Source organism: Acinonyx jubatus, chromosome B1 (assembly GCF_027475565.1).
Source record: "Acinonyx jubatus isolate Ajub_Pintada_27869175 chromosome B1, VMU_Ajub_asm_v1.0, whole genome shotgun sequence".
Taxonomy (NCBI): domain Eukaryota; kingdom Metazoa; phylum Chordata; class Mammalia; order Carnivora; family Felidae; genus Acinonyx; species Acinonyx jubatus.
Window position 1 is genome coordinate 187,412,096 of NC_069382.1, and position 72,089 is coordinate 187,484,184.

Below are 72,089 nucleotides of genomic sequence, written 5' to 3' on the forward strand. Positions count from 1 at the left end.
TACCTTGCAAAGTAATTGCGTTACAATGATCTTTAAGACAGGATTTCTCTTCCTGAAGAGTTCAAAGCTGGTAGGAGAAACAAACATATGAATAAATAGCTGTCCATCAGCAGAACGTCTGCTATAATCAGGGTCTAGTATAAGGTACAGGTGACACCATTCAATTCTACCTAGAGATTAGGGAACACTGGTTTAAAAGTATTATATTAGAACTGGGTCTTGAAGATGAATAAGGAAAAGTGACAAAAAAAAGGAAAGTTTCTTTCAGGCAAAGGGAGCATGTACAAAGGTATTAACTATATGAAACATGATTGCATATTTATGGAAAAGCAGGAATTAAGCATTGCTTCAAAGAAGGCAATGGGTGAACATAACACTGGAGAGGTGTGCAGGAGTCACACAGTGGAGAGTTTTATATGAAATGTATAAAGTGACTTCATTCAGTAGGCATTGGGGGCCACTCAGGCTTTTAAGTAGAAATGCAACATGATTAAATTTGGTCTCCAATCAAAACTGGATTGGAGGATGAATTAGAGAAGTTAGGATCGGAGGACCTGTTAGGAGGTAATGGCAATGATAAGATGATAGCCTGAAATACTTAAGTGGATTAGGAGGTAGCAAAGGGGACAGGATTGAGAATATTTCAGAGGTAGAACCAATGTGATTTAATGACTTACTAAAGTAGGGAGGGTAAGGAGGTTGATAAAGATAATTTCTAGCTTCTGGATTGAGCCATAGATGAATAGTGAGGACATAACCAAGATAGAGCAGGTGCTGTCTTCAAGAGAACAATGATGACATGCAGAAGTGGAGGCTGATGTTGTAAAGCAAGAATACTACAAGGAGGAACAATCCATTCAGGCTTTTGAGGACACCAATCTATCAGACAAATCTGCCATCTGCACACATCTTCTATTTACTTTGTGTTTCTTCTAAAATAAAAGAGCAATCAATCTTCAAATTCATTCCACTTCCAGGGCTTGGCTATCCCTCCTACCTGGGATGTTCATTGCAAAAATGGGTCAGATTAAAACAAATCAATCAAGTTGTGTCTGCCAAGTTAACATCTCTGTAGGAAGTTAATTGACCCTGCTTCTGACACAAGCCTGCATGACAGATGAGAAGTGAGGGAAGATGGGACATAGCTGGCAGTTCATGATAAAAACAATAAGGAGATGCCCTCCTCTATAAATGGATTGTCTGAACAGTAGGACCCATGGAGCAAATGTGTGGGGAAAGTCAGAGGGTTAAAAGGGTGTCTGAGGTTGAGGGAAGCGGGTTTACAACCATAGCTGTCATGGCAACTCTGGGGAAGCAGACTCAGACAATGACAGGAAAAATGGGAGGGGACACCCTCTCTCTGCCTTAATGAGAAAGGGGTGCAGAGCAAGAAGGATGTGATTGCACTGGATTTGCAATCATAAGGTCTGGGTTTGTGTTTGACTTTGTGGAGACATCGCATAACTCATCTGAAATTAGTTAACTCATAATTAAAAAGAAGTTCATAATACCTAGCTTACCTCTTAGCAACTGGACAATTTGAGAAAGCATCTGTTTTCTCATCAGAAAAATGAGCTGACACCTGCCTTATTTTATTTTATAAGACTATTTTGAAGAATAAAGGTAGTAACTTAAGAGAAGGTACTTGATAGAGTGAAAATTGTTGACCAAGTTTTGAGGTCAAGGAGATCTTGGATCAGTAATCAAAAGATAAAAGTTCTCATCTTTACTGTGTCCTAAATTTGAGATCTATCGCTTTATTTCTCTGGACCTCAAAACGGAGTTGAGACTAGATGGTCTTACATTCCCTTGTATCAAATATTTTATGCTCCAAGGATATTGGTTAGTCCACTTGGAGTTTGGGGTCACTAGAGAAGTTTCTGACAACTTAGAAAGAATGTAGGATTCTGTCATAAGATCTGAATTCAATTTCCTTTCCAGCTTCTTAGTAGGCATGTGACCTTGGGAAATTTACATAACTTCTCAGAGCCTCAGCTTTCTCTTCTGTAAAGTGGATCTTAAATATCCCACAAAAAAGGGGGTGTTTACTAAGCATAAAGAAGTATATAAATTACTGCCATCTGGCCTGAGTTGCAGCTCAAATCAATCACCACAACCTAACAACCTTCCTGATGCTCTTCAAATCCAAATTAATAATAAACCAACTTCTGACAAAGCATAAACCAGACACATCTGCAGCGTGTTCCAACAAATCAAAAACACTGAATACACCCATGTTGTGAACTAAATGTTTGTGTCTCCTCAAAATTCATATGGTGAAACCCTAATACCCATGTGATACTATTTGAAGGTGAAGCCTTGGGAGGTAATTAGGACAAGACAGTAGGGACCCCATGATGGGGATACTGCCCTTATAAGAAAGGAAAAGACACCAGAGTGTCCTTTGTCCACTTTGTGAGGACACAGGGAGAAGGTGGTCATCTGCAAGCAAGAAAGCAGGACACCACCAAGAACTGACTCTGCCTGTACCTTAACCTTGGACTTCCCAGCCCCCAGAACTGTGGGGATCTAAATTTCTGTTGTTTAAGCCATCCAGTCTATTGTATTTTGTTACAGCAGCTGGAGCTAAGACATACGTTGTGACTCTTAGGTAAGGAGATTAATTTTCCTGTGGCTTTTGGAAATGTGTCTTTCACAAAATATGCTTATTACAAGGTACAGTATGACCTTAGCTAAGACAGCCACTGTGGCCACAGTCTGTCAGCTACAGAAATACTTTGTTTATAAGAAATTACAACTAATCTCTTATTTTTAAGCATCGATCTCCTCTTAATTCACCTTTATTTGGTAAAATTCATGCTTCCCTCTTAAAATCTTGCCCCCTTCAAATCCCTCATAAACTCCATCCTTTCTCAAAGCTTAATGCTGACCAGAAGGCTCACAATCCCTCTCTACCTTCTGTGGCTCTCTATTGCCTAATAGAGGGCATAAGAGATCCTTAACAACCTGGCTCCCTTCACACCCCCAGCATGGGAGAGCCACCATAAAGCAGCAATTGACAGCACAGGCTTCTAGATCAGAAGAACTATTATTTGACTTCTTGTCATTAGAGTTTGCTCATTTACAGAAGACATTATTAATATCTACTATGTAGTTGTTCTGACTAAATGGAATAGAGTATATAAAGTGCAGCATGTTGTCCAGGACATATTAAATGTTCAATAATTGGTAGTTAGTAATATTATCAACGCATCTTATGCTCCAGCTAAGTTGAAAAGTTTGGCATTTCTCAGGCCTACACTGTCCTTTTAGTTCACAATTCCCACAACTCATGATGACCATCCTTCTTCGGCAATGCTGGGAAAGTATATCCATGACTCTCCACTTATCACGTCTTACTTTACTTGAGAGCTAGGTGAGCATATGGCTTACTTCTTGGCTAAACTCTCAGCTCTGTGAGAATGAGGCACATGTCCAATTCATTTCTGTGTCACACTTGGTGTCTAACATAGTGCCTGGACCAAAGCTAGTGATCAAACTTTGTTCACATGCTTGAATGAATGGAGGAATGGATAAACATAAATGACATCTGCTGAAGGCTGGTGTCAATTTCAGCAAATGTCCTTTTTTCACAATTGAAACCATTCCTCTGTGTTTATTGTCTTAATTGTGGTGATGGTTTCATGGTTGCCTGCATATGTTCAAAGTACATACTTTATGTAATATTTTGTATATCAATACCTCAGTAAAGCTGTTTACAAAAAAAATAAGAATAAATAAACCATACTTGTCAATAGTATGAAGGGGAATCAAAGGTCTCCTGGCCTCTGCTTAGTACATTTACCTTGGTCTATTCCTTGGTGTCTTGATCACAAGAGCACACCTCGTCTGTGACCTTTGACCAAGAAAAGACAAAGCCGGCTTTTCTCTGTTAGTACTTGATTCTGAAGAACTGTCCATAATCTTTTAGATATCCTCCCCAGTGACATCACAGAAAGGGATGGAAAGCTTATGATGAACACATTTTCCCCTTTGAGTGTAGCTGTCTACAATAAAGAAATCATTAGTGATGACCACAAACCTTTCATCCTATTCATTACTTTAGAACTTAATAATTGTTTTAATATTTATTTATTTTTGAGAGAGAGCCAGAGTGCAAGCAGGGGAGAGGCAGAGAGAGAGGAAGACACAGAATCTGAAGCAGGCTCCAGGCCCTGAGCTGTCAGCACAGAACCCGACGTGGCACTCAAACTCACCAACCGTTAAGTTCTCACTGAGCCAAGGCTGGATGCTTAACTGGCTGAGTCACCAAGGTGCCCCCAGGGCTTAATAATTCTTTTTTTAAAATTTTTTTTAACGTTTATTTATTTTTGAGACAGAGAGAGACAAAGCATGAACGGGGGAGGGTCACAGAGAGAGGGAGACACAGAATCTGAAACAGGCTCCAGGTTCTGAGCTGTCAGCACAGAGCCCGATGAGGGGCTCGAACCCACGGACCGTGAGATCATGACCTGAGCTGAAGTCGGATGCTTAACCGACTGAGCCACCCAGTTGCCCCAATAATTCTTAATAATAATTCCCGTTCCAGGACAATGCTGGATAAATCACGTTCCTCTGTTCCTTAGTGTTCCCCGTCTATAAAATGGGTATAGCATAAAGATGTGAAGAAATGGATAAAAGATCATCACCCTGAAGTTAAACTACTTTTAACTTTACCTAGCTATTCCCTAAGGCTACAGGCTCCCCTCAGCTCAACCCTCCTACTGCTACGCCTCTGGGTGCTGGTTATAACAACATGTGTAGACATTTATTCATTTCCAGAGGAAGAAAGGAACTAATTTTTACCGAACACCAAAATGGTATTAACAGATTACATCTCATTTGAGGTAGATACATACAAAATTTTCTGATGGCAACACTTGTGTGCCCTACAAGACAAAGCCAGGATCCCAAAGTCTAGGTCTTTCTATCATCCGGAGACAAGAAAGCCTAGGGAATAAAACCAAGTATACTGGAGTCACATAGACCTAGGTTCGACACTGACTTCATTATTTCATCACAGTGAGGCTAGTTTCACCACTAGGACATCTGTTCAAAGACTGCAGAAACTGTTTCTGTCTTGCTTATCGCCCCATCCCAGCACCTGGAAGGATGCCTGGTACATAGGAAGGGATGATTAGTGCTTTTTAAATGAATATCTTGAAATCACTTGACAGTGTAGTAAGTACACAATAAATGGGATTTAGGATTTATTCAGAATTCAGAATTTAGAAGTTGCATATAGTTGAAGTTTTCCAATGGTAGTGGTAGAAAGACTTTGGAGGCTGTGTCTCATTAAGCTAAAGGAACTGTAGCCCAGTGAATTACTTGCCTTGAGTCACCCAGCTAGGAATTGAACCTTCAATTCCTGATATATTTTTGGTTATCCCTTAATTATTTTGTTTATTAGCCCACAGAATCTTAGGCATCATTGTTTAATAATAAAACAAAAGCCAGCACAAAGTCTTTCACATGACATAAACATTATCTCTTGTGTGTTCAGTTGCTAGAGAGAACTAAAACCAAAATTCTGAGGATCCCTAAGTTGTTGAGAACTCCCTAGAAATAATACTGGAGTTGGACCCACAGGCCAGAGGCAAAAGGTCACCAGACACTACTGGATAATAATGAACTGTACAAAGGCCCTTGGGTACTTCTTAGTGAGCTTAGAAACAAGCAACTCCAGCACTCACTGGGGGCTATGCTGTCCTCATGGTCTGACTTGTAAGGAGATAGAAACCCTAGGACTCTAAACAGAGAACATGTACATGGCATCTGTGTTTAACGCAAATTCAAAGAAAAAGAAATGTCAGGTTAGAAATCAAAGTATTCTTTGTACAAAGAGAAGAATAAAAAGGAAAACATGGGCAGCTGAAAACCTAGGCCATGTGGTTCAAATTCCATTTCATTAGTATTTCTTTGGTGCCTTTGTTCTCAGGGTAAGGTGTAAGCTGTGGTTTAGTTAATGCAAATTGTGGCCATAGTTGTAAACCTTTGAGAGTGCTCATTAGGGTTCATTTGCATTACCTGCCCACAACAGAAACCCCAACCTAGGGAGGTTGTTAAGCTCATCACACCTAGCATATTTCCCAGAATAAATGTGTATCTGCTTTTCTTTTTCATAATACTTGTTAAGCATTAATAAACACACAAAGTCCTCACTCACAGATCTGTAAGAAACATTTCTTATTTAAACCATGTTTTTAAGTGACCCAGGAAATATGGTAGCTTTGCTTATTCTACTCTTAAAAGGGTTCCACCCTCACAAGGGCAGCACGAAGTAGAAGCTGATGGACTCAGAGCTTCAAGATCAGTTCCTGCCCGGCTAACTGATTACTGGGAGCAATGTCAAAGCTCAGCCTCCTGGAATGAGCCTGCCTCCTCTACTTAAGTTCCTGTACTCACCAAAGAACAACCCAAGTTAGCACTGTTCCCAGCCAGCTTGTTTGTTAATTAACTGGAAAGCTAAATCCTTTGCCTTTCCCCATCATCCAAATAACCCCCAAATCATTAAGTTTCTCTGCTTCCTTATTTGGGCTTCTTACTTCCAAGCAGCTCCATTGCAAAGTATACATGATTTCAAAAGAACACCTGAGCTCTGCTCCACAGTCTTTCAAATTGTATCAGGCCCTTAAATTCTCAGGAGGTTAACCCAGGCTTGTTCTCATGATAATAGCAGAAAGGCAAGAGAGAACAGAATTGTGGAAGGCCTCTTGAGATGTAGGCATAGACATAGAATGGCCACATTGTAACTTCTACCATATTGTTGTAGAAATAAATGAAGACCCCAAATGACAGCAAGAAAGGTTTTTTCAGAGATTGATATAGCAAGGCAGTCACTATCACTTGCATTTGGTACAGATTGAAAGACAGGCAGAAGAGGAAGAAAGCATTATAGTGGGAAAAAAATAGAAGATTTCAAGTATGTTCTGATTGGAGTTTGTTGGCATAGGAAAGATATAGGTGGGATAACTAGAAGGGGGACATCCCATGTGATTCGTTAGGGGTACCTATTTAGATTTCTCTGGTTGGTCCTAATTTGGAAATGGGAGCAAAAATTAGAAAATCTGTCAGTTATTAAGTCTTGTCATTTGGGGCCAATTGTTGTAGAGGTTATTTTTTGGGCTTCCAGGACTCTTTGTTCCAAAAAGAAGTTTGAATTTCTGATTACTATTTATAGTAGGTTGGCTTCTTGGGTTGGTTGCTGCCAGTTGTGGGTCAGAGTTCTGTTTTTATATGTAATCTGGCCATTGTCCATTTGTGTATTTGGTCGCTCATTTCTGTTGATAAAACAAGTCACAAAATTAGCCCATAGTCAAGGATGGGGAAATAGACTGTATTTTCATGGGAGAAGCTGCAAGTCTATATTATAAAGGATGTGGATACAGGATCATCATTAACTGAGTTCAGTAAGGCAGTCAACTGATAACAAGCTTCCAGAATGTGCTAAGGCACTGAATATAAAATATGAGAAAAGAGTCAAGAATGACTGCAAGTGCTTTTCCCCTAAGTAACTTTAAGAACAGCATCATAAAATGTAGAGGACAAGAGGTAAAATTAACAATTCCATGTTGGATTTGATACCTTGCAAGCCTATTAGATATTAAACTAAAGCTAGCAATTGGATGTACAAATCAGTGGGGGGAGTTAGATTGGAAATAGTAATTTGAAAGTATGCGACTAAAAGGAGATGTCTTAGTCACCCCAGGCTGCTATAACAATGTACCATAGATTGGGTGGCCTATGAACAGAAATTTACCTCTCACAGTCGTGGAGACCGGAAGTCTGAGACCAAGGTGTCAAAATGGTTAGGTTCTGGTAAGAGCCCTTTTCCAGGCTTGTAGACTTCTCATTATATCCTCAAATGGTGGAAAGAAGATGAGAGAGTGCTCCAGGATCCCTTTTATTAGATCATTAATCCCATTCATGTGGGCTCCACCCTCATGACCTAATCACCTCCCAAAGGCTCCACCTCCTAATACCATCCCATTGGGAGTTAGGACTTCAATACATGAACTTGGAGGGTGGGACATAAACATTAAGTCCACTGCAGAAGAGAACATAATTTATAAGCCTTGAAGATTAGAAAGATGTAACAAAACAGATTAAGAAGTGACCAGTATATGACGGGGATCCAAGAGAGAATGGCATCCCAGAAACAAAGAGAAGAGGTGATTTAAGAAGGGCATGATCAGTATGATCAAGTTGTGTCAAATGTAGAGCAAAATGAGGACAGAAAATAGCCCACTGAATTTGGCAACATGGAAATCATTAGTGACCTTGACATGGTGACCTCCTAAGGTTGTTTCTAGACTGTCTTTTTCTTCATCTCTACTCCCACCACTGGGAGGCTAACCCCACTTCTACCCTGGGAGATTGCAGTATACTTACAACTGGCCTCCTCACACCCACTTCCCACAGTGAAACATGTCTTATCCTTGCCACCAACATCACCACCCCATTTAAATCCCTATAATACCCTCACATTGTTCTCGGAACAAAGTCCAAACCCTTAATATGATCTCTACACACATGGCCTGTATCTCTCTTCAACTGCCCCCAACTCCACTCCCACCATGCTGACCTTCTCCCTGGAGTGCTACTCTCCCTCCTACCAAAAAGTCTTTTCATATGTAATCGCCTCTCTCTGAAACATTCTGCTTCCTGAAACCCACCACTTGAGCTGTGTGTGTGCATGCATGTACACATGCCTGTGCCTTGCTATGTCACAAGCATTCTTCCTCATTCTGCTTAAAAAGGAAACAGGGGACCTGGTTGGCTCAGTTGGTTAAGCGTCTGACTTCGGCTCAGGTCATGATCTCATGGTTCGTGAGTTTAAGCCCCATGTCAGGCTCTGTGCTGACAGCTTAGAGCCTGGAGCCTGCTTTGGGTTCTATGTCTCCATCTCTCTGCCCCTCACCTGCTCACACTCTGTCTCTCTCGCTCTCTCTCTCTCTCTCTCAAAAATAAATAAAAACATTAAAATTAAAAAAAAAATTTTAATAAAATAAAAAAGGAAAGCAGTCCACGATGTCTAGCCTGAGTTAAGTCCCCTAAATACCCCACACTCTATACCCTACTCCTCCATTACCCCATATCTCACATATCCTGAATTTGATTTTGGTAAAACTTTTCAAAGTTATTGCACAGTTTAATATCTGCCTCCCCTCTATGTCTGTTGGATGTCTGTTGGCTCCTTGAAGACCATCACATTCCAACTCCAAAAGAAGGCTTAATTAATATTTTTTAAATGTCGTTAAATTTTTTTATGTTTTGTTTATTTTTGAGAGAGAGAGAGACAGAGAGACAGAGAGAACAAGTGGTGGAAGGGAAGAAAGAGAGAGATACACAGAATCCAAAGCAGGCCCCAGGCTCTGAGCTGTGCACCCACAGCGAATGCAGGGCTTGAACTCACGAACCGTGAGATCATGACCTGAACTGAGGTCAGATGCTTAACTGACTGAGCCACCCAGGTGCCCCTACTTAACTAATATTTTTTAAATAAATCAATGGATATAGATTGAACTCTACAAAATATTTATTATTGTCCCCATTTTACAGATAAGGAAACGAAGACTCAGCAAGATCAAAACCTTTTTCAGGACTCTACCCAGCTTTGCCTAACTCCCAAACCCTAGCTGTTACCTGCTAATGTTTTGTTCGTGTGTGTGTGTTCACCACTAGCTGGAATTTTTTAAGGGCAAAGTCTATATTTTATTCATCTCTGAGTTAGAGCTTATCTCTGGATTGTTGGTACTACAGTGTCCAGAAATATTGATTGAATTGAGTTGCAGAGAATCGAATTTCCTAGATTTGAGCTGAACTGAGCAAACATGCAAACCTTATAAAAATATGTTTAGATTTATCTTAGGAATTTTATATTTGGTTTATAATAGCAACTTCTGCCTCCCCCTCCTCCCTTCATTGCTATGGTTTCCTTCTTCAGGGAAATCTTATTTTGCATCCATACTTACAGCTAGTTGATTCTGGCAGAGGTTACCTCCTGCCCTTTCTTGCTTCAAGCACTATTTGTGTTTGTCTGATGGAGAGAAAATTCAGCCCATTATGAAGCAATAGAAATTGTGTGAATGCTTTCAGCACAAGAAACAGTGCACTTATGGGAAGTAGGGCTCTCAAGCTCCGCAGACTGCAGACCACTTTGGTGAAACAGAGGATGCCCACAAACCACCAACCATCCTCAGTCCCACTTGGGGCTGCCCCAAATGAAAACCACTCCCCAGGAAGTGAAAGGCTGTACTGCCTCTGATGAGCTGCAGACCAGACAGTGCCTGCTTTTATTAAATATCATAAACAAATGACTTAATAATACCAGAAACCAAGCCATGGATACAATAATAAAATAAATAAGCACTGATGCCACAGCCCACAGACCACCTGGTTCTCCAAATGTGGAATGTCAGGTGGTCCCCCAAAAGACTTAAAATATTCTAATTAAGGTGGTAATAATATTGATAAAAATAATAAATAACAATATTAACAATTAACTTTGAATACTGCAGTAAAGTTTATAAAGAAGTTCACATTTGCTCTCTCAGATCTATATAAGTCTAAAAGGAATATGGGACTGAGAATATAATGACAATTCCAGCACAGGTGAGGGCTCAAAGAGTTGAGTGACAGGCCAAATGCTTCATGGTCAGGGAGTGACAAAGCCAGGACTTCAACCTCTAACCACCACTAAAGGATAGACCACTTACACACACCTGCTTGGCCATCTTGCTGATTTGGGGATGTGGTAGACTGAATTTTTGTTCCAAATTTTTCACCTGCCCTCCATTATAGAATTATACATCTGAACACTCTGCCATATGACTTTATATAGTTCCTCCCACTATGAGAGGGTATAATTCCCTGCCTCCTTGATGTCTGGCTGACCATGTAACTTACTTTGACCAATGAAAGTTAATGAAGATAATGTAAGCAATAGCTTTAAAATGTTTGCATGGCTTGAATGACTCTCTTGCGATCATTTACCATGTGAAGATGCCCAGGGGTCAGGAGTTTGAGAAGACATTTAGGGTAGACCTGCATCCAACCTGCATGCGGAAGCCAAATACAGATGAATCCATCCAAATCCAGTTGAGATCAAAGTCCAGGCAACTTGCAGATCCATGAGTGAAAAAACTAAATACTTGCTGCTATAAGCCAATGAGTTTTGAGGTCTTGAGGTTGTTTGTTATGCAGCAATATTCTGACAACAGCTGAATAGTACAGGGACTATGTCTGATTTGGGGAGAGGGACTGTAGCTGAAGGGTGATGGGACTGTCACAATGTGCAGATATGAGCACAGGTTTTGAAGTCACAACTCGAAGAACTAGGATTCAAATACCACTTCTGTTGTGCCTTAGCTGTAGGACTTTGAGAAAATTACCTGACAGTCTGAGCTTTATTTTATCTAAAAATAGGAATAAGAATACCTAGTTTATAGAACAGCTGCATAGATTAAGTGAGATCTTTCATGCCAACAACTAAGTAAAACCTCTACTTTTTTTTTCACAAAATATTTAGATTGTGGGCAACTTGAGGTTAGCAAAGTGTCTTTAGTTCTATGTGCCACTTTTTGAACACCAGGACTTAATCAGTATTTATTCAAGGGCAAAAACAGGAAAGAAGGAAAAGAATAAGGAAGGAAGGAGGAGAAGGAGGGAGGGAGGGAGGGAAGGAGAGAGGAAGGAAGGAAGGAAGGAAGGAAGGAAGGAAGGAAGGAAGGAAGGAAGGAAGGAAGGAAGGAAGGAAGGAAGGAAGGAAGGAAGGAAGGAAGGAAGGAGAGAGGAAGGAAGGAAGGAAGGAAGGAAGGAAGGAAGGAAGGAAGGAAGGAAGGAAGGAAGGAAGGAAGGAAGGAAGGAAGGAAGGAAGGAAGGAAGGAAGGAAGGAAGGAAGGGGAATGACAGTTAAAACGCAACTAATTTCTAGAACTCACATGAGGAAAAGTGCTCCCACATGCCATTCTTCCCAATACATTCCTCGCAGCTCAGCTGCTAGGATATACAGACAGCCTAGATGTGCAAGCCGAAGGTTATAAAGTATGAGAAATAAAAATATGGAAATTAATGTGTTCCTTGTGATTAGGATCATGTTAATCACAGACTGACCAGAGCTGGAAGCACCTGGCCCCTGCTTGCTTGCACCTTCTGTGGGCACAGGAGTATGGCTAGAGCTCAGTAACTATGTGCTGACTGAGCAGAGGATGAGTGAGTGACTTAGTGAATGGGGGTTCAGACAAGCCACTTGAGAACCTTCTACAAAAGAAGAATATGTGGGGCTGTGCCAAGGCAGTAAATCAAGAAGTACCCACACCATGCCATAGGCCTTCTGGACCAGAGGGTCTCAGTTTCCCTACAGTTCTAGAATTCTACAATTATGGCAAGGAAGAAAAGCACAGCCATAAACACCACAAGCAGGCAGTTAGTGAGCTGGTTGCCTGAAAAACACTTTTATTACATGATAACATTAATGTTTTTGTTTCTGGCACAAATTACTACTTTTTTAATAATTAATATTATATAGGCACCACATTATCAGGTACTGACACATCTAAAGTCAGCAGAATTTGGTCACTGTCTTTTTAACGTTTATTTATTTTTGAGACAGAGAGAGACAGAGCATGAACAGGGGAGGGGCAGAGAGAGAGGGAGACACAGAATCTGAAACAGGCTCCAAGCTCTGAGCCGTCAGCACAAAGCCCGACACGGGGCTCGAACTCACGGACCGTGAGATCATGACATGAGCTGAAGTCAGACACTTAACCGACCAAGCCACCCAGGCGCCCTGCCACTGTCTTTTTATTATTTATTTTTATTTTTTATTTTTTTTTGGGGGGGGTTATTTTTTTTTCAATATATGAAATTTATTGTCAAATTGGTTTCCATACAACACCTAGTGCTCATCCCAAAAGGTGCCCTCCTCAATACCCATCACCCACCCTCCCCTCCCTCCCACCCCCCATCAACCCTCAGTTTGTTCTCAGTTTTTAACAGTCTCTTATGCTTTGGCACTCTCCCACTCTAACCTCTTTTTTTTTTTTTGCTTCCCCTCCTCCATGGGTTTCTGTTAAGTTTCTCAGATCCACATAAGAGTGAAAACATATGGTATCTGTCTTTCTCTGTATGGCTTATTTCACTTAGCATCACACTCTCCAGTTCCATGCACATTGCTACAAAGGGCCATATTTCGTTCTTTCTCATTGCCATGTAGTACTCCATTGTGCATATAAACCACAATTTCTTTATCCATTCATCAGTTGATGGACATTTAGGCTCTTTCCATAATTTGGCTATTGTTGAGAGTGCTGCTATAAACATTGGGGTACAAGTGCCCCTATGCATCAGTACTCCTGTATCCCTTGGGTAAATTCCTAGCAGTGCTATTGCTGGGTCATAGGGTAGGTCTATTTTTAATTTTCTGAGGAACCTCCACACTGCTTTCCAGAGTAGCTGCACCAATTTGCATTCCCACCAACAGTGCAAGAAGGTTCCCGTTTCTCCACATCCTCTCCAGCATCTATAGTCTCCTCATTTGTTCATTTTAGCCACTCTGACTGGCGTGAGGTGTATTTCCCTAATAAGGAGCAACGTTGAGCATCTTTTCATGTGCCTGTTGGCCATCCAGATGTCTTCTTTAGAGAAGTGTCTTTTCATGTTTTCTGCCCATTTCTTCACTGGGTTATTTGTTTTTCGGGTGTGGAGTTTGGTGAGCTCTTTATAGATTTTGGATACTAGCCCTTTGTCCGATATGTCATTTGCAAATATCTTTTCCCATTCCGTTGGTTGCCTTTTAGTTTTGTTGATTGTTTCCTTTGCTGTGCAGAAGCGTTTTATCTTCATAAGGTCCCAGTAGTTCATTTTTGCTTTTAATTCCCTTGCCTTTGGGGATGTGTTGAGTAAGAGATTGCTACGGCTGAGGTCAGAGAGGTCTTTTCCTGCTTTCTCCTCTAGGGTTTTGATGGTTTCCTGTCTCACATTCAGGTCCTTTATCCATTTTGAGTTTATTTTTGTGAATGGTGTGAGAAAGTGGTCTAGTTTCAACCTTCTGCATGTTGCTGTCCAGTTCTCCCAGCACCATTTGTTAAAGAGACTGTCTTTTTTCCATTGGATGTTCTTTCCTGCTTTGTCAAAGATTAGTTACCGCCACTGTCTTTTTAATATCAACAGCTGATATTTTACTCTGGAAAATTCTTTTGATACCCAATCTCTCTCTAAAAAAATGTTGGTTTTCCTGGGCACCATCATTTGTTAGGCACTGAGGATAGAGAGACAAAAACCAAGTCCATTTTATGTTGCCCACTCAATCAAGTTCTCCATGGGTTTGATCACTTTTTGACTTGTTATGAACAAGCAATTTCCCTAATGCTGACTCACAGCTACTATCAGTGGGAGTCCAAAAGCCCTTCCTTTCAGGAGTTTGATGAAACTCAGAATGTTTACAAATATTCCAAGAGTTTTTGACTCTCCATTTTTATCCCAATCCCTCCCCCATGCTATCCATACATAATTTATATTACCAATTGTGGTGTTTTTTATAGCTCACCATGTTTCTCCTTTCAGCCATACCACCTGCCCCGTGGTCACAGCTAAGTGACTCCAAGAACCAAGCTGAATCAAATAGGTCCTCTTATTCAAGAAATTAAAACTTGAAAAAAAAAAAGAAATTAAAACTTGAGCCAAGACACATTGTTGTGTATTAATTAGCTACTGCTGTGTAATAAATACCCACAAAATTTTAAATGATGAACAACAACCTATCATTTCTCATTAGTCTATGGGTCAGGTAGACAGTTCTGCTGATCTATGCTAGATTTATTTATGCATCTCAGCTGCAAGTAGGATAGGCAGTTCTCAAATGAGCTTTTCCCATAGCTGGGGGCTCAGCTTAGATGGCTGGGATCACTCAGCTCTTCTCCATGTGCCATACTATCCAGAAGGCTAGCCCAGGCACATTCTCATGGCAAAGACAAACAAACAAAGAAGTGGAAATCTGCCTATGCAGGTTTCTGATTACATCACATTTGCTACTCTTTCAGGGCTAATTTTCAGAACCAGAATGAGAGAGGCCCATACAGTTACAGAGCAAATGGCATGGATGCAACAAGGTATTTAATTAGGACTATTAATGCCACTAACCACAGGTTGGAAGTCAATAACACTATGGTAACACCCCAGAAAGAAGATATATGGAGGCTCAATGCTGATGTCCCCAGAGATTCCCTGACTTACGCCTTCCCAAGATTTGATCAATTATATGTGCTAGCTTTCTTCAATTATGTAAATTACCCCAGAATCCTGCCAATAAATCACCATTTCAGCTCAAGTCCACCAGCCAGTTTCCATTATCTGCCATCAAAAATCATCATCATCATCATTATAATCATCATCATCATCATCAACAACAACAACAACAACAACAAAAACACAACTATAATGAGCTCTAAATAGTACAACACATTTTGTCATTTCTAGGTACAAACATTTCTCATATTCATCCCTTCCTTGCCACGGTTGGAGTTACTGTCTCAACTTGGACTTCCGTCCTTCCCAGCCTGAACCACTACAAGAGGACTTCTGAACCAGAGTATTGAGCCACCAGACTGGGCTTCATGTCAAAATGTTTTTGAGTCTTTAGTATTCTTCAGTTAATATTATTTGGTTTACTTACTGTTTTTGGTAATTTCCAAGTATTAGGTGTCCCACAACTCTTAACAGAACAAGTTGGTGATTTTCTATGGAATTCAGTGAGAGTTGAGAAGCTGTTCTTTTCACCTTTTTCAAATATTTATGTTGCTGTTTGAAGAGAAATATCTTTTTATCATTTTTTACTTAGTATCCTGTTTTGGGGCCTCCCAGTCTATATTTAACATGCAAAAATTAATAAGCAAATGATAAAGATTTTTTAAAGAAATGTGCTATTCATTCTATCTTCAGTAAAGAAAATAACATTATAGTTTTACCTTAAATTTTACCTGTCCAGCTTTATGATATTAGAATTGTTCCAACAACATGATGATCTGTTTGTTTATAGAAATCTAAGAATTACATTAAAATTTAGTCAATGACAAGAGAAGGAACCAGTAACCAAACTGAGGTAGAGGGACTGTAACAGTTCATGGGTATTGCTCTGACCCAGTCTTTTGTGGTTAACTGAGATGTTATACATAAAACACTAGTCACATATCTCTTTAAAGAAGAATTTCGTTGCCTTCCAGGACTGACATAGTCATGTAGCTGATACAGTTGTAAAGTGTATATGAAATGGCCTTTGCTCTTACTATATGAGGAAAACTGTATGTAAATTTTATGATGTCCCTTACAAAACGGTGTCATTGTCCAAATTCTACCTTCATTTAACTGTTTTCTTTTCATTTAAAGATTTGTTGCCTTGGTTTTCATTCTAAGGCTTTCAAGGTTTGGCAAACGAGACTTGCAGATCAAATCTCACCCTCTCTCTTTTTGCAAATTAAGCTTTATTGTAACACAGCAGTGCTCATTTATGTTTACATACTCTCCATGGCTGACTTTGTACCATCTGAGCACAGTGAGTAGCACCAACAGAGACCTTATAGCCCACAAAACCTATTTACCAAAGTTGTTTTCCAAAAATGCATGCTGATCTTGGTCTAATGAAAGGGGAATTGCCTTGGAGTCAGCAGATATGGGTTAGAACCCAAACACTTCCAGTAGGAACAAATCATCTTCTCTGAACCTGACTTTTCTCATTCTTAACTGGAAATAATAACCACAGCCTCATGGATATATTATGAGGATTAAATGAATGTGCAAAGAATTCGGACATAGTATACCTCACAGATATTAATGTTTCCATTCTTCCTCCCTTGCCCACTACACACAACTCATTTACTTTCTCTTGAGCAGTACAATTTCAATCTACAAAATACTTATTTCAAATAAATTCACTGGCATGTAAAGGATAAAACCAAGCCTTCTTATGATCCTCATATATGTGTAATTTCTCATTTTCCCCCCCTTCCTTTCTCCTGATGCACTTTCAAAGGAATGGAGCAATCTGCACATCTACAAGTTTGGGTAAGACATTGCTCTATAAGGTGAAAGCAAATCAGCATGTTAAAAATGTAGGTGTGGCACCAAGTTATTCAAAACCAATACAGTTTAAGGTCCACAAAATGCCTTCCCTTCAGGTAACAACAGAATCTCATTACAGCTATGGCTCAGTATTCACAAATTTACATTAATGCTTGACAATCCAATTCTAAATTGTGCCACAGAAATTCTCTACAAAAGTGCAAATTTTTCTAGTCACAGAGTTGTCCTAATCCTTTAACTCTCTTTGTCACCACTTTCAGAGACCTTTTTATGCTTCTATGACAGTGAAACTATGTTTATAAAGATCACCACAATTTTCAAATTCAAGTTCTAACAGTCTGAAGCCACTACCCTCACCCAAAAAAGCATGTTCTCTGTATCATAAACCCAGTTCCTACTTTTCTGTCCATGGTCTCTGATTCCACTTCCCAGGAAAACAGAAAAGCTAAGCTCTAGGTCCAGGATGGGGAAAAGAATCCCAAGATTCCAGGTTATCATTTGCCTACAGTCTGCTGTTTACAAAATGGAAGTGGGTTATTGAAGAAGAAATGTCCAGCTGGAGTGAAAAGAAGCTGAAGTCAGGTAGGTTGCTCAACCAAACCAATAGTCCAAAAAGAAGAAGTCAAGAGTGAACACCAGATTTGAAAATTCCACAGGAGGAGTAATAAGAATGATAATTGCCTTTTTAAAAATACTCTCTTTGCACTGGGCAGTATGCTAAGTCCTTCAGTAGGGTGACTATGGTCATAAAGGTTGTTAGCCACACAGTACTGACCACATTTGAATGGTACTCCCTGGAGTCATGCAGTACCCGGTCTACATAGTCATTCATGGCAGGCCTGTATAAATATATCATAATTGCATTGTTGCACTGAGTATTTTCTATGCATTACAGGTTCTATGTCATTTAATTCCAGCAACAAGCCTCTGAGGTAGATTTTGTTACCTTCTTCTATCCAGATCTGGAAGCTGACTAACAGTGAGGTTAAATAACTTATCCATGTCTACACGGTTACTAAGCAAAGGAGCCAAGATTCAAACACAGTTTTGCCTTGCTCCATGCTTTTTCCACCATTCCACTGTGCCTCTTTTTAGTTTATTGCTTGTTAGTGAATACCTTATAGAGTAGAGGAAGTTGAGAAGCTTTTACAGTTTGTAGTATTCTACCAGAACTTATGCAATTTCCCTACAATGAGATAGGAACTCATAGAAGAAGACAGAGCTCTTGGAGGCCATGAGGGCACCATTTAATAAACTACTGGATGAACCTTTGAAATGAAAAAAGACAATTATCAATTCTGAGATGAAATCAAAGTGAACAGATCTTACATCCTCCCAGAGGGTTAGCTTACTCACAAGAGAGGCATTCATACTGGGACAACCTGGTCAATTGTTAACTTAGTTGCTAATAAGAATTTATTTCCCACCTGTGTCAGAAATCATTACTTCCAGCTTTAATGATCAACTCACACTGGTTCAGGCTCTTCCTCTTATCATAAACCTTTACTTGGATTTGAACAAAGAACCTAAATCAAAACCACCCAGTTATTTACTATGAGAAGCAAATTTCCTCATGAAGTGACTTAAAAGAGAAATTGTTAAGGTAGTGCTATAAGACAGAAAGAGAATGAACAGAGTCAAAGACCAGCCCAATTTAGTCAACTCTGGATGATATCACCACCTCATTCCTGAAAGCAGCTTGACCTAGAAAAGGAAAACAGCCTTTGGAATCTAAAAGACCTAAGTTTCAATCTTGCTTCTCTTTAAATTGGAATGATGACATTGATCTCTGTGGTGTAATGTAAGGATTTACAAGAAATTATTCACAGAGGGCCCAGCGCATGGTGCATGGTACACAGTGGATATTCTATAGAAGTCAGCTCACATCTTTCCATCCACAAGTGCCTGTGGTCTGTTAGCCTTGGAAACCTGACCTTAAAATCCTAATTCACATGAACCTGTCAATACTTGATTGCATGCAATTTGAGGGCAGTTCCTTTTGGTTACACCCACACAAAGCACACATTCTACCTAATAGGCACTTAATAATCATTTGTTTAACTAATTAGTTAACTAGTTGACGGAATATATGGAATGGTTAGGGTCTCCCTAATGTTAAATGTAACTGAGATTTAAATCTTAATATTTAAGAGGTAAAATTATAATGTAGGATTTCAGAAGTCATCAGAAAAGAGAAGACATTCAGAAAAGACAACACAAAAGAACACTGGGGTTTTCATGATGTTCCACACTATTTGGAAAGATGATGTCTAATCCCTTTTCTGAGGAACTGTATTATTGGTCATTTAAACTAGTAATAGAAAAGGCTAAAGTGATAAAGATTCCAATCAATTCCTCTTCCATTCTCCCTAGAGACAGGACTCCTTACTACTATCTAACATCATCTTTGCCCTGCCAATAATAGTTATTAATTGAACCATGGAAGGATACCAACCCAAGGAGAAGAGAGAATCTGGGTTAGTAAGCTGTAGGCCCTGAAATTATAAGGTCAAATCGACTTAAGAATTAAGCTTCCCATTCTGAGATGGTCAATTTTAGGGTCGCATGTGCTAAAAAATAAACAGGGAAGGCTAGTTTGCAGGAAAAAAGAGAGAGAGAATGGATCCAATGTGCAAGGAAAGAGAGATGAGAGGTCATTTGTTTCTAAAGACAAAGAGAGCAATGGAATTGCTGCCTAGTTTTTGGAAGCCTTCCAGTTCTCAAAATCTATAGCTTATGATAGCTATGAAGACCCATATTTATGTACTTCATACTTTATGAAGTACAGTTACTGTACTTCAACTCTTGGATTCCATTAAAATCCTTTGATTCCTTATAATAAATTTCTATTTTAAATTCCCAATGAGCTACACTGAGTAGGTTTCTATTTAATATAACCTAATTATCCCTAAGACAAATCTTAGTCTTACAAACTAAGTTATCAAATATAAACCAAATGTTTCTTAGTTCCCCAATGTATGCTCATATGTCAGAAATGTCCTCTCTGGCCCCCTTATGATTGGGTGGGTCATATGACTAGTGTCACTTCCAGGCTAAGCACTCAATTGTTGATAAGAGACAATAGGACTCATCTTTTTTTTTTTTTAATGTCACAACAACAGGTCATGTTCAAGATAGTAGCTGCTCTATTAGCTTGACTCTCTGAGGAACTGTGATCAACAGTCTGAATATTAACTTACTAAGGACATTAAGCATGAATTAAAAATAAGCCTTTTCTATGAAAGCCACTAATATTTTGGTGTTGTTTGTTACAGCAGCATAATGTAACTAAATTGACACAGAGATTATTTTAGGATGTTCCCCAGTGGTACAAAAGGTAGATGTTGCAGGCATGAATGAAAAAGAGTAACGGAGAATCAATGTCAGTACAAGATCAGTGTTAGATATTATAGAAGGGAGAAAGTAAGTATAGGGCTAAAGACGCTTGGATGAAGCCAGAGATCAAGTACTGAGAAACACCGGAAGAGATGGCAAAATGGAGTAAAAATGTCATAGGGCTAAAAATGCTTGTCATTGCCATTATCAAGGTTCAGGGTACTAGATTCATCATACAGGAATGGATATCTAGTTAAACATGCAGCCCTATATGGTGGCCATCAGGTGAATGCAGAAAGGGATGAAAGATTGCCAACGTGAATGAAATATGAACAAAAGCATCTTATAGCACTATTCACAAGAGTATGAAGATCAAAAAGTAAGGGAACAGCAGCCCAGTGTGTTAATTTCTACAAAGTCCTTCACATTTGTTAAATATAATATCTATATTAGTCCCCTCAGCATAACAAGAATCTGGGTTACAAAAATTATGGTTCCTGGTTTCAAATCCAGGTTCTGCCACTTACTGATTCCATGATTTTGGGTAATTCTTTAAACTCTTTCAGCCTCAGGTTTCTCATCTGTAAAATGGGGATAATAATACAACTCATTGAGGATCATGTTGACAATTAAATTAGATAATGTTGATAAAGTGTGCATATAAAAGATTGAGTATTTCAATTAAAAATGCATAGGAATTACAATCATTATTTTCAAATACACAAAACACTGACAAATAATGGATAAATTAAGGTTGTTTTGTAAAATCCCAAGGGGCTTGACATAAAATCAATAGATAAGAGTTATGAGATGACACATTCTAGTTTAATGGAAATGGAAACATGAAAATTTTATAACTGTTAAAAAGATGAAATTGACAGCATCAAGAAGAATGAGTTCCCATTTGGGGGAAGCATTCAAGCAGAAGCAATCAGTACCTGGAGACCAGGAGAGTTGCTGTAGAAGCCATAAGATGGGAACTTTTACAGTCTATTACAGTTCGGAGTATCTATGTCTCTGCAAACTTGCCTCGTACATTCATTCATTCATTCATTCAACAAATGGGAACTCACAACCTTCTCTGTGCCAAACACCATAGGCCAGGGGCTAGGGAAACAAGGTGTACTAACTCTCAAGGAACTAAGAGGCCAGAAAGGAAAACACACACAAAAAAAAACAAAATAAAACCATGCAATGATTCATTCAGTCACTAGAAATGTGAAAAGTTCTAGGAAGGAAGATGGAAAGTTCTAGCACAGGGCGACAGATTGGGTAATCACAACTGTGAGGTCAGGACAGCTTCTCAAATAAATTAGGATTTAACTTAGTCCCAATGCACACACAGGAATTTAGGTAGGTGAAAGACAGCTGGTTGGGGAAAGAACATTCCAGCAGATGGAATGGGTGGTACAAAGAACTGAGGCATGGAGTAGCTTGGTATTTAAGAAAGGAAGAAGAGGCACGTTTGGTAAGAATGTTGTTGGAAAGAAGGAAAAAGAATGCAAAATGCAAAGAATGAAAAGCCCAGATTCCACATGGTTTTGGAGGCCAGGTTAATATTGATTTAAATGGCATGTTATAACTCCTTCCAAGAACAAGGTCAAAAAGTTTCAGATTCCTACCTTGGATGGGTGAATTTTGCAGAATAAAAATAAGAGTTTTATTCATACAGCCCATCAGGGTCATGTGTGAACACCCATTCTGGGCAATAATCAGGATTCATGTCCAAATACAGGAGTTGATTTCAATTTCACAGCCCCTCCATTACTCAGTCAGTATTATTTCTTGCTTAAAATTCTGCCATTAGCAAACAAAAGGTATTATGTCTTACAAGGTTCAGTAAAATACCATAATACCAGGAAAAGCGTTAAAGGGATACAATAACAGTTAAAATACAAGAATACCAGATTATAATGTGAATGTACACACTCATATTGTCCCTACTTATTGAAGGAAATAAAGACTTTTTAAAGAAAAAAACCTGTTACTTCACAAATGTGCCCTACTTAATGATTCAAGTTTGAAGATACTCCACAGCTTACAATTTCACAGGGGAGAGGAAGCAGAGTAAGAAACTGGAAAAAGCAACACTCAGAGTCAACCACCTCCAAGAAGATAACAGATTCCCATGGTTGTCAGGATTCAGAAGGGAGCTAACCCTTCCTTAAGTCAGAGTAAGAGAAACCAACAAGTAACAGTAGATTGTAAAATGATTGCTTGGTTGACACATCTCTGTGATAAATTTCATCAATAGTCCTAATTCCCTGACTCTCCCTAATTCTATATCCTTTGCCATATATTTTTGTAGTGTCATCCACTGTAGATGAGGGTACCCCTACTTCCTAATTTGGGGCTCAAACATGTGATTTTCTTTGGCCCACAGAATAAGATGGCTTTGAAAAGTCTTGTATGCTTCCACTTGCTCTTTTGAACCTCTGCCATTGCCACTGTCAAGAACAAACTGGGCTGGCTTGACGATCCTAGCAGGAGGATGGAGCACAGCCACCTGCAAGCCAAGCCCAGCCAAGATCAGTCAACCTTCAGTCAACTCACAGACTTTGAGAAATAATAAATAGGTGTTTGGGGATGAATTGCTACACACAATATCCAACTGATACAGGAGTATGGCCCTCTCCTCTCCCTATGATGGACTGTGCTCCTCCATTGATATCCGTATACTCCAAGAAGGAGGAGTCATCTGGAAATTAATGTTACTTTGTCTGCAGTGTTCAAGGCTCCCATTCGACCCAATACCATGAACTTTGTTCACACCAACTTGCATGAAAACAGCAAACAGCCATCTGGTGTCAGTGAATTAGCAGGTCATCAAAGCAGTGCTGAGTCTTAGAGAGACTGGCAGAGCCATGACTCAAATTTCCAGAGTTCGAAGTGGTGGAACTCACCATTCTGTCCAGGGCGCTTTTAGAAATATGTGTCATAGGGGCCACATGTTTGCACCAACCAAAACCTGGTGCCTTTGGCACCACAGAATGAACACAACACAGAAGCAATATGCCATCACTCTGCCCTGGCTGCCTCAGCCTTACTAGTGCTGGTCATGTCTAAAAGTCTTCGTATTGAGGAAGTTCCTGAACTTTCTTTGGTGGTTGAAGGCTATAAAAAGACCAAGGAAGAATGATATCAAAAAGGTCTATGCCTCTCAGAGAATGAGAGCTGGCAAGGGCAAAATGAGCAACTGTCATTGTATCCAGCACAAGGGCCCCTGCGTCATCTATAATGAAGAAACATTAAGGCCTTCAGAAACATCCGTGGAATTATTTTACTTAATATAAGCACATAGAACATTCTGAAACTTACTCCTGGTGGGCATGTGGGGCCTTTCTGCATTTGGATTGAAATGCTTGTTTTCTGCAAGCTAGACACTCTGTATGGCACTAGGGGTAAGCATGCCTCCCTCAGGAGTGACTACAATCTTCCCATGCACAAGATGATTAATACAGACCTTAGCAGAATCTTGAAGAGCCCAGAGATCCCAAGAGCCCTCCAAGTACCACATAAGAAGATTCAGTGCAGAGTTCTGAAGAAGTATTCACTGAAAAACCTGAGAATAATATTGAAGCTACACCCATGTGAAAAAACCATGCACCAGAACACCATTCTTCACTGGGCCAAGAATCACAAATTCCAGATGGATAAGGCAGGAGCAGTATTAGAAGCCAAATCAGATAAAAGGGTTCCAGGCCAGAAGCTTGTGGTAGGGAAGAAAGGAAAGAAGGCTGTCAGTGTTAAGAAGCAGAAGAGGAGGAGGAGTTATAATGGCAGTGTAGTAGGGGGACCCCGGGCTTGCCTCATCCCTCAAACATAGCTATATCAACATCAAATCATTTGGAACACCTAACAAATCGATCTGAGGATGAAGAGAATGATCCTCACAATTAGAGAAGAGAAGGTGGCAGGTGCAGAGATGTAAAATGGGGGAGAGAAAAGCTGTGGTGTTGCAGTGGAGAGGGAGCCCTTTTCACAGAGAGAAGACAGAGAAAAAGAGAGGGGGAGAGAGCAGTGCGTGGGGTTCATGCAAGAAATACACTCCCCCCAAACCACTGACTGGGGAATCAACAGGAACTGACTATTGCAAGTTTTTACAAACAATGGAACTCAAATTCTGAGGTTTTAGAAGTCAGCACCATTTGCTGGAGTCAAGCCAGGTGGGCAGCAGTGCTCCTAGGGAGAAAGGCAAACACTGGACAGAGTGGACAGAGGACAGTGTGGTGTAGAGATCCCCTGGGTCGCACTAGGAGAGAATGTTCCCTTTCCTGGAGTACATCTGGAAGAGGGTATACTGCCTCTCCAAGGACAAAGGACTGAGTGGGCACCAGTGAGCAGCCATTCATCTGCAAGGGACAGAAATGCACACAGAGGACAGATAACCTGATCACAGCTTTTTGCTGTGCTTCACCATAAACTCCAAGTGCCTACGCAGCTGTGCAACTGCTTCACTGGGAAAAAGCTAGCACCAGACACAGCACAGACCTCCTTCTCTGGAGAAGGGAATCTGGTCTGTGCCTTGCTGATCCTTTACGATTTAGAGTGTTGAATCCCAGCCACAGGCCAGAGATAAAACACAGGAGTACTGTGGCACTGGGTATTCATTGGCCCCAGGCACAGACAGGTTGAGGGCAGGGATCTGATGGAAGCCTAGGACACAAAAAGGGAGGTTGTTCGCTTTTCTGTGAGGGTTTCCTGAACAGCAGTAGGCATGAGCTCCCCTAAACAGGGATAAGAGAGTGGGGTGACACCATTTTCCCCTGACAGCCAGCATGTTTGGAACACCTACATTCAATGAACAACATAGCGCCCTCAGTGGAGGGTGGAGCCGCTTACACCAAACCTCGCCATGCTGGGCCCTATAGGGACATCTTTTCTAAAGCAGATATGACTGTAAGCCAGCATGGCAGGTCTCTCCCCCAGAGAACCAGCACAGGCCCCCTGTATGCACCAAGTCTACTGATCATAGAGTGCTCCAAAGTGTCAGCTTTAGTTCTGGTGGAAATAGGACTAGGATTTCTTTGTTTGTTTGTTTGTTGTTGTTGTTGTTGTTGTTGTTTTCTTTCTTTCTTTTTCTTTGTAATGAGGCTTATACTTTTTTGTTTATTTGCTTATCTGGGGATTTTTTTTCCTTTTCCTTTTCTCTCTCTTTGGATCAGCACTTTTTTATATTTAATCAGGCTTATTTAAACAAACAAATTAAAGCACACCTAGTTAAAGGTCCAAACACTCTCCACTAGAAGCAAGGAGGTACTCTGCAGACGACTTAACTGGGGCAAAGAGCAGCCAAATCATAACAGTAGAGTGTACACAGCATACACCTTAACCATTTCCTGAAGCACCAGGCTTTGTAAAGTGTATAACCCTTTCTCAATATAGCATTACTCTCAGGATCAGGAAACATAACAAGACTTCATAACACACAAAACACAGAAACCTGGACAAAATGACAAGATGAAATAATTCTCCCCAAAAGAAAGATCAAGAAGAAATCACAGCCAGGGATTTACTCAAAAAATATATAAGCGGGGCGCCTGGGTGGCTCAGTCGGTTAAGCAGCCGACTTCAGCTCAGGTCACGATCTCACGGTCTGTGAGTTCGAGCCCCGCGTCGGGCTCTGGGCTGATGGCTCAGAGCCTGGAGCCTGCTTCCGATTCTGTGTCTCCCTCTCTCTCTGCCCCTCCCCCATTCATGCTCTGTCTCTCTCTGTCTCAAAAATAAATAAAACGTTAAAAAAAATTAAAAAAATATATATAAGCAATATATCTGAACAAGAATTTAGAGCAACAGTTATAAGAATACTAGCTGGGCTTGAAAGAAGCATAGGAGACACCAGAGAAACCCTTGCTGCAGAGATAAAAGACCTAAAAAATAGGTTGAAGTTAAAAAAAAAAAATGCTATACCTGAGATACAAAACTGACTGATTGTAATCACAATGAGGATGGAAGAAGCCAAGGAATGAATAAGTGATATAAAAGATAAAGTTATGGAAAATATTGAAGCTGGAAAGAAGAGGGAAAGAAAACTATTGGATCAAGACTATAGACCCAGGGAATTAAGTGATTCCATGAAGCACAATACTATCTGTATCATAGGAGTCCCAGAAGAAGAGTAGGGAAGGTGCAGAGGGTTTCTTTGAAAAATCATAGCTGAGAACTTCTATAATCTGAGAAAGGAAACAGGCATTCAAGTCCAAGAGGCACAGAGACACCCCCTCTCAAAATCAACCAAAACAGGTCAACACCAAGACATATAGTAAAACTTGCAAAAAATCAAAGAAAAAGAGAATTTTGAAAGCAGCTAGGAACAAAAGGTCCTTAACCTTGTAAGGATAGACATATTAGGTTAGCAGCAGACCTGTCCAGGGAGTTGCCAGGTCAGAAGTGAGTGGCATGATACATTCAATGAGATAAATGGAGAAAATACTCAGCTAAGAATACTTTTAATTTTTTTAATGTTTTTCTTTATTTTTAAGAGAGGGAAAGAGAAAGTGTGAGCAGAGGATGGGCAGAGAGAGAGGGAGACACAGAATCTTACACAGGCTCCAGGCTCTGAGCTGTCAGCACAGAGCCTGATGTGGAGCTCCAACTGAAGAACTGTGAGATCATGACCTGAGCCAAAGTCTGACACTTAACCAGTTGAACCACCCAGGTGCCCCACAGACAAGAATAGTTTATCCAGCAAGGCTATCATTCAGAACAGAAGGAGAGATAGAGTTTCCAAGACAATCAAAAACTAAAGGAGTTTGTAAACACTAGACCAGCTCTGCAATAAATATTAAAGTGGACACTTTGATCAGGAAAGAGAGACCAAAACCAACAAAGACTAGAAAGGAATGGAGACAATCTACAAGCACAGCAACTTTACAGGTAATACAATGGCACCAAATTCATACTGATCAATATTTACTCTGAATGTAAATGGACCAAATACTCCAATCAAAAGACATAAGGTATCATAATGCATAAAAAAACAAGATCCATTGATATGCTGCTTTTAAAATATTCACATGAGACCCAAAGACACTTCCAGATTGAATGTGAGGAGATGGAGAACAATTTATCATGTCAATGGACATCAAAAAAACCACAAAAAAAACTGAGTAACCATACTTATATCAGACAAACTAAATTTTAAACCAAAGACTGTAATAAGAGATGAAGGGCATTATATCATAATAAAGGGGTCTATCCAGCAAGAAGATATAATAATTGTAAATATTTATGTGCCAAACTTGGAAGCACCCAAATATACAAATAAATTAACAAAGAAACTCATTGATAGTAATATAATAATACTAGGGGACTTTAACACCCACTTACAACAATGGACAGATCATCTAAGCAGAAGATAAACAAGGAAACAATGGCTTTGAGTGATACACTGGACCAGATGGACTTAACATATATTCAGAGCATTTAATCCTAAAGCAGCAGACTACACATTCTTTTAAAGTACACGTGGAACCTTCTCCAGAATAGATCATACACTGGGTCACAAATCAGGCCTTAACCAGGACAAAAAGATTGAGATAATATCATGCATATTTTCAGACTACAATGCTATGAAACTTGAAGTCAAACACAAAAACAAACAAACAAACAAACCTGGACAGACCACAAATACATGGAGATTAAAGAACATCCTACTAACTGTGATGGGCTAACCAGTGATTTAAATAAGAAATTAAAATAATAAATGTAAGCAAATGAAAATGAAAACATGACAATCCAAAACCTTTGGGAGGGAGCAAAGGAGGGCAAAAGAAGGAAGTATACAGCAATAAGGCCTATATCAAGAAGCAAGAAAGGTCTCAAATACACACCCTAACCTTAAACCTAAAGGAGCTGGAAAAAGAACAGTAAATAAACCTAAAACCAGAAGAAAATGGGAAATAAAAATGAGAGCAGATACAAATGATATAGAAATTTTAAAAAATAGTAGATCAACAAAACTAGGAGCTTGTTCTTTATAAGAATTGACAAAATTGATAAGCCCCTAGTCACAGTTATTAAAAAGAAAGAGAAAGCAGTCAAATAAGTAAGATCATGAATGAAAGAGAAGAGATTATAACAAACACCATGGAAATACAATTATAATAGAATATTATCAGCAATTATATACCAATAAATTGGGCAATCTAGAAGTGGATTAATTCCAAGAAAGATTAGAAACTACCAAAACTAAAAGAGGAAGAAATAGAAAATTTGAACAGACCCATAACCAGTAAAGAAATTGAATCAGTAATCAAAAATCTCCCAACAAATAAGAGTCTAGGGCCAGATGGCTTCCCAGGGGAATTCTACCAGACATTTAAAGCAGAATTAATACCCATTCTTCTGAAATTGTTCCAACAAATAGAAATGGAAGGAAAGCTGCCAAATTCATCCTGTGAGGCCAGCATTACCTTGATTCCAAAACCAAAGACTCCACTAAGAAGGAGAGTTATAGATGAATATCCCTGATGAATCTGGATGCAAAAAAATCTGCACAAGATACTAGCAAATCAAATCTAACAGTACTTAAAACAATTATTAACCATGATCAACTGGAATTTATTCCTGGGCTACAGGGTTGGTTCAATATTCACAAATCAATCACCATAATACACCACCTTAATAAAAGAAAGGATAAGAATCATATGATTCTTTCAATTGATACAGAAAAGGCATTTGACAAGATACAGTGTCCATTCTTGATAAAAACCTTCAACAAAGTAGGAATAGATGGAACCATACCTCAGTATCATAAAGGCGATAAATAAAAGACCCACAGCTAAAATCATCCTCAATAAGGAAACACTGAGAACCTTTCTCCCTAAGATCAGGAATATGACAATGGTGTCCACTCTCACCATTACTATTTAACATATTAATGGAAGTCGTAGAGTCAGCAATCAAACAATGAAAAGAAATAAAAAGCATCCAAATTGGCAAGAAGTAAATCAAAGTTTCACTCTTTGTAGATAACATGATAATCTATGTGGAAAACCCAAAAGACTACACCAAAAAATTGCTAGAACTAACATACGAATTTATCAAAGTTCAGGATATGAAATCAATGTAGGAAGCCTGTTGCATTTCAATACACCAATAACGAAACAGCAGAAAAGAAATCAGGGAATTGATCCCATTTACAATTGCACCAAAACCCATAAGATACCTAGGAATAAACATAACAAAAGAGGTAAAAGATCCGTGCTCTGAAAACTGCAGAACACTTATGAAAGAAATTAAAGAAGACACAAAGAAATGGAAAAATATTCCATGCTCATGGATTAGAAGAGCAAATATTGTTAAAATGTCTATACTACCCAAAGCAATCTACACATTCAATGCAATCTCTATCAAAATAACACCAGCATTCTTCACGGAGCCAGAACAAACAATCCCAAAATTTGCATGAAATTAGAAAAGACCCTAAAAGTGATTTTGAAAAAGATAAACAAAGAGGGAGGCATCACAATTCCAGACTTTAAACTGTATGGCAAAGCTTTAATCACAGGACAGTATGGTACTGACACAAAAATAGACACTTAGATCAATGGAACAAAATAGAGACCCCAGAAATGAACCCACAACTATATGGTCAATTAATATTCGACAAAGCAGGAAAGAATATCCAATGGAAAAAAGACAGTATCTTCAACAAATGGTGCTGGGGAAACTGGATGGTGGCATGCAAAACAATGAAACTGGACAACTTTCTTACCTATACACAACAATAAATTCAAAATAGATGAAAGACCTAAATGTGAGACAGGAAACCATTAAAATCCCCAAGGGAGAACACAGGCAGCAACCTTTCTGACCTTGGCTGCAGCATCTTCTTATTAGACATGTCGCTGGAGGCAAGGGAAACAAAAGCGAAAATGAACGATTGGGACTTCATCAAGACAAAAACCTTCTGCACAGTGAAGGAAACAATCAACAAAACTAGAAGGCAGCCTACAGAATGGAATAAAATATTTGCAAATGATATACCAGATAAAGGGCTAGTACCCAAAATCTATAAATAACTTCTCAAACTCAACACCCAAAAAATAAATAATCCAGTTAAGAAATGGGCACAAGACATGAACAGACATTTCTCCAAAGACGGCATACAAAAGGCTAAGAGATACATGAAAAAAATTCTCAATGGCACTCATGATCAGGGAAACACAAATCAAAATCACAGTGAGGGGTCACCTGAGTAGCTCAATCACTTGAATGTCCAACTATTGATTTTGGCTCAGGGCATGATCCCATGGCCACGGGACTCTCTCTCCCCTCTACCCTGCCTTTCCCCTCTGCTTGCTCACTTGCTCTTGATCTCTCTCTCTCTAAAAAATAAAACAAACAAACAAACAAAACAAAACAAAACCACAATGAGATACCATGTCACACCTGTCAGAAGGGCTAAAATTAACAACTCAGGAAATAAGAGATGTTACCAAGGATGCAGAGAAAAAGGAACCCTCTCATACTGTTGGTAGGAATGCAAACTGGTGCAGCCATTCTGGAAAACAATATGGAGGCTCTATAAAAGTTAAAAATAGAACTACCATATGATATAGGAATTGCATTACTAAGTATTAATCAAAAGGATACAAAAATACTGATTTGAATGGACACACGCACCCCAATGTTAATAGCAGCAGTATCAACAATAGCCAAGTTATGGAAAGAACCCAAATGTTCTTTGACTGGTTAATGGATAAAGAAGATATGGCATGCACACACACACACACACACACACACACACACACACACACACACAATGGAATATTACTTGGTGATCAAAAAGAATGAAATCTTGTCATTTGCAACAATGTGGATGGAACTAAAGTGTATTATGCTAAGTGAAATAAGTCAATCGGAGAAAGACAAATATCATGTGATTTCACTCATATGTGGAATTTAAGAAACAAAACAGATGAATATAGGGGAAGGGAAGGAAAAATAAAAACAGAGAGGGAGACAAATGATAAGAAACTCTTAACTAGAGAAAACTAAGGATTGCTGTAGGGAGGTGGGTACGGAATGGGCTAAATGGATGATAGGCATTAAAAAGGGCACTTGTGGGATAAGCACTGGGTGTTATATGTGATTAATCACTAAATTCTACTCTTAAAACCAATACTACACTATAGGTTATAACTTGAATAAATTTTTGGAAAAAATTTTTTAAAAAAAGGAAAAAGAAACCTTTGGCAGGAAAAAAGCCTGCAGCTACCAAGAAACCAGAAGCATAGAGGAAGCCTGCAGAAAAGAAACCCACCATGGGAGAGGGGCCAAGATGGCAGAACAGCATGGAGGTTTGTTTTGTATCTCTCATCCATGAAATACAGCCAGATCAACACTAAACCATCCTGCACACCTAGAAAACTGTTTGAGAATTAACACAATAATCTGCACAATCTGACCACAGAATTCAGCAGGTACATGGCATGGAGAGGTAAACTGGGGGAGAGAGAAGCTGCGGAGGGAGGGCAGGGAGCTGCTTTTTCTTGTGGAGAGAGAAGAGAGATGAGGGGAGAGTGTGGGAAAAGCACCCAAAAGCAGCTGGAGAGAAAGTGGAAAAAGTGGAAACAGCCACAAGGACTGAACAAAACAGGGAGAAAGGAGAAAGGAGAGGGTTTAAATTCCATTAAGACTCTATAAACAGGGGAGTGCAGAGTCTAAAACTCCACAGTTTGACCTGGTGGAGCTCTGGTGGGAAGAGTGAATCCCCAGGAGCAGAGAGTGAAGTCCTTGGGGTCCTTGGGCCACACAGGCAGAGGTGGTTCCCCTGCTGGAAGGACATTTGGTAGAGGCTGTGCGGCCATCCCACAGGCAAAGGTCACAGCAGACCCCAGAGAACAACCACATTTGCTGGTTCTGGAACAAAGATGTTAAGGGTGAAGCCTGGCACCAGATGTATGTTGTGGTTTTCCATAATCCCTGAAAGGCTGCTGCTACATGATCGCATCACCTTTTTCTGGGGCAAGCTGGCACCCAGCCACAGTCTCTGGGAATTAGCAGCAGCACAGTCCTGCAAATCTTCCTGGGTGAGGCTGGCACCTAGCCATTGCTTGGTGAGACCCTCCCCCGAAGGTCTGAGTGGGTCAAAGTCGCAGTTTCTCAGAAGTGAGGGGTTGGGAAACACATCCGCATCCAAGATAAAATTCAGGAGGGAGGTGCTACCTGGCAATCTGATGGCTTGGTCATGGACAGGGTACAAGTAGGGAGTGGATGGAAGCCAGACACAAAGGACGGGTGCATGATTGCTGATCGGGGAGAACAGAGTTCCCATACTAGAGACTGGGTAGCTGGGTGGTGCCATTTTCACCCCTCCCACACATGCGTATACGCACTTACAAGTACAACAACAATCCACCCCAGTAAATTAAGCAGCGCCATCTAGTGGATAATGGAGCCATTACACTAAGCCCCACCCAACTGGAACAACCTCGCTCTTCAGGAACACCACAAGTCTCTCTGCCTGCTTAGTTTACAGACTATAAAGTGCTTCATACTTTGACTGCTAGGGGAAAACAAGGTAATTTCAGTTGTATCTAGTCTGTTCACTGGTCCATTTATTCAATTTTTTTCTTTTTTGTTTCTTTTCTTTTTCTTGAATAAAGAGAAAAAATTATTTTTATTTTCAATTATTATTAAAAATATTTTTCTTTAATTTTTTCTAATATATTTTTTACTTCTTTGTAAATTTTTCAAATTATATTTTGCTTCCATCATTTAATTTTATTCTATTTCATTGCATACATTTTTCAAATTTTCAAATGTTTTCCTTTTTTTCTTTTCTTCTTTTTTTCTTTTTCTTTTTCTTTTTGTCTTTTCTTATCTTTCTCTTTTTTCTCTAATCTAGTAAGCCCCTTTCAACAAACAGACCAAAACACACCTACGATCTAGCATCATTTGATTTTTGTGTGTGTGTTGTTTTAAAATTTTTAATTTTAATTTTTTTTTACCTTATTAATTTCTTTCTTCCTTCAAAATGATGAAAGGAAGGAATTAACCCCAAAAGAAAGAGCAGGAATAAATGACAGCCAGGGACTTAATCAACACAGATACAAGCAAGATGTCTGAACCAGAATTTAGAATCACAATAATAAGAATACTAACTAGTCTTGAAAATAGATTAGAATCCCTTTCTGTGGAGATAAAAGAAGTAAAAGTTAGGATGAAATTTAAAAAATGCTATAACAGACCTGCAATCTTGAATGTTGCCATGGCAGGAAGGATGGATGAGGCAGAGCAGCAAAGCAGCGCTATAGAGGACAAACTTATGGAGAATAATGAAGCAGAAAAAAAGGGGGACTAAGACAAAAGAGCCCAATTTAAGAATTGGAGAACTAAGTGACTCATTAAAAAGGAACAATATCAGAATCATAGGGATCCCAGAAGATGAAGAGAGAGAAAAAGGGGTAGAAGGTTTATGAGAACAAATCATAGCAGAAAACTTTCCTAACCTGGGGAAAGACATAGACATCAAAATCCAGGAAGCACAGAGGACTCCTATTAGATTCAACAAAAACCAACCATCAGCAAGCCCTATCATAGTCAAATTCACAAAACACTCAGGCAAGAAGAGAATCATGAAAGCAGAAAGGGAAGATAACGTCCTTAACATACAAGGGAAGACAGATCAGGTTTGCAGCAGACCTATCCACAGAAATTTGGCAAGCCAAAATGGAGTGGCAGGATATATTCAATTTGCTGAATCAGAAAAATATGTACCTAAGAATTCCTTATCTAGCAAAGCTGGAGAAAGAAAAAGTTTCCCAGGCAAACAAAAATTAAAGGAATTCATGACTACTAAACCAGCCCTGCAAGAAATTGTAAGGGGCTCTCTGGGGGAAGAAAAGGCAAAGAATGAGAGACAGAGAGAGACAGAGAGAGAGAGAGGCAGACCAAAAGCAACAAAGATTAGAAAAGACCAGAGAACACCACCAGAAACTCCAACTCTACAGGCAACACGACAATAAATTTGTATCTTTCAGTACTCATTCTAAACGTCAATGAACTAAGGGCTCCAATCAAAAGACATAGGATAACAGAATGGATAAGAAAATAAGATCCATCTATATGCTGTTTACAAGAGATCCACTTTAGACCTAAACGACACCTTCAGACTGAAAGTAAAGGGATGGGGAACCATCTATCATGTCAATGGTCGACAAAAGAAAGCTGGAGTGGCCATACTTAAATCAGACAATCTAGACTTTAAAATAAAGGCTGTAATAAGAGATGAAGAAGGGTATTATATCATAATTAAGGGGCTATCCACCAAGACCTAACAATTGTAAACATTTATGCACCAAATGTGAAAGAACCCAAATGTATGAATCAGTTCATCACAAACATAAAGAAACTCATTGATAATAATACCATAATAGTAAGGGACTTCAACACCCCACTTAGAGCAATAGACAGATTATCTAAACAGAAAATCAACAAGGAAACAATGGGTTTGAATGACACACTGGACCAGATAGACTTAACAGATATATTCAGAACATTTCATCCTAAAGCAGTACTTCTCCAATACACATGGAACGTTCTTCAGTATAGACGATATACTGGGACATAAACTAGCCCTAAGTAAGTACAAAAAGATCGAGATCATACTGTGCATAATTTCAGACCACAACGCTATGAAACTCGAAATCAACCACAAGAAAAAAATTTGGAAAGGTAACAAATACTTGGAGACTGAAGAACATCCTACTAAAGAATGAATGGGCTAACCAAGAAGTTAAAGAGGAAATTAAAATGTATATGGAAGTCAATGAAAATGATAATACCATAGCCCAAAACCTCTGGGGCACAGCAAAGGCAGTCATAAGAGGAAAGTATATAGCAATCCAGGCCTTCCTAAAGAAGGAAGAAAGATCTCAGATACACAACCTAACCTTATGCCTTATGGAGCTGGAAAAAGAACAGCAAATAAAACCCAAAACCAGCAGAAGACAGGAAATAACAAAGATTAGAGCAGAAATTAATGCTATCGAAACCAAAAAAAAAAAAAAAGTAGAATAGATCAATGAAACCAGAAGCTGGTTCTTTGAAAGAATTAACAAAATTGATAAACCACTAGCCAGTTTGATAAAAAAGAAAAAGGAAAGGACCCAAATAAATAAAATCAAGAATGAAAGAGGAGAGATCACAACCAACACAGCAGAAATGAAAATAATAATAAGAGAATATTATGAGCAATTATATGCCAATAAAACGGGCAATCTGGAAGAAATGGACAAATTCCTAGAAACATATACACCACCAAAACTGAAACAGGAAGAAAGAGAAAATTTGAACAGACCCATAACCAGGAAGGAAATCAAATTAGCAATCAAAAATCTGCCAAAAAACAAGAGTCCAGGGCCAGATGGCTTTCCAGGGGAATTCTACCAAATGTTTAAGGAAGAGTAAGCACCTATTCTCTTGAAGGTGTTCCAAAAAATAGAAATGGAAGGAAAACTTCCAAACTCTTTCTATGAAGCCAGCATTACCTTGATTCCAAAAACTGACAGAGACCCCACAAAAAAGGAGAACTATAGACCAATTTCCCTGATGAACATGGATGCAAAAATCCTTTTAGCCAACCAGCTCCAACAATACATTAAAAAAGTTATTCGCCATGACCAAGTGGGATTTACACTTGGAATGCAGGGCTGGTTCAATATCTGTGATTCATCACATCAATAAAAGAAAGGACAAGAACCATATGATCCTCTTAATAGATACAGAGAAAGCATTTGACAAAATACAACATCCTTTCTTGATAAAAACCCTCAAGAAAGTAGGGGTAGAAGGAGCATACCTCAAGATCACGAAAGCCATGTATGAAAAACCCAATGCTAATAGCATCCTCAATGGGGAAATACTGAGAGGTTTCCCTCTAAGGTCAGGAACAAGACAAGGATGTCCACTCTTGCCACTGTTATTCAACATAGTACTGGAAGTCAGTCTCAGCAATCAGACAAAACAAAGAAATAAATGTCATCCAAATCATCCAGGAAGAGGTCAAACTTTCACTGTTCGCAGATGACATGATACTCTATATGAAACACCAAAAAACTGCTAGAACTGATCCATTAATTCAGCAAAGTCACAGGATATAAAGTCAATGCACAGAATATGGTTGCATTCCTATACACCAATAAGGAAGCAACAGAAAGAGAAATCAAGGAATCAGTCCCATTTACAATTGTCCCCAAAACCATAAAATAGCTAGGAATAAATCTAACCAAAGAGGAAAAAAATCTATACACTGAAAACTATAGAAATCTCATGAAAGAAATTGAAGAAGACACACACACACACACAAAATGGAAAAATATTCCATGCTCCTGGATAGGAAGAAGAAATATTGTTAAAATGTCAATACTACCCAAAGCAATCTACATATTCAATACAATATCTATCAAAATAACACCAGCATTCTTCACAGAGCTAGAACAAATAATCCTAAAATTTGTATGGAACCAGTAACGACCTCGAATATCCACAGCAATATTGAGAAAAACAAAACAAAGCTGGAGATATCACAATCCCAGACTTCAAGCTGTACTACAAAGCTATAATCATCAAGACAGTGTGGTACTGGCACAAAAACAGACACTCAGATCAATGGAATAGAATAGAGAACCCAGAAATGGACCCACAAATATATGGTCAACTAATCTTTGACAAAGCAGGAAAGAATATCCAATGGAATAAAGACTATCTCTTCAGCAAGTGGTTCTGGGAAAACCAGACAGCGACATGCAGAAGAATGAACCCAGACCACTTTCTTACACCATACACAAAAAGTCAAAACAGATGAAAGACCTAAATGTAAGACAGGAAACCATCAAAATCCTCAAGGAGAAAGCAGGCAAAAACCTCTTTGACCTCTGCCACAGCAACTTCTTATTCAACACATCTCCAGAGGCAAGGGAAACAAAAGCAAAAATGAACTACTGGGACCTCGTCAGTATAAAAAGCTTCTGCACAGTGAAGGAACTACTGGGACCTCATCAGTATAAAAAGCTTCTGCGCAGCGAAGGAAACAATCAGCAAAACTAAAAGGCAACCAACAGAATGCGAGAAGATATTCACAAATGACATATCTAATAAAGGGTTAATATCCAAAATCTATAAAGAACTTATCAAGCTCAACACCCAAAAAACAAATAATCCAGTGAAGAAATGGGCAAAAGACATGAATAGACACTTCTTCAACCGACACACGAAAAAATGCTCAACATCACTCATCATCAGGGAAATACAAATCAAAACCACAATGAGATACCACCTCACACCTGTCAGAATGGCTAACATTAACAACTCAGGCAACAACAGGTGATGGCAAGGATGCAGAGAAAGAGGATCTCTTTTGCCTTGTTGCTGGGAATGCAAACTGGTGCAGCCACTCTGGAAAACAATATGGAGGTTCCTCAAAAAATTAAAAATAGAACTACCCTAAGACCCAGCAATTGCACTACTAGGTATTTATCCAAGGGACACAGGTATGCTGTTTCAAAGGGGCATATGCACCCCCATGTTTATAGCACCACTATCGACAACAGCCAAAGTATGGAAAGAGCCCAAATGTCCATCGATGGATGATTGGATAAGGAAGATGTAATGTGTGTGTGTATACACACACACACACACACACACACACACACACACACACACACAATGGAGTATTACTCGGCAATCAAAAAGTATGAAATCTTGCCATTTGCAACTATGTGGATAGAACTAGAGGGTATTATGCTAAGCGAAATTAGAGAAAGACAAATTACCATATGACTTCACTCATATGAGGACTTTAAGATACAAAACAGATGAAGATAAGGGAAGGGAAACACAAATAATATAAAAACAGGGAGGGGGAAAAACATAAGAAACTCTTAAATACGGAGAACAGAGGGTTGCTGGTGGGTTTGTGGGGGGGGTGCTAAATGGGTAAGGAGTATTAATGAATCTACTCCTGAAATCACTGTTGCACTATATGCTAACTAACTTGGATGTAAATTAAAAAAAAAAAGCTTCCAATATCAGTCAAGAAAAATGCTCTAACTTTACATGTCTCATTACAATCAGTGATACTTTATTATCTATTATTTCATTTGTAGGTGGAGACACTAAGGCTCAGATGAGTTGTGACATGGTCAAAGTTGCCTGGAAAAGAAACAGATTTAGCCATGAAAAAGAAAAGAAAAGAATAGAAGCCCACCACGGAACTAAAGAAGCCTGCTGCATAAAAACTTAAATTTGTGTATTCCATAAAAGTCCAATCATTTTGGACTGCTAATTTTGAATAAAGACCTGATCGAAGGTAATGGGGGGGAAAAGACAATGCCTGACTGAAATAGTGCCCCCTTCAAAGTATTTTGCTTATAATAAAATCAGAGGTACAATAAGACCCACCAATAACACAAAATAAAACAGGAGCCAGGAAATTAAAGAGATGAGAGGAGAAACATACGGGGGAGGAGAAGACTTCTGAAGCTTTCTCAGGGGCCAAAAATCCTAGCCATTAAGATATAGAAAAGAAAAATGTAGAAAAGAGATCAGAACCCACAGATATTTACAATGGCCTGAAGAGCATTCACCTGAAGTGTGGGTGCAATGGAAAAACTACAGACCTTGAAATGAGAACTTGGGTTCTCAATTGCTATGTAAATGTTCTGAGCCCTTTATTCTCAGTAGTCCAAATAAGAAAATAATGCTCTCTTTTTCAGAGAGTAGATATGAGGATTATACAATACTATGGTATTGTATATAATAGTACAATAGAAGAGTAGCACTTGGCAGATAATCAGTAAATGATGGATACCAGTATTGGTAATATACTAAATTAAGTGTTAGCTTAAGTTTCTGGTCTCCATACTCTATCTTTTTCTCAAGACCTGGTTGCTTTCTGTCCTAGTACACATCACTGGTTCCCAGATCCTTTGATTTCCTCCTTATCTGGTGAACCAATACCCCAATCTGCCCCTTATCATCCTGCCTCTGACAACAATAGAAAGGATGACAACATAAATGTAACTGCAAAATGAATTAACAGTTAAAATTTATGGAGATACTTACTGGGCATGATACTAATAAACCTTTTATTTATATTCTATCCTTTTATCCATGTATTGGCCCCACTGTTTTCTCATCATCTCCATTTTACAGATGGGAACACTAAGAAACAGAGACACCAATTACATTACCTTTTCCAAGACGATTTCCATTAAGCGGGGTGAAAGGATTTAAATTCAGGGCTTTATGATGCCAAATATCACCCTTTCCACAGCTATACCACTGCACCTCCCAGACTCTAAGAACTCGTCCGTGCCTTGACAGATTCATGACTAGATAACCCATGCTTCTGGGTCAACAATTTCTGTGTTCAGGTGTGACAGATGGATAGGGGCGAGTGCTCTTCACTCCTAAACAGAGAGTCCAGTGACAATTTCCACCCTGCGAACAGGAACTGGCAGGAAGACCCTATACTCTTTCTCAGAAAGGACAGTCTAGAACAATTTCCAACCTTCCATTGGACTCTTCAACCCCCATGGAGCCAGGCTTGCACAGGGGACCCTGCAGAAATTATCTATTTTCCATGGACATCTATTTCCTGCTCTCGGGCACTTCTACCCTCTCTTCAATTACTCAGATGGCAGTGTAGCAACTCAATCAGTGTGTTCCAGGAGGTCACACTTTGGGAAGAATCTTACAATGAATTACAATATCATTTTAGATCCCTAATCGCCCAATCAATAATTTAGGGAACAAAGGAACCATTTTCTGGGAAAGCATTAGCTTGAAACTGAAGAGCAGCTTCTCATCCCTTGGAAATGACACAATTTTAACAAGGGTGGAGTAGAGAGAGCCTGACCACTGCCTTTCATACACTCTTACTTGGTCTCCTTTCCTTCTTGCTCTTTCTCTCACTCCTTTTTCTCTCCTTACTCCTCTCCTCTCTCCTGTCTCCTCTCTCATGTCCTCTCTTGTTCTGTCTCCCCTGGCTACTGCTATTGCTGTTCCACATTTTTTCCTCATCCTGAATACTGTCCTTGCTGGTGCAGGAACTAATTAGTACTATAACAAATCTGCAGCTATGAAGTATTCATTTTTCTTGGAAACAGATCAAAACCATTATCCACAATGTTGTTTAAATTCATTGTGAAGTATTAGTCACACTTAAAATTAAAGATTCACCTTAAAGAAATGGCTATAATTCAAATGAAAATTTTATTTTTTCCAGTGTGCTTAGCTGACTAAAAATATTTCATTAAAAAATGTCAAAATAGGGGCGCCTGAGTGGCTCAGTTGGTTAAGCGTCCAGCTTCAGCTCAGGTCATGATCTCACGGTCCATGAGTCTGAGCCTTGCATCGGGCTCTGTGCCGACAGCTCAGAGCCTGGAGCCTGCTTCGGATTCTGTGTCTCCCTCTCTCTCTGCCCCTCCCCTGCTCACACTCTGTCTCTCTGTCTCTCTCTCAATAAATATTATTTTTAATATTATTAATATTATTTAATATTTTTAATATTTTTAATATTAATAATAATATAATAATTATAATAATATATGATTAATATTATTTAATATTTTTAATATTATTAAAAATAATAAAAAATTTTAAATGTCAAAATAGATAAGATTCTAAGAGTTCAAAAGCTATTTTTGAGAACTCACATGGTGGTAAATAATATATCCAACTTGTTGAAACCTTTGAATGATTTCCAAGAAACTACTTCAAATGCATTTTTCTCTCTTTCTCTAGTTGCTACTGATTGCAGGAGCACTAAAAAAAAATCCATTTGGTTTGCGAACAAGCAATACTTCAAAGAAAAGTAAACTGACAAAGACTTTTGCTCCAGAAATCCTCAATCTGGGCTGAATTTGAGTACAAAGTCACAGCCTAAGAACCCAAGTGCCCCACACTTCTCCAGCCACCTCAATGATGATTCACCAAAGCAATGCAAAATTGTAACAGAAAGTAAGCTTGTAAAAGACAGCCAGCATTGGCATGATCCCTGAAGAAAAGAGAGAACAGAGGACTAGCAATTACTAAAGGATAGATAATTGCCTTCTTTTTTCCTGAAGAAAAATAAGAAATTTGGATAGATCGGTGATATCAGCTGTAAAAGTATCCCCACATCCATCCCAGCTGTCAACCTGGCAGACACCTATAAATCCCTCTAAAGCCTGCGGATCAGGAGATTAGACTTGTCACATAAGAAAATCCCTATTTGGAATCCTAGGTCTAGGTGATCTTCAAAATCTTTTTCAGATGTAAAAAAGTCATTAAAACTAGATTATTTTCTCAGGTTTCCATGGCAAAGGTAATGGTGGAAACCCAGTATCCTGATTTCTAGATCAATTCACATTAATTGATATTGCCTCTTCAGGTCCTACTCCCATCCACTCTACCCAAATTCTCTGGTCAGTTTTCAGTCCATTCCCCAGGCAGTGATCTCCAACTCCAGTTGCATCAAAATCACCTAGATGCCTGTTAAAACACAAATTGTTCAGCTCCACCCTGAGAGTTTCAGATTCAGTAGGTCTACATTCACCCAAGAATTTGTATTTCTAGAAAGTGTTATGAGATAATTCTCCACAAGTCTAGCGTTTCCTCACATCTTGCAAGCAGAGTCACTGGCTTCCTTTTTTCTGGACTACCTTCCAAGGATTTTGTATAGTGAACAGCCTTAGGAGATAGACAGTAAAAGGCAGGTTTATTTATATCCTGTTTAATAAAGATAACATGTTGTTCTCCAGGGCAAAGTTCAGGAAAACTTACTGTCCATTATAAATGATCATGATTCCTTAAGCTCATGATTCTTCTCCTTTAATGCCAACCACTTTTTGTGCAGGCATTATCTGGCCCTCCTGCCATGGCCCTGTGAGAATTAAGGCTCTGGGACTGATATAAGCACTTTATATATGACATATTTTAATTTATTTTTAAGGCTTTTGTCTATATCTCCTTCTCAGTATATTTCTTGAGTTCCAGGATTCTTACTGTGCCCACTCCTCTATTGTTCCCAGGACTTAAAACAGAGTCAAGTACATAAAAGGTACTCAGTAAACATTTGTTTAATGAATGAATACATGAAAAGGAAATGAATAATAACCCAATAAGTTTGGCACAATTCAACTCTATTTTATAGATGAAAAAACAAGAAGTTGAGTGGGTTTGGATAACTTAGCAATAATCACAGAGCTAGGAAATTATAAAGCTGGTATTTGGACCTAAGTGTCTGATTCTCCCACCTAAACTTCTAATCACTATGTTCTACCATATGTCTGTGAAGAGAATTAGAACAGAGAGTGGATACCAGTAGGTCCGTCATGGCTACTTGGTAATCCCAATGATTGTTTTCTCCTTTCTACAGAGCTACTTTCTAAATTTTCTACCAAAAAATATAGATATAAGTATTTTACATATGTCTATATATGAATGTATATATATATATATATGCATGTACATACATATATATGTATATCTATGTGCATATATATATGTATATATATTTTTCGTAATGAGAAAATTTTTATTTTTAAAAAATCTAAGGAATGGACTTATTTCAATGATGCTTCTACCACCAAAAATACTTAAGAATGTCTCCTCTGGAATTGAACTCAGAAATAGTGAAAGAGGCAGACAAGAAAATGATTCTCCATACTTTGTCACACTTCATTTTGACCCCACATGGCTTTGCCCCCACTCATCCCTTCATTTAATTATCCAGACCTGCTCTGATTCCAAAAAGTATTACTTTTTTTCCAAAATCAAATTGTCTCTTGTGAACAAAGATTTGCAACTCCTGAAGAAGTTAAAGGAAGTCAATATAAACTCTAAGTAGACAAACCACACCATAGGTTCCAAAAATACTCCTGAGCATCTTTGGTATAGGTGGCCTAGTCTCTGGAGCCTATTCATTTCAACATGATCTACACTTATTCCCAATATATGAGTTTCAAAAGCCAATATCCTGAAATCAAGGTCATAGCTCAGGTTTTCCTCTATTATAATTCTTTGAAAAGTGATTGTCCTCTTGTCTGCAACTCTATCATGATGACAGCTAAGCAAGAACCCTGCCCAACCCCACATTCCCTTGCCATGACAGCCCAGAGCTTATTGGAAACACAAAGGAGGAGCTCTGCCTCCCACAGCAGTATTTGGACCCATGTAATTTAGATTCACTAAGATAATCAGTGTGTGATCATTAAAAGAACACTGTACTGTTTACAGTTCTCAAGCATTGGGGACATTCTCCTTTGTTCATTATACTCAATTAGAAATTTGAATTAAGGTTTCCATTAAGCAAACACTGATCTCTTTTCCCATGTTTATTGTGGAACAGAAGCCAACAAGCCTCTTTAATTCCTTTCCAAGTTCTGTATATGAGTTGCATTGCTGAGAACAAGGTTGGTAATATAATTGCTCTCCCTCTGTGTGTTTGGGCCACTTGGTAGGAGAGAATACAACTCAATCAAAATTCTATCTTCTGAAAATCATTATAATTTTTCAATCTTATTTACTTAAAATTTGGAGATACATTTGTAGAATTTTGAGAAAATCAAAATATATTTTCTGAACATTGACTTTATAAATAATCTTATGGTATGGTGAAAAGAACGTCACTTTGGAAATCAAAAGCCTGGATTCATGTCTCAGTTCCACTTACTAGCTGGGGGACCTAGGGGAAGCTATTTAATTCCTCTGAGTTGAGGTTTTCTGACTGGTAAAAAATGGATTTATAATACCAGTGCAGAATACCTCATAAAATTATTATCAAGTGAGATTATATATATATATATGTATATATATATATATATATATACATATATATATATATGAAAATGCTGATAATGTTTATTATTTAGAATTAACAATCACATAATCATTGAAGGTAATCTTCAAAGACATACCTAATTTTTAATTTGATGCTCCTGAAATGTTTCATTATAATACAGTCTAATGTCTCATTGGAACATTTAATCTATCAACAAAGAGCATAATAGGAGGACAGTTTCTATTTAATCATGCAAGAATAATTGTAATGGGAAGGTTACACTTGAAACATCCAGTCCTGTGGGTGGGGGAAGGGGATGTATTATGCTTCAGCTTTCAAATTCACAGAAATGGATCCTTCCTTTCTTGTGTGGCATTTCACAATGTTTTTGTCCTGGGAAAGGGGTGGGGCAGGAGCTGTAGAAAGAGGGACAAATTGGAAAGGTCTCATTTCTTTTCAATTACTATAGCCAGACTCCAAGGACATCATTCACAATGGGTAGTACAAGGAGACGCTCCCTCCAGAAAACACTTTAATTATCAGCTGCTGGCATGTGTCCAGGAGGGAGCTGGCTATCAGAGGCTGGGAGGCTGGAGCAAGGCTTTCAACCGGCCAGATTCAGAAAAGGGAATACCCAGGGAGGGACACAAAGTAATTACCATCATCAAGAACAATTCCAACAATACTGGAGTTGGGTTCGGGTTGTTCACAAACAGGCAATTCCTTTTGTGCAGACATTTGTGTTGACCCCCTTGTACAGACGCTCCAGAAGGAAAAAAGCAGGCTATAACCTTTTCCTTCTTAATCATCAACATTTAGCAGGGTAAATGTCATCTGCTGTCTGACTTTTCATTAACCATATAAAATCCTGGGAAACGGTCTCTGCATTTACAGATATGCTTCTTTTTTTTTTTTTTTAATGATTTCCTCTACTTCTTTCCGTTTTGTTTTAAAAACCAACTATTTCATCTGCACGCCCCCATCCCCACCCCCACCCTCCCCACAGAGATTGTTGGAGGTGGCACTTCTGCAACCTCCTCATCAGAAGTTTCTGAAGGCAGAATTATTGAAAGCAAATTGGGTAACTACGCTAACGAGACTCAATTTAACTGTCATCAGGAAATTATAAAATAGCTTATCAGAGATTGAATGTGAAGGAAAGACCCCGAGGATTGTCATTTAAGAAGCAGTAGGTTAAACTGTGTGGGGAAGATTTCCTTTAGCTCGTTAGTACTTGAAGTCACAAGCATTTAAAGATCTAAGACACACCAAGGGAACAAGCCGGCCTTCGGTTCTCCTGCTGGAGAGGGTGATTAGCTGGAATTAACAAGAGCACCACTAGGGATTTCTTCCCAGATCAATTCAAACAACAGAGTTACCCTGACACAGAAATCTTAGGAAACAGTTAACCTGGGTTTGCAACGCTGTGTGCATGCCATGGGAGGAGTGTGTACGTCTGGCATTTTCTCTCTGCAGAGCAGAATGTCACTGGGAAATTATTGAGATAAAAACACATCCACCCTGCACCTGTCAGAGTCATGTCGTGATGAGAAAAATTACCCCATGGTGCCTGGTTCTGTGGATGTCTCCATTCTATTCCCCAGCCTGCCAGTCACTTACTTGTAGCTCCATGAGCAAACTCCCCTAGGCAGGGTTAATGGTTGGGGGAGGAGGGTGGAAAGCCATCAGTCAACTATTAGCTTTAGCAAGCATTTCACCAGTCAGATTCATTTTGTTTAAGCTGACAGTCACACAGTGTAGGACAAGAGCCACTTCCAAACTGCAATCTTAGATGGTCCCCATCTAGGCCTGGGCCCGATCTCTATAATGTATTAGATGCACTTCTCAGTAGATGGCATTAAAAAAAAAACAAACCCATACACAAGGCCCACCACAAACCAGCTCCCTGAGGGGAAGAGACAGTCCTGATTAAATAAAATTTTAGGCTTATGATTTCAATTTGGCGGAGTCCTAGATTTGCCATTAAATATATTCCTAGATGAGATGGGGCTTGCTATCAGGAAACCTGAGTTTGAATCCCAGTTCCACCACAAACTGAATGACTCTGGGCCAGTCACCCAAGCAATGGAACCTTATCTCCAAACATAGAGATAATGAGAGGACCTACCTCACAGGAGTAGAACAGGCATCAGCCTAAGCAGTGTATTTCAAACACACTGGAAGGCATGAAGCAAACTGATACTTTACTGAATGGATGCTCAAACCAAGATTACCCTGATAGTAGCCCATTAAAAAATAATAACAACGATTATGTAAAATCAGGAAATGGGATTTTTGTATCATAAATTAATCCTGTCTTCAAAATAAGCCAGACTACAGACTAGATAAAATACATTTTAATTCACTAAATATCCCCAGTTCACTCCAGATAATACTATTAGAGAGTACAGCGTACCTATCTGTGTTTTTGGCAGAAAGAAACTGGCTATTCTTAAAACAAAAAGATGTACTAGAAGTTTATCAAGGAAACACAAAATTTAAAATTGTCAAAATCAGACTTTAGATATGACAGGTAACAGACTCTCCTGGACCAAACTTTAATAAGGCTCCTCTCGGTCCTGTTGTCAAGTAGTCCTCAACCTTGGTCCCTGTCCCATCTTTGGCCTGACTATACCAGGAATCCTGGTAGGTCAGTTTAGCAAGAAAAACTCCTGATCCTTGATGTCTCATCTTTGTAATTTTCCATCCACTGACCCCATCTGATCCTGCTCCTTGGCTACAAATCCCCAGCTGTCTTTGTTGTATTCAGAGTCCAGCCCCATCTCTCCCTTCTATTTCAACAGCCATGATCTCTATTGCAATAATCTTGAATAGAGCCTTCCCTAACCTTTTAACAAGTGTCAGACAATAACTTTAATACATGAAAGAAGGAGGCAGCATGGGATCAAGAATACGAACACCTGTGAACAGGAATTGTTTTCTCTCCCACTGTGGGTATCACCATGACACCTCCCAACTTCTCCTGGCCTTAGGAGCACTTGCAAAGTCCTGTATGCAAAGTCCTGTATGGAAGTCAGGTATGTATGTATGTATTGGCTCAGACTAGGTTCCCTGCCCAAGCCCTGGCTTCACCAGGTGACGGAAAGAGAGACCACTTTCTCTCTAGATTCTGTGGACAGAGATGAAGCAGGTAAGGTGTTTTCAAAATAGAAAGGATTAGATGCTGAGCAGCCAGAAATGTTAATTCTGTTGCTGCTAGCCACTGGGTGTGGCCCATATGCCAGAGAAGAAGGTGAAGAGTTGTTATGCCCAGTGTTACAGATCAGGAAACTGAGACTCAGATAAATTTAGTGCCTTTTTCAAAGATTATACATCTAAGTACTATGACCCAGGTCTGTCTGGCTTGATCTTTCCACACCATTCAGCTGGCTCCCATATAAACTGATTTAACCACTGAGCCCAGGGCTGAATGAAATAGCAAATAAGAAAAGAACTTGTAAGGGCTCCTGGGTGGCTCAGTCCTTGAGCGTCTGACTCTTAATTTCGGCTCAGGTCATGATCCCAGGGTCATGAGATCAAGCTCCGAGTTGGGCTCCATGCTGGAGCCATGAGCGTGGTGCCTGCTTAAGATTCTCTCTCCCTCTGCTCCCCTCCCCAACTTGTGCTATCTCTCTAAAAAAAAAAAAAAAACAAACCGAAACAACTTGTAAACCAACGTAAGAGGAAGACACTGATGAGAAATAAAATCAGGGTCTCCTTTTTCTTCTGTGAAAACAATGCAAGGTGTCTCCTCCTGTGCCTCACACAGAGGAAAAGTGGGAAACAGCATTGTCTCACATGGGCATGCATGCACACTGCCCACTGCTGCAGAAGCTGTACCCCACCCTTGAAGGAGGAGGCTGTGCATTATTGTCTCTGTGCTGTGTGAACCTCACTGCCCCAAGATGCTGAAGCTCCCTGGGCCATGAATGTTTATGATTCCTATCTGCCAAGCACCAATGGAGACCAGCTTGACCGGAGGAGGATGCTGACCAGAAAAGGCTTTGTGCCCTCCTTGCAGATTTTTCATACCTGCGAGCCAATGACATTCAAAACAATAACAGAAATTACTCATTGTGTGTTTTATTTCTTAGTATTTCAATGATTTTTATCCATATGGAGCTGGACAATGGAGTAAATAATAATAATAATTTCAATTTCACGTCTAAAAACCTTTCATACAAAATTATAAATATTTTTTCTTTGCAACCCTCCACGCAGGGTAGAATAATAAAGTATAAAGATTAAAAATAAAAGCCAGGCTATGGGGCACCCGGGTGGCTCAGTCAGCAACCAACTTTGGCTCAGGTCATGATCTTGCAGTTCATGGGTTCAAGGCCCACATCGGGCTCTGTGCTGATAGCTCAGAGCCTGAAGCCTGCTTCAGATTCTGTCTCTCCGTCTCTCTCTCTCTCTTTCTCTCTCTCTCTCTCTCTCTCTCTCTGCCCCTCCCCTGCTCATGCTCTTTCTCTCTCTCTCATAAACGTTAAAAATAGAAAAGAAAAAAAAAAAGCCAGGCTAGAATCTTTGCTCAGCAACGTATTAACAGAATATCTTGGAGAAAGTTACTTAACCTCTCTAAGCCTCATCTTCTCCATCTGTAAAATGGGGATAATAATGGTGTCTACTTCATAGGCTATTATGGGAACTCAGCACAGTACCTGCCATGTAGTAAACGTTAAATAAAGAATAATTATTATTATCTTCATTTTACAAAGGACAACCTGAAGAAATAAAGTAACTGCCAAGATCATAGGCAGCAACAAAGACTTAAATCGTCTTTTGATTCCAAATACGAATCATTTTCCATTGCACCTTGTATTTTCTGCCCAACTTCCTGTGGCTTTTACACACACACACTCTTGCTGTTTCATATTTATTCTTGAATCTACTGTAATCAGTAAAGAAGGTAAGAGATTCTGCTCTGGGCCCAACCGGTTTGCAGTGGGAACACAGGTCTTATCCTCCAATGAGAGCCACCCTTAGCTGGGCACATCTCTAGCATCGCCCTCTTCCTTAGTGTTCTGTTAGGGATGTGTTTCCAATGTCTGTATTTAAGAACTTCTCAAATTTCTATCTCTGTGTGACCTTGTTCATGAATTCTTCACGTTTACTCCTCGCTGGGTGAGGAAGGACTTCTTTGCCTAAGGGCTACTGTCACCCAACATGAGATTCTTCATCTAAGTACAAAACATAACCATGACCCATAGATTCATGAAAGTAACAGGAAAAGAAACTCAGCCAAGAGACACAAATGCCACACCTAAGAAATCGAGGACGCTTATGTCTTCATGTGGGAAAACAATCCAACTACTGAATGAGCCCACAAGATGGGCAAAATGCAGGCAGAATTAGGGGTTTGAAATAAAGGAGAATAAAATATACTCCCTTTTTACACTGCACCAGAATCCAGCCAAACCTGGTGTAAGCCCTGAAAAAACTAGAAGGTGACTTGATTATAAATTGTCAAAAATTATTAGATCATTAATTCTAATATATATATACACACATATAAATATATATGTATTGTGTGTATATATATATATATATATATACACACATATAAATATATATGTATTGTGTGTGTGTGTATATATATATATATATATATATAAATGTGGGAAATACATGTTCACTGAGGGGAATGTACATCTCCTGCAGAATGTCTCAGGGATGCCAGCCCACCCACGCAGGGCCAGTTCTCTGATGCACAGGTGACCACTCCCCCCAGCTGCTGTTTCATATTATGAGGCTGAATTGTGTCTTGCAAAGTGCAGGGACCTTGAGGTCAGACGGACTTACTTACACTTAAATTCTGACTCAGCCGTTTAGTAGCTGCCAGGGGTTGCTTTGTCTGCATGAGCCTCAGTTTTGCCATGGGTAAAAGGGAGAGAGTTACACTTATCTCCCAGGATTGTGCAGAGATTAAATTAGCATAAACCAACTCTGAATCAATAAATGTTACTTTTATTCCAAATATTAGAACTTAAAGTGGTTGTATTTTGCATCTATGACGTGCATTACCTTTTCCCAAACCCTTTCATTATTATTATTTTACTTTATCATCACAATCCTGTGAAATGGATAGATAAAATTAAGCCTATTTAACATGGGAAAACTAGGCAGAGAGGTTATTTAGAGTCGCCCGAGGGCACAAGCCAGCTGGTGACAAAGCTGAGCTACATTCTCGTCCTTTGATATCCTGTCTATTCCCCTTTCAGCCTCCTCTAGGTCTTTCTGACTTTATACTGGAACACGTTTCCACCTGGACAAATCTCCTAGGTACTCAGGTCCCATGTGTTTTCTCTTCCATTTTCTTTTATTCATTCACAACTTGATTCTTCTTTGTACATATATTACATCCCCTCCATAATTTATTTAGAGGGAAATGATTAATACAAGTGCTAATATAAATTTCTACTTCCCTTCAAAATATCCCCCGTCTCACAATTCCTTCCAAGGAATGTTTCTAGTATTAAAAAAAATATATGTACAATTAGACAACCATATGTTAAAAGGTACTTATCATTATCTTGGCATGGGTCTGATCTCAGAGATTTATTTCAAGCTGAAAAATTTTAGGTGTTAAAAAAAAACTTTGATGAAACCAATTAGTAAACACATGTATCTAGTATCTTTAATATGCTTTGATTTAATCAAAATAGAAATCAAATTAAATTCCTGTACTCAAACTAAATTTTTTATGGTTTAAGTAATAATAAAAAGGTAAAATCAAAATACTACAATTTAATGTAATTTTCTAATCATGTTTCTAGGCTCCCAGAAGGACATTTGGCAAAATTATATGTTATACATGAACTGTTTACAAGTTGAACAAGATGTCCCATTGATCAGGCTAAAAGTTATAGGGAGATGAAATAGCCTAACATTACTTGCCATATAGGTAACACTCACTAAAGGTTTATTATTTGCCAAGTATAGTACTAAGCCCTTTACAGTACACTGGTCCTTCTTAAATTCACAATTGCATTAAATAAAGGAAACTGAGTCGCAGAGAGATTAAGTTAGTGGCTAAGGGTAAGAATCTCACTTCAAGTAAGTGGTAAAATAGAGAACTTAAGCCCATTATCTCTCTGAAACTTTTCAAAACTACATACTCCTGACTGTGTTTATTCAGTAATTTCATCCACAAGTATTTATTGAGACCTCTGAAGTGCTGTGTGGAGTTCAAGATTCTGGTGATAGAGGACTAAGCAAGAAATGCGAAATCTCTGCCCTCCTCAAACACATTCTTTTGGGAGCAGATGGAAAATCAATACATGAACTAATGAACAAGATCACTGCAGATGGTGATAAGTGCTATAAGGAACACGATGATGAGCCAAGGAGTAAGAGATAAAGGCAGCTGACAATTCCCATGCACAGTTCTTGAAAACCCACACTGGAGAGGTGACATTGAAACCAGGTCCTGAACAAGAAAGTCACCTGACAAGAGAGGGCTGGAGGCGAAGTCTTCTGAAAAGCCATGCCCAGGAGACCTGCTGGGAGGTCGGAAGAACAGAAGCAAGGCCAGGGCAGCTGGAACACAGCATGGGAAGGGGAGCGTGGTGGGAGCTGAGGCTGGAGACAGACAGGACCTAGTCCCACGACAACATGCTGTCATGTAAAAAGTAAAACATATGGTCATAAAGAACCCACTACCCTCATGCAAACATTGCCAAGAATTACAGATTAAAAGATATTTATGTCAAACACCTTATAAGGGATTTAGCCTGCATATCAGTATAATATGATTATTATATTTTTATATTCAGGTCAGAAAAAAAATTTCACTTTCAGCACTGTAAATCAGTTTTGGCTTGAGCTCTTAGTTATGTTATGTGGGGACTATTAAAAACTTAAAGTAAGCCTCTGCCTGCTGCCCCACCCCCAACTTTATTGAGATAAAGTTGGCATGTAACATCTTATAACTGTAAGGTGTACAACATGTTGACTTGATACTCTTATACAGTGCAATATGATTACCACCATATGTCAGCTAACTCCTCCAATCACTGGGATTTAATTTACAAATTCACGGAGGACTTTTTGATATTATTAATGTATTTAAAATAAATTTAAAATAAATGCTGATGCATCACTATTTATTCAAGTCCTTGGATTTTATTCCAACGGTAATGAGAAGTCACTGGAGGATCTTAAGCAGAATTTGTTCATGTTTTTTATAATAATCTCCCGGACATACTCTCCTTCCCCTTACTTACTCCACCACTTACTAGCTGAGTGAGCCAACCAATGACCAGGTCACTTAATTTTCCAATTCACCTGGCTGGCACTTCTCTCCCACACTCTGTCTCCATCACAAAGATGACACCAGCTCTTAGATATATGGTGGCCCTTCTCACCTCTGGGCCTTTCTTTGTACATGCTGTTCGCTCTATATGAAGCACTCACTCTACTTCCTACTTCTCTTTGTCCTGTTGGGCAAGTCCTATCATCTAAGATTGTGACCAGCATCACGTCTGCCCTCATACTCCAAGGCACAGTTACTCCATTCTGAGCTTTGGAGATTTCTTTTTAATTGTGTATATTTTTATTATAAAAGTTTTATAATCTCCTGAAAAAATACTGAGAAAAATGAAAAAAATATATAAATATAATCCTCCTACTGCTCTTATGCAAATACAGCTTTAAGTTAAAAGGAAGCTAACATTTGCAGAGTACTATTTATCCACATTACAAAGCATGGCTATCAGATGGACTGTCCGGAGAGGAAAATGCTGTGTGGACAAGTAAACACCAATGGTTTCCCAAAGTGCAAGATGCTTCACACTACAGGCTGCAGTGTATAAGCAACTCTGCTCTTAACTCTTTCCTTCCTTCCTTCCTTCCTTCCTTCCTTCCTTCCTTCCTTCCTTCCTTCCTTCCTTCCCTCCTTCCCTCCTTTCTTTCCGTTCTTCCTGAGGCATAATTCACATGTAAAAATTCACATTTTTAAAGCGTAAAATTTAGTGGTTTTTAGTATTTCACAAATTCTGCAACTGTTTGCAAACTGGTCCCTGTACTTGAAAAGCAAGGAAAGACCAAACAAAGAGGCTACTCCAGATTGGTAGGTAGCAGTTTTAATAGGCATGGGAACTTACTCGGCTTGCTTTGGACAGCCGCAATGGCTAGACTCTTTAAATTTGATAGAGACCTTAATGAGGCTTAGTCAGGTATATCATCCAGATGGTCTCAACAACACCTTACTTTCTTAAGGCTGCATCCTTGAAAAGGACCCCACTGTGGGAATGGTGCACAGAACATATATTCTAAGCACAAGGTGCTTAGATTTGCCTGGGTCCAGCTCCAAGGTCAACCGGTGGTCACGTCCTCTCAACATCCTCCTCGAACAGCAACTACCACCACTATCTAATTCCAAAACCTTTCATCAGCCCAGAAAGAACCTTATACCTGTTAGCAATCCCTCCCTATTCCTACCTTACCCCACCTCCTGGCAATCACTAATCTAGTTTCTGTTTCTATGGATTTGCCTTTTCTGGATATTTCATACCAAAGGGACCACACAGTATGTGACTTTTTGTGTCTGACTTCTTTCACTTAGCATACAGTTTTCAAGGTTCACCCCATACTGTAGATTATGTCAGCACTTTATCTCTTCTTATGGCTGAATAACATTCCATTGTACAGATCTGCCACATTTTGCTCTTCTATTTATCAGCTGGTAGACATGTGGCTTGTTTCCATTTTGGGGCTACAATGAATAATGCTGCTGTGAACGCTCATGTACAAGTTTGTGTGTGAATGTATGTTTTTATTTCTCTTGGATATATACCTAAGAGTGGAATTCCTGGATCATATGGTAACTCTTTGTTTACCCTTTTGAGAAACTGTCAAACTGTTTGCTAAGTTGGCTGCACCATCTCCGCCAGCAGTAACGAGAACTCTAATTTCGCCATATTCCCACGACCATAGTATTGTCCATTGTTTTTATTGCAGCCACGCTAGTGGGTATGCAGTGGTATCTCGCTGTGACTCTGACTGACATTTTCCTAATGGCTAATGATGTGGACCATTTTGGATGCATTCATGCTTACTTCTTACTTTTCCAGGTTGTAAATTGATTTGTGTTTATGTCTGTCTCTCCCCTATATTATGAGTTCCTCAAGAGTAAATACAGTGTCGTTTTGTCTTTGAATCCCCAGAAACCGAAATAAACAGATGAGTGAACAAACTAACAAAAGGACATAAGACTTGAGGAATTCCAAAAGGCCATGCTGCTAAAATAACTAATACATACATAAATACATAAATAAGTTAATTCATGAGTTAACTAAAAGGAAAGATATAGAAAGAAAACAAATATACTAACACAGTGGAAAAATTCAGACAAAGGAAAGAAACCTCTGTTTAGATTGATCTAAAGATGAACATTTTGACTGATATTTTAAGGAGTAGTAAGAGACAGTCAAGCAAACGACCAAGGAGAAGGGCACCCAAGCAGAAAAAAGAGCTGTGCAAATGCCTCAACACATAGCAAGAAGATAGATGATAAATGGAGATGCTATCCAAGAAGTGAAGAGCATCAAATCAAATGAAACCCTATCAATACCAATAAAGGTTTCTATCTGTGGTGGTCATTGGGACTGCTTGAAATGTTTGGTTCTCTCATTCAGTGACATGTGATACAACAGCTGTTCTCCACCCAGTTGAATGCAAGAAAGGCCATTACTTGCTCTGACCCATAAAAGCTGAGAGGCCAAAGATATGGGTCACTTCCCCACGGAAATTTGAAGAACCAGCATAGGATTCAATGCATCTGTTTGCCTTGCCTCAGTGATTATGGAAGCCTAGCATAAAATAGAGCCTCAACTGGCCTCTGATATCCAGAGCCCCTAAGCACACTGTATTAATCTGCTTGGTCTGCCATAACAAAATACCAGACTAGTGAATACACTGAGTGACTTAAACACCAGATATTTATTTCTCAGCATTCTGAAGGCTGCAAAGTCTAAGATCAAGTTTTCCACTGACAGCCCTCTCTCTTCCTGGCCTGTAGATGGCCACTTTCTCACTGTGTCTCAAATGGTGTGGGTGGGGAGAGAAAAAGGAAGCAAGCCCTCTGGTGTCTCCTCCTATAGTGCTATTAATTTTATCATAGAGTCTCATTTTCATGACCTTCATCTAAACCTAATTACCTCTCAAAGGCCCCATCTTTAGGGCTTCAACATCTGAATTTTGAGGGACACAGTTCAGTCCACAGTACAGACTCACAGTGGATACGCAACATGAATGAAAAATAAACACTATTTTTGTTACCACACAAGAGATTAACCCATATTGAATGATGAAATATTTTATTCTAAGGTATTTGAAAAGACATCGTGGGGATTTAATCTGGGGCATGACCTGATATAATGTGTGTTTTTTAGTGTTTATTTATTTTGAGAGACAGAGAGAGAGAGAGAGTGAGCACACGTCCGAGCAGGGAAACAGCAGAGAGAGAGGGAGGGGGAGAGAATCCCAAGCAGGATCCACGCTCAGCACAGAGTCTGACATGGGGCTTGACTTCACAAACTGTGAGATCATAACCTGAGCCGAAATAAGGAGTCATTCAACTGACTGAGCCACCCAGGCACCCCAACATATGGTTTTAAAAATGTGTAAATGTTTTCAAAGAGCAAAGAAGAGCAGCAGAGGGAGAGAGAACTGTTGGAAGAGTACTTACAGATATCCAGAAAAGAGTTAATGTTGGCTTGGACCAGCACACTGAAAGTAGAAATGGACAGAAATCATTTAAACTTGCAATGGACAAGGGGCACCTGGGTGGCTCGGGCGGTTGAGCGTATTGCTCTTGATTTCGGCTCAGGTCGTGATCTCACACTTTGTGATATCAAGCCTCTCATCAGGCTCTGCGCTGATAGCACAGAACCTGCTTGGGATTCTCTCTCACTCTCTCTCTCTGCTCCTCCCCCACTCTCTCTCATGCACTCTCTCAAAATAAATAAATAAATTTCAAAAAATGTGCAATGGATGAGCGTGGGGAGTATGAAAAAGAGAGTCGGTTACTATCTCTGTGTCTCTAATGGTACTATCAGCCCACAGAGTTGTAGGGGAAGATAAAGCTTTTCTGTGAAAGAATCTAGCACATCACCCTCTCAGGGTTCAAAGTTAGCTCCCATTTTCCTTTCCCCTCTATCTTCAACATCATCACTGCCACACTGTCCTAGGGCTGAAATCAACAATTACATTTTCCTCAAATTATACCATTGTCTCATCATTGTGGGGGCCCAGAGTAGGAGAGCCTGAGTCACTAATCACAAAACTTGGCTCACCACATATTTTACCCAGGGCTACTTACAAATTTGATTTCTGTTTACCTCTCCTCAACAATGAGCTCTGCCTATGGCTAACAATAAATGATGCACTATTCACTGTGAGGCAGCTTGATGGGGAAGAAAAAATCAAATGAAAGTGGCTCACAGTGCTATTGAGGCAACTCTTTCACTTGTAATTATTCTTGACAACCAGAAATTTGTGGAAAGAGAAGATGTTTGGATCATGTTGTTTCCAGTATGCCTGTGACCAGTTGACTTCAGTGAAGGGAATTGGCTGTCCCTTCTCTTTATAATAACCACAAATATTTCTTTAGGAGAGCAATCAGTTTTTCCTGTAAATACTGTTCAGTTTGGAATTCTATTTGCCTAATTGTCTACTGCAGCAACAAGGTGGAAAATCTTATCATTGTTTTTAGTCATGACATATCTAGTGATTTAGAGCAGGCTTAGGACAAGACCATAATTTTGGACTGTAGACATCAAACTCCATCTGGATGGGAGTGGGCAAGGGAAATATTTCTTGCACAAAATATTTCTGGGTCTAATGTCTTGTTGCTAAGAGCATATTATTTTTGGAAGCATTTTTTAGAAGTTGATGCTCAACAATATAAAGTAGTTTTTACACACCATATGCATTAGAAGAGAAAATGCTTCTCAGTTGTAATAAGGCCAGGCAGTCTCAGCAGAGTAAAGATAGTAGTGTTGGCTATACACAGATAGGGTGAGAGAGAGTGCGCCCCAGCTTGCTTCAGTGCTGTCGCTCAAATGCCCACACCATCATCATGAAGTCACCTAAGCTTTTAAATGCCCAGAGACCAACTTGAGAGGGAGACAGGAAATGAATGAATCTTTGAAGGGAGACAAACAGCCCTGGATAGGAATTAAACTGAATATTTATCAAAAAGAGGCTGGGGGCGGCAGGGGGGGGGGGTGCCTGGGTGTCTCTGTCGGCTAAGCATCCAACATCGGCTCAGGTCATGATCTCACGGTTTGTGGGCTCAAGCCCTGCATCAGGCTCTGTGCTGACAGCTTGGAGACTGGAGCCTGCTTCAGATTCTGTGACTCCCTGTCTCTCTGCCCCTCCCCCACTCACACTCTGTCTCTGTCTCTCTCAAAAATAAATAAAAAACGTTAAAAATTAAAAAAAAAAGAGGCTGGGAAAACCTAAAACAGATAGTTAGAATTGCTTCCTTTTGCTAACAGTGGAAAAGGAATTCAGGAACAAAATATAGACATTTTTGTACCACAGGATTACTGAATAATGTCCCTCTCTACAAGATGTCTACACATCTTTGGATCTGCCAGAGCATGTGAATATGTTACACAGCAAAGAGAAATTAAGGGTAGAGATGGAATTAAGGTTGATAATCAACTGTCCTTAAAATCTGAAATTATCCTGGATTATCCAGAAGGACCGGTGTAATCACAAAAGTCCTTACAAGTGGAAGAGACATGAAATGAAGAAACTAAGGTTTACATTGTTTAATTTGCCCAAGGACACATAGCTAGTGAGGGGCAAAGTCAGAACTTGTTGAATCAACCTGGGACCTCTCCTATGTGACTCCACTCCAGCTCTGAAATACAACCTGGGAGTTTCTTATATTCTCTCTCTTTTGATTATTTCTTGTTTTTAGTCCTATACCCAAAGCTCTGTAAAATTTTCCTAGCAGATGCTCTGTGGTGTTCCACAATATACGCAGTAGAGATTCTTATTTCCACATAAATATCAAGAGAGGAGTAGTCTATTTAGATTTAATGAAACAGAGAAAGGTAAAAATGGTGTGTGCAGAGGTTAATACCTATCCTGAAAGCACAATGAAGGGCACAGGGCATTCTGTTTTCCTTCTGAGTATTTAGATCCTTCTCTGCTAAAGCAAACCCAAGATATTCCTCTGCGAAGAGATCCAAGCTGATTATGAATACAATGCATGGCAACATCTGTGGTTTGCACATTGTTGAACTAAAAAGGCTCTAATGTGTTAGAGCAGAGGCCAAGCAACCAGTATCCATGGCAACTCCATGTTTAGTTTCAACCGACAGTTGTGGAGAGTATTCAATCAGATTCTTATATCTGTCTAAATGGCACCCAATAAATATTTCCCATAGCCAACATTTTTGTCTTGGCTTGGAAACAAAGGAAAGGGAGACCTGGGTTGGGGAGGAGGACAAGGGGAATTTACCAGAAACTTTAGGAAAGCTAAAATTGATGTTCCACTTGGAAAGTGAAAAAGGCCTGAGGAAATTGTAACAGGTATGCATATAGATGTGAGTGTGGAGGGTGAAAAACAGTCAAAATACCTGGCCTTAATTTTATCATTAAAAAGTACCTTCAAAACGCTAATGAAATCTGGTTGTGTTTACAAACTAGTAGTCTACTATTATTTATTGTTTACTGAGTGTTCATTCAGGCATTATGCTAGGCATTTTACAAACATTATCTACTCCTCACAAACACACACAAAAACCTATAAGAAAGCTATTATTATCTCTGTTTTGCACTGAAGGAAGCTGCAGTATACAAAATTTAAACAATTTACCCACTGTTATAAATTTCATCTGTGAAAGATTTGAACTTCCATCTGATTTAAAAGTCCCTGCCTTTTCCAATGTTTCACATTCCAAAGGGACCAAGGGATATTAATTTTAAAAAGTTTTCCATCCTTGTTTCAATGAATGTTTCAATAATAGGATAGTATTCTGGCAAATAATAAATTTCAAATTCAAGCCTGAGAATTTTTATTACTATAATAAATAGTCTTATCAAAAAGTAAACAACTCCATATTTCACTGGAAAATAATTAAATGTGTGAATATTCTTCATTTGCATGTGATTTGCATGTGTTCATTCTAGGTCAACAAAGGGTAGAGACCGGGAGGGGCGACCCAGCCAGCTAGATGCCAGAAACATGAGTGTGAGCGCCCAGAGTCCTAGATAGAGACGTGAACAGAAAATTGGACAACAGAAGCTGCCCCTCCCCATGTGAGGATCTAAACTCAAACTTCAGGGTGCCTGAATGGCTCAGTCGGTAAGCTTCTGACTTTGGCTCAGGTCACAGCTCAGATCATGATCTCACGGTTCGTGAGTTCAAGTCCCACATCTGGTGAGCTCAAGCCTTGCTTTGAGCCCGAGCCCTGCTTCGGGTGAGCCCCACTTCTCTCTCTCCTTCTCCCCATCCCTCTCTGCCCCTTATGGGATTCCCTCTCTTTCCATCCCTCACTCACTTGCACCCTCTCAAAAAAAAAAATTCCCCCTACCTTTTGGAACTTGAGGCATTCCTAAATTGAATTACTAATTTGCCTCTTCTGTCACTTAAACCATCTCACTGCCTGCAACTTTCCAAGTTTAACTCCAGAAAAGTTAAGATGAAACGAAAGCATCATCAGCCACGTCTGCAATGTCAATTGGTTATTGGTTAAGCAACTAGGATAAGAAAGCAAATAGTTTCACTGAGGTATGATTAATATACTGTAAACTATATGTGCTAACAGTGTACAATTTGATAGGATTTGATAAATGTATACATCTCTGAAACCATCACCACAATCAAAATAATGAATGTATACATCTCCCCCAAAAGTTTCCTCATCCTCTTTTGAAATCCCTCCCTCTGATATTGCCCTGCCACCCACCACCATCCCCAGGTAACCATTCATTTCCTTTCTATCATCATAAGATAGTTTGCATTTTCTAGAATTGAAGGGTATTCTCAATTCACCTGGCACTGAGCTGAAGCACAGGAACCAAATAAAGTCACCACAGCCATCTACTGTTCCCAACAGGAGTCCTGACAAGTTTCATATTTGAAGCCCATTGGTGGGCTTAACCTAATTAGGTTAGTCTTAACCTAATTTCTTCATCCTACCTAGTGAATATTTTATTTTATATATTGTATTTTCATCTCTAAACGTTCCATTTGTGTCTCTTCTAGTCCTTTCATTTCTATGTTCAGCATATTCAGGCTTTTAAAATGTTTATATCCTTGAGCATATTTAGAATATTTATAATAGCTATTTTAAGGTTTTTGTCTAATTCCACTAACTCTCTCATTTTAGAAATGTGTTTCTATTGATTGACTTTTTTTTCCTGGTTATGGGTCATATATCAATGGGCCTTCACATGACTAGTAATTTTTTTTAGATGGCAGACTGAAAATTTTACATTGTTGGGTGCTTAATTATGTTGTGTTCCTTAAATACTGTTGAATTTTGTTTTAGCCCCTGTATTAGTTTCCTCCTGATGCTATAACAAATCCTCACAAACTTAGTGGCTAAAACAACAAAACCTTATTATCTTACAGTTCTGAAAGACAGATTCCAAAATGAGTCTTACAAGGCTAAAGTCAAGGTGTTGGCAAGTCTAGCTCCTCCTAGAGAATCCATTTGTTGCCTCTTTCAGTTTCTGGTAGCTGCCAGAATTCTCTTATTTTGTGGCTGTATCACTCCAATTTCTGTTTCCATCAGTACCTTGCCTTCTCCTCGTCTAAAGTTAAATCTCCCTCTTAGACATCATCTAGATAATCCAGGATAATGTTCCCATCTCAAGACCCTTAATATGTCCTCAGAGTTCCTTTTTTCATATAAGGTAATATTTAGACAGTTTCCAAGGATCAAGGCCTCTATATCTTTGGGAACCATTATTTAGCCTACCACAGTGCCCTTTTAATTACTTAAAGAGCAAATTTAATCCTTACAATCCTTGCCCTTTAAATTTTATTATGGCAGGTCCAGAGTAACCTTGGTCCAATTTAACCCCACTACTAAGGTACAATCCTTCTAAGAACTCTACCAAATGCCCTAGAATGACAAGCTATAGTTTGTGGAAATATGAACTATTCTCAGTCCTGTGTGAGCATCAGAAATTTTTCAGCCTATTGCTTTCTAGTGGTTCTTTCCCTGCCTCAAGTATTTTCCTTTCATACATGTACCTATTAGTACTTAGTAAAAAATTAGAGGGACTCCTCTGTAGATCTCACTCTCTCATTTTCTTTCTTTCTTCCCCCCCCCCCACTTGCTTACTCCTTCATCTCTGTTCCTCAGATTTTAGCTGCCCCAACTACCCTGAACTTCAATCTCTGTCTCTTCAACTCAGTGAGGCCACCAATCCTGTTTCTGTTCCTCTTTCAGATAGTAAATTGGGACAGTCATTTGGCTTCCCATGTCTATTTCCCTTCTCTAAGGCATCACAGTCCTGCACTGCCTGTTGCCCAATGTCTGGAAATCATTAGTTCATATAATTTTCCCAATTATAGTTGTTTATGGCAGGAGAGAAAATCCTTTTGCAGGTAATCTTTCAGAAGAGGAAACAGAGGACTCTAGGAATTGGGTTTTAAACAGTCAATAAGAAAAACACAGTCTTTCTGTATGACATAAAAGAGTTCAAACCAGCACCTTCCAAGCATACAACTGGCAGAAACACTATGACCAACATCCACAGGTACAAAGGTAGCATGTAATCATTTGCATGATTAGATAAATCCCTTTAGCCAAGTACTATTTCAACTTAATACTTTGAAGTGGAAAACATGTCCTTTTGCCCATGATATAAAGCACTACCAGAACTGATATTGTTATTTTCTTTTGCACTAACTAATCTTAGGAAACAGATTGGAGAAGATAATCTAGAGGAAGTTTTAAAAATTTTTAGTAACTATAAAAAACATTTAATAACTATAATGTACATATAAAAAAGTATATATCATAAGGATACAGCTTAGTATATTTTCACAAACTGAACACATACATATTACCAGCACCCAGTTTAAGAAAGTCCATTATCAGGATTCCAGAATTCCCCACTCATAATCCCTTCCCATTTTCTCCCCCTACGATGATATCCATAATCCTTACTTCTAACAACAGAGATTAGTTTTGCCTGTTTTTGTGTCTTATACATGAACTCATAATTATGTATTCTTTTGTGCTTATGAGATTCATCTATGCTTTATAGTTGTAGATACATCATTCTCATTGCTGAGTAAATTTCCATTATGACAGTGCAACACAAATTTATATTCCTTTCCATTGCTGATGAACATTTGAGTCTCTAATTTAGAGTTATTACTAACAGTGCTGCTATGTACATTCTTGTGCATGTATGTCTGTTGGGGAACATAACACATACATTTCTAAGGTTATTTATCTAGGAATAATATTTCTGGTCATAGCTTATATATATATTTAGCCATAAGAGATACTATCACCCAGATTTTCCAAGGTGCTTGTAACATAGGTCACTTTTTAAACCCAGTAGTCTGTTTTGAATGCCAGAGAAGCAACTCTAGGTTCATGTTCCCTGGGATGTAAGAGATCAGTGTCAATGAGTAAAACCAAATTTCCATTTCCTCAGCCAAGATCCAGGTATAATTTCCTCTAGTTCATTTAAAAGCCATAACAACAAATAATAATTGCTCACTAAGTTAAATAACCGAAAATAAAACAAATAAACCTAATAATTTAAAATACTAGAGTTAAGAATTATCTCTTTGTTTTATAGCAGCAGAATCCTTTTAATCTAAAGCAATTTCTGAAAAAATCTTCATATATAAAGCCTATAAAAGCCAGGGAGCTCTGGAGACAGCTTTCTGGAACCACAGGGTTTGAAGAGCCCAATTTGAAAATACTGCTGTGGTCTATCCTCTGCTGTTTTAGAATAAGGAAATTCAGTCCCAAGGGGGAAAAAAATTCCTTCATGGGGTTACAGAGCCAGGCAGTGAGAAAGCCAAGGATTAGAACCCAACTTCCTCCTAACCGCCAATTCAACTCACTAGCCTCACCCTGTTGAATGGTATCCTTCTCTGGACTCAAACACTGTGATAATCATGCTCCTGCTCAATTCAAAGCAAGTGTAAATAGATTTGAAGAGACTCCTATCCTTTTGACAATCCTCAACTGGTTATTTGCTCTCAAAGTTGCTTGACTCACATAGAGCCATGCATTCTTCTACTATGGAAAAGAACCCACTCTACCCATAAAAGAGGGGAAGCCTAAAGCTACTACACCCAGATGCTAGTTCAAAGAAAAATATGTTTATTGAATGTGAATGTGGATAACTTAATACCGAATGTGGACAAAATTTATGACCTCCTAAAGTCTACTGGAAAATAGACAATGTGTAAATGTGCCCCGCAGTGTGTGCATCTACTTCCAAGTAGCAGAAGATTGAGCTTTTGAATCTGACCCAAATATTTTTTTCAGAGTGTTGGAAAAAACACAGTTTGAATTTTTTCCAAGCAATTGACTTTAGATCTGATTTCTAAAGACCTAGAAATCTTGTACATCAAATGGCTCTTTAAAATTTTGCGAAGACTCAAATAAAACTGAATTCAATTTTCTCTTGAATAACATATGGACTTTCAAACAGACAAGGGAGGAGGTGGCTGGCAAAATATGTTTTCAGTTTTAACACATTAAAAAAACAAAAACAAAAACAAAATAAATAAAACAAAAATCATGGCTGGATTTGTCCTGCCCCATAAAAGTGACCATTTTTCCTGTCACTGATGACTACTAGTTTTTCTTATAATTTTATATGAAATAATTATTCTTCATGCTAATTGTACTTGAGCAGTTGCAGAAAATGGGCTGATTTTACAAGGCAAGGCAAGCTTCAGATAAAGTAAATAGTTCCTTACAAATCATCTGGAATAAAGATTATTTCCCGAAACTGACAAAAGTTAACTCCAGATTAAGCACCAAGATGTCAATTCTAAATCTCATGAGAGAATTTGGGTTTAACTAAGAAAGAGAAGGAGGAGGAGGAGGAGGAGGAGGAGGAGGAGGAGGAGGAGCAGGGGGAAGGAAGAGGAAAGTAAGAAAGAAAAGAAATTCTAGAACTATTACACCAAATCAATGAATTAATCAGTCCAAAAGTGACTCTCTGGACTCTGGCATCAGAAAGATTGTTTTGTTGTGGAATTCACAGTTTTTCCCAAAGTGTATTTTCTGTTTTGTTTTTTGTTGTTGTTGGGTTTGGGGGGGGTATATCTGTGTGTGTGTGTGTGTGTGTGTGTGTGTGTGTGTGTGTGTGCGTCTGTGTGTCTGTGTGTGTGTGTGTGTTTTACTAAGGCATAAATGCATGAGGGAATTTACCAGAGTGATCCAACCTCTCTTAGTTACCAAAGTTTTTCAATCATATATTTATCCAAGAGTTTTAAAAATAATTTTTCCTATCCCTGCTATAGCCTTAGCACACATTTAGCCCCATCTCATCAATGTTTCAGGGAAGCAAATTCAGTCAATAGATTAGGGTCCTGCCCCCTAGGTAGCTAACTAGGGGTTATGCACATGGCCTGAAATTGGAGGTGATTAAATGAGTTCATGTTGTGGAAGGAGGAAGTCCTTTCACCAGAACTGGGATGAAGGGGCTGAGGTCAGGGCTGGCTCATTATGAAAAGGGTCTATAGTTTTTGCACAGTCCAGCCCTCACCTGACTCTCCCAGTCCCACCACAGGGACTAGCAATATACCTCCAACAGTCCCTACACTGCTCTAGGGGATTTAGTCATACAGAAGACCCTCTGGCTCCCAGAACATGCTATGTTCTTTTGTGCATCTGATTCAGAGGATGTTGCTCCCTCTCCCTGTCCCTTTCTCCCAGACCTGCTATTCCTTGTTTGAAGACATCGACTCTGGTGCTATCCTAGGCAGAACTAATCAGTCCCTCCTAATACCAACAAAAATGTTAGCCAATGTTTACTCCTAAACACATCTATGGACTAAGTACTATTCTAGGTCCATAGAATATTTTATTTAACTCAAATGACACACCTGTGAAATAGTTACAGTTATGATTCTCAATTTATAAATGAGGAAACTAGCATATGTTTAAGAATGGAAATGTAAGAAAGAAGGAAAAAGCAACTAAACTTATGAGGAGAAAGAGTGAGTGACCCCTCCCCCCCTGAACATGATCTATGAATTAGATCCCCCAAGTGACTTCAGTGCAAGTCATTCCACCATTATAGCATCCTTCTTCCCATGCTTCTCCATCTGCTGTGGTCTGAATGTTTGTATCCCCCAAAACTCTTACGCTGAATTCTAATTCCCAAGGTTATGATATTAGGAAGTAAGGCTTTAGGGAGGTAATTAGGTTATAAGGACAGAGCTCTCATGAATGAGATTAATGCCCTCATAAAAAAAGACCAAGAAAACTCCCTGGCCGCACCCACCATGTAAGGACACAGCAAGAAGACAGCAGTCTAGAAGGAAGGCCTTTACCAGACATGGAATGTGCCAGTGTCATGATCCTGGACAACCTCCAGAACTGTGAGGAACAAACTGCTGTTTATAAGCCACCCAGTCCATGGTATTTTGTTATAGCAGATAACTAAACGGACTAAGGCACCATACCATCATCAAGGATTCAATAAAATGTAAATACATCAGATATGCTGATCAGAATTCTTACTCAAAGACAAGAGAATCCATTCCAGCTAGTTTAAGCATAAAGTAATTTGGTAAAAGATACTATGTGGTTCATAGAATCTCTGTGAGATCCAAATTACCACACTTATGCTACTTAACCCAGCATAGATGCAACTAGGTAAAATGCATCTAGAAAACCCATTCTAGCCCACCATGGAACTATCCTACAGAAACCATCACTGTTCCAAATGCATGTATAATACTCGGAATTGGATACTAGAAATACCACACCAGCTGCCCTAGATACTTCTGCACAACTTTTAGAAATTTTGGCCTCTTCATGGCATATTGCCCCTTCCCTTCACTTAGTTTCACCTCCAAATGAGGAGATCTTTTGACTGGCAGATCCTAGGTCGTGTGCCTACACCCCAGCCACAAAGAAGTTTATAGCAATGTTGGTTTTGGCTCTTCAGGCTCTATAATACAAGAAACCAATATCCAAGTTGGTTGGAATGAGTTTTGAGGGAACAAACTAAGAGCTTTTGATCTTTAGTAGTTACCAAGTAAACAGAGATAAAAACTGAGGAGACCTGGGGTAGGGGCTTGACTAGCTTCGAAGGCATGGAAAGGGGTCAGAGGGCCCCAAAGATGGTAAATACTCAAGAGATAATAACAAGGTCATTCTCCTAGTGGTGGTAGCCTGGGAGAGGAGGGGAGGCTGACTTGAAGAGAGGCTAAAGTGACAGCAGCCATTTCTAAACAATATATCTATTCCAGTTAATTTATATTCATTTTTACACTGGAGCTGCCCAGCTTGTCTCTCCACAAACTATTTCAAGCCATTTATAGACAAGCTTAGGCCTAACAGGAAAATGGAATAACCTAAGCAGAGGTGAAACTGAGAGAAGAAAAACGCTGCATCCTGTATAGAAAATGCTTTGGAAAACAGAAACCCACACTACTGTTTATAACATTCTTCATATCAGTGGCACAACCAAAAGCTAAAGTACACAATACTCAGGATATTGTCATTCTAAAAACACACTGTACCTTAAGTGACCTTGGAGAAACAAGAAATTATATCAAATTGATAAATAGTTGATTAAAACACATTATTGGCAAACTGGTATTTCAACACAACGGTCATTTAAAGAACTGATATGTGTCCAATTGTTCTTAGGAAACTGCTGTTAAGCCAATTAACCTAGAACTATTAGCCTAAATGTCTCCTCCTCAGACTAGGTAATCTGTAATAACCCCCTCCTACTCTACTACAATCACATAACCATTGCATTTAATTTATGACACTTAACCTTCTCTGAAATTATTTTTATTCATTTATTAGTTTGGAGTTATACTGTCTGTCTAATCCCACCAGAAAGTAAGCTCCATAAAATGTCTTATCACACCTCTGTATCCCCACCATCTAGAACAGTTCCTGGGACATAGTTGGTGTCTAATAAAGGTTGTTCCCTAACAATAGTAAGTAATAATGCTTACCTTATAGATTTGTTAGTAAGATTAAATTTATCAGTATATGTTAAACATTTAGAAGACTACTCGGCATATAATAGGACCTCAATAAATGCTAGCTATTATGATTTATTTTGGAACAATGCTCATATTCTTTGGTTTTCTTCTAAAAACTTGTGCCTAATTTACTTGGATTCTAAATATGGATTTTAGTCAGAGGACCAATGGTGGTCCCCTAGTAGTTGCACGTGGTCCACAGGCTTGTCGCTGCAACATTAATGTTTAATGCAGTATAATAATATACATTTACATCTGCTACAGATTAATAATTTACATGTGATATTTAATATGAACCAGAATTCAAATCCTTAGTGCATCTTCAAAAATGTTGCCATCTGGCCCCCAAATCCTGGGGAATATTTTGCAGTGAGAAACCAGAGTGGGAGGCCTGTGGTCCAAGGGGTTTCTCTGCTTCTCTGCCCCTCCCACCAACAGAGGTGGCCTTGAGAAACAAGCAATTAATAAAGGTTTAAGACTTCAGGAGCAGATGGAGCTGGCCCCCTAGATGCCTTTGCAAACTTATAATTAAAGACTGCTTTGTGTGTTTGTCTACTGAACGTTGCAATCCTAGAATATTGGCACTGCAAAGAACTCCCAAGATCACCTGGGTCCAGCCCTTCATTTTACAGATGAAGGAACAGAGAAATAAGGTGAATTAATCAAAGACACACAGACTGTTTTAAGAAGAGCCAGTGCTAGATACAGGGCATTTCTATAATAAAATAATTTCTAGTTTTCTGGAGTTTCTTTTTGGATAGGTGTGCCTCAGTTTACAAGAGATAGAATTCATGAATTTTTTTAAAGCACTTATCCTTTGCAATCTCAGGGAATGATTACCCCATCTCCCTTTCATGTGCTGACTTTTGTGCTTTATAAAGAGGTTTGGTTTTTTTCCCCTACTTTGGATTTTTTGTTTGTTTGGTCATAACATTATTCAACCCAAAGGCATGTTCAGAGAAGAGGAAAGATATCTCTATCCACACAATGCTGAGTCCATCATAAGGGCTTATTAATTGTTTGTGGGCTTAAAACAAACTATATCTTTGGAGATAGAATTTAAGAGCTTAATGAGAAATAAGGTCAAAATTATTTCCTGAAATAGGAAGACCTATGTTTCAATTATCCATTCTATTCACACATGTGAGGAACACAAGCTGTAGTAGGTAAAAGGGCTACTTGCTTCAAAGTTAGGTAGAGCTGAGTCTGAATCCCAGCTCCATGGTGAGTATCAATGGAAGTCACTGGATGTTTTGAGGAGTGACTTGTTTTTCAGACAGTTGCAACTGGCAACTGTGTAGGGAAAGAATCACACAAACAGACATGGGAGGCAAGGAAAAGAGACCATGGCAACCTATAGGACAAAGGGTAATAAGTGATCATGTCATTCCCATTATCTAGGGTCACCAAAAATTGGCAACAATCATCGTACCAAATCAATCCTACCTGAGGAGGGTTGAAATACATACATACATACATAGGAGAAAGAGAGTGCAAAAGCAGGTTAAGGAGTGAGGGAAGAAAGGGAGAGAAGGTGGGAGGGAGGGAAGGAATGAAAGAGAAGAGGCAGGGAAGAAGAACTCTCAGGGCACCTGAGTGGCTCAGTAGCTTATGTGTCTGACTTCAGCTCAGGTCATGATCTCACAGTTTGTGAGTTCGAGTGGACCTCAGTGCTGACAGCTCAGAGCCTGGAGCCCACTTCAGCTTCTGTGTCTCCCTCTCTCTCTACTTCTCCCCTGCTCACACCCATCTCTCTCTCTCCATTAAAAATAAATAAACATTAAAAAATTTTTAAAAAGGATCCTTTTTAGGATCCTTTCCTATCACCCCCAGTGTATTTTGTTCAATGGATTTTTTAAACCAGTGGTTCTCTCAGTGTGGTTATCTACTAGCAGCATATGCATCCCTGGAAACTTGTTAGAAAGATAAATTCTTAGATCATACCCAAGGTCAACTAAATCAGAATCTCTTAGATGGGACTCAGCAATCTGTGTCCCTAACAAGCCAGCTACATAATTCTGGTGCACACTCAAGTTTGAGAACTAATGGTGTGTGTGTGTGTGCGTGCGTGTGTGTGTGTGTGTGTGTGTGCGCGCACGCACGCGCACGCCCTATAAGTACAAGGTGTACATAAAGTCCTAGCTCAGTCTGAATAGTAAATAAATCATGTCTGTGACTTATTTACATAAATAAATATAAAGCAATTATATAACATAAAGCAATTTGCAAAATAGAACAGAGGATAATTTTTCAAGATTTAAATAAACTCTTAACTTGTTTTAATATCTTTATTCCATTTTCCAGGTAATAAGCCCTATGTATAATAATGGCTCTTTCCAATTGTATCCAATATGGTGGTAGACTTGTTATATATTAACATTCGATATTTTAAATCTGAATAAACCCTCTGTCTCATTTTGCAGATTGCTCACATCCTATGTAGAAACAAATTTATTACAAATTCAAACTTCACAAGAATTTTATGGACACTTTATTATATAATATAAACTTATGTGTATTTATGTATGTGTGTATAATTTATGTGTACTTATATAGTTATAATTAGGTAATATGCAAGGATTTTTCAAAGTAGCTGTTCCTTATGATATATTTTGTAGAACAGATGGGTTGTGATTTTATGAGTATATGGGCCTTGGTTATAGCCAGATTAATTTATTCCATATTCCGAGGATATCTTTGATTTTTTCCTACCTTTGCTCGTATATTTTCCCCAGCCTGAAATGTCCTTCCCACTCTCTTTATAGGTTCCTGGGCCCAATGGGGGAAGGGGGTTCTCCCATACCAACAAGCAATACTCTGGACACCAGCTGGGTGTCCTACAGTTCAACTCAATTCTGACACTGTCTATCCAGAGGTGGCATCAGAACCACAGGTTAAGGGCTCAGTCCTACAAGACTCCCCCAGATCCACCCCCACCAACCTCAGATATCAGTACCAAGCCCAGATTATTACCTATGCTTCTGACAAACCAGCTATAGCGTGGAAGTTCCAACAGCCCCCTCCTTGAATACAGACACCAGTCACAAGCCCAGGCTGTTACTTGTACTTGTCACTGACTGGCTATAAATCAGACATTCCCAGAGGCCCTCCTTGGGTTTGATTAATTTGCTAGAGTGGCTCACAGAACTCAGAAAAACATTTTACTTACTAGAGCACCAGGTTTTCTGTAAAAGGATATAACTCAGGAACAGCCAAATGGAAGAGGTGTGTATAGCAAGGTATGTGGGAAGGGACATACAGCTTTCATGCCCTCTCTGAGTGCACCACTCTCCCAGTAAGTACCTCTATGTATTCACCAACCCAGAAGCTCTGAACCAGGTCCTTTTAGGTTTTTATGGAAGCTTCATTACATAGCTGTGAATGATTAAATCATTGGCCACTGGCAACTGATTCAACCTCTAGCCCCTCTTCCCTCCCTGGAAATTGGGGGGGGGGGGGGGTTGGGAATGAGAGTGCCCAACCTCCTCTGCCAGAAGTCATTGAGAGGATGTAACCTGCCAACTGGCCTGACAGCTGAAGAGAGCAATCAGAGGTTCCTCAGCCCCTCCCTTGTCCTTGAAATGGATGTGCAGTCCCCCGTTCCCTCACTGTTTTCAAGGACATAGCACTGAGATAGTGATGTGGGGTGGGGAACACCTACATGTGATATACATGGCTGAATCCATTTAAGGTCTCTTTATAAGCTTTTAAGATTCTGGTGGATAGGTGCAGAGATCTACTCATCTGACTGCCACTCATGACAATACATCTTACTGCCTCCTATGTAAGTTCCCTGCCACCTACCACTCTGGAGTGGCCTGCCTCTTTCTTCAGTCTCTCCCTGTCCTCCACAAACAGATGCCAGTTTCAGATTTCACCCAGATAAGCCCCCAAGTTTATGAACCTATACCCTCCAATCGCAAGATTGGTTCTCCTGGCAACCAGTCCCCTTCTGGGTCTGAAAGTCACCTCATTAACATAACAAAAGATACCTTTATCACTGCCTTGCTCTCATTAGGATATTCCAAGGGTTTTAGGAACTCTGTGCCAGAAATGGAACAAAGAGCAAATATATCTTTCTTACTATAAATCACAGTAGCCACATTCCTGTCCTGTCCTGGAAAGCTTCACACCATCACCTAGGTTGAAGAATATAAAAAAATACATATTTTGACCTGCAGTAGCCACAGAGGAGCTAAACCATTGGAACACTGGGTTCTCTCTGGCTATAAGGCTGGGTGCCTGAGATTTTAGCTCATGCACATGAAGAACCAGGAAAGAGAGAAACTTCCTTCTGATTATTGACAGGGGTCCTGGACTGCCCAGAACAGTGCCTAGACTGCCCAGAACAGTGGGACTACTGCTACTTATACACCTTAGTATGCTGGACCTTAGCCCCAAATAGCAAGTTGGGGGGCAAATGACACTGCCCAAAAATCCAGAGAAGATTGAACAGAACATGGAACATGAGCAGAAACTAACAAAACAATGCAGCTGGAAGAACAAAAATATTTTAAGGAGGCCCTTGAGGAGATCATTGTCTAGCACAAATAAATAGTTTTAGAAGTAAATTATCTATAAAATAGGTATTCCCAGAGACTACTAATGATATGGAGAACAAAGGCAAAAGAAATATAGAAAAAATTTAAATTTCCATTACAGCCCATTGACAAGTATTTAAGACAGAAAGGGTGACCATCCTTCAGGAAC

At 39.2% G+C, this 72,089-nt stretch overlaps 1 pseudogene; it reads left to right on the forward strand.

Moving 5' to 3' along the window:
- The first annotated feature begins 23,049 nt into the window (after positions 1-23,049).
- Positions 23,050-41,286, forward strand: LOC106986124 (60S ribosomal protein L4-like; annotated as a pseudogene).
- The last annotated feature ends 30,803 nt before the right edge of the window (positions 41,287-72,089 follow it).